Source organism: Eschscholzia californica, unplaced genomic scaffold (assembly GCF_041429995.1).
Source record: "Eschscholzia californica isolate CP2 unplaced genomic scaffold, dmEscCali1.0.p SCAF_3, whole genome shotgun sequence".
NCBI classification, from domain to species: Eukaryota; Viridiplantae; Streptophyta; class Magnoliopsida; order Ranunculales; family Papaveraceae; genus Eschscholzia; species Eschscholzia californica.
Window position 1 is genome coordinate 35,012,615 of NW_028238420.1, and position 60,948 is coordinate 35,073,562.

Consider the following 60,948-nt stretch of genomic DNA (forward strand, 5'->3'; position numbering starts at 1 on the left):
AGCAGCTAGCTAAGGCCCAAATGGAGTTTGCACAACAGACCAACCAGACTATATCCAGTCTAAGAACCGAGGTAGGTCAACTTACAGAAGCCCTTAGGCAGAGAGAACAGGGTATATTTCCTAGTCAACCAGAGCCAAACCCGAAGGGTAAAATGTCTATGGACCAGGCCAATGCAGTAACCACCCTTAGAAGTGGTAGGGCAATCGACAATAAGGTACGAGTTCCCGAAGATAGTGAACCAGACTATGAACCACCAACCTTACCAACTAGTACCCCTAGTAAAGAGCCTGTGAAGGCTCTTGAGTCTGAAAACCTACCCATTGTGCCTGAGCCATATGTTCCTCGAGCCCCTTATCCTCAGCGTCTGGTAGAACCTAAGAAGAAATCTCAGTTTGAGGAGATAATGGAAATGTTCAAACAGGTTAGTATTAACATTTCATTATTAGATGCTATTAAACAGATTCCATCTTACGCTAAATTCCTTAAAGACATATGTACTAGAAAGCGTAAGATGAACGTGCATAAGAAAGTCTTCTTGACTAATCAAGTGAGTTCTATTATCCAACAAACCCTTCCATCTAAGTACAAAGACCCAGGAAGTCCTACATTACCATGCACCATAGGAGAACATGAGATCGAACGAGCATTATTAGATCTAGATGCTAGTGTTAACCTTCTTCCTTACTCGGTGTACTTACAGTTAGGTTTAGGAGAAATAAAACCCACTCCTGTAGTTCTCCAGTTGGCGGATCGGTCTATTAGACGACCACGTGGAATAGTGGAAGATGTTTTAATAAAAGTTGGTGAATTCATCTTTCCTGTAGATTTCATCATCTTGGATACCGACCCTGTCCGTGATACCCAAAGTCAGATTCCCGTCATTTTAGGACGACCATTCTTAGCTACATCTGATGCTGTCATATATTGTAGGAGTGGACTCTTAAAATTGTCTTTTGGAAACATGACTGTAGAGATGAACATCTATGAAGCTGGACTTTTTCCAGATGATGTTGAGGATTTTACCGAGTTGAATCTGATAGATATGTTTGTTCAGGATTCTTTACCTGAAACTTTATCTGAGGATCCCTTAGAAACACTGTTGGCTCATTTTGGCTTAGACTTTGATGAGGAGGGAAGTATCAATGAGGTAAATGCTTTGCTGGATTCTACCCCATTACTGGATACTGATAAGTGGAAATCGAAAGTTGAACCCCTCATTTTGTCAAAGCCAATTGACTCGCCAACTTTAGAGACAAATCAACTATCATCGACGAATGAGTCCAGTGGTCCATCTATCCCAGAGTTGTCTACATCCACAGACAAACCACCTTCCTTAGAATTGAAACCCTTGCCTGACAACTTAAAGTATTCGTTTTTAGGCCCATCTGAAACTCTACCTGTCATTATTGCTTCTGAGTTAGAAAAGGAACAGGAGGGTAAACTGTTAGATGTCCTTAGAAACCACAAAGAGGCCTTAGGGTGGTCAATATCAGATTTAAAGGGTATAAGTCCTTCTGTTTGCATGCACCATATCTATCTAGAGGAAGATGCTAAACCGTCAAGGGAAATGCAACGTAGACTTAACCCTCACATGAAGGAGGTAGTTAGAGCTGAAGTCCTGAAATTATTAGGTGCGGGTATCATATACCCTATTTCAGATAGTACTTGGGTCAGTCCTGTTCAAACTGTACCCAAGAAATCAGGCATTACTGTAGTCAAGAACGAAGCAAATGAGTTAATACCCACCAGGATGACCACTGGGTGGCGTGTTTGTGTTGACTACAGGAAATTGAACACGGTCACGAGGAAAAACCATTTTCCTCTTCCTTTCATTGATCAGATGTTAGAGAGACTAGCTGGGCATAGCTACTACTGTTTCTTAGATGGCTATTCTGGCTACAATCAGGTTCCTATAGCCCCTGAAGATCAAGAGAAAACCACTTTCACCTGTCCATTTGGAACTTATGCTTATCGTCGGATGCCTTTTGGGCTGTGTAATGCACCCGCTACTTTTCAAAGATGTATGATGAGCATATTTTCAGATATGGTAGAGAGGTTTCTTGAGGTCTTTATGGATGATTTTTCAGTCTTTGGCTCATCATTCGATCAATGTCTGCATCACCTCACACTCGTGTTGGTTCGATGCAAAGAGAAGAACTTAGTTCTTAATTGGGAGAAATGTCACTTTATGGTTCGCTCAGGAATGGTCTTAGGGCATGTCATTTCTGAAAAGGGCATTGAAGTAGATAAAGCAAAAGTTGAGTTGATAAAAAACCTCCCAGTCCCTAAAACGGTCAAAGATATTCGATCGTTCTTAGGACATGCTGGATTTTATCGGCGGTTTATCAAAGATTTCAGCAAGATATCTAGACCTCTTTGTAATCTTTTGGCAAAAGAGAACAAATTTGTCTTTGACGGTCCTTGCTTAGAAGCCTTTGAAAAACTTAAACTTATGCTTACTTCTGCCCCTATTGTTCAACCTCCCAACTGGAGTAGTCCATTTGAGATCATTTGTGATGCATCTGATTATGCTATTGGAATCGTGTTAGGTCAACGTGAGAATAAACTTCTTCACGTTATATACTATGCCAGTAAGACGTTGAATGATGCACAACTAAACTACTCTACCACTGAAAAAGAGTTGTTAGCTGTAGTGTATGCCTTAGAGAAGTTCAGATCATATCTCGTTGGGTCTAAGGTCATTATATTCTCTGATCATGCTGCATTAAAATATCTTCTTTCTAAAAAGGATGCAAAACCTAGGCTGATTAGATGGATATTGCTGCTACAGGAATTTGACATAGAAATTCGGGACAAAAAGGGTTCCGAAAATTTAGTAGCAGACCACTTGTCTAGACTTGTAGTCGAGTCTGTCAAAGACAAGTTACCCATGAGAGAGAGCTTTCCTGATGAGCAACTCTTTAGTGTCTCCCGATTACCTTGGTTTGCTGATATAGTGAACTATCTTGCTACTGGTCAAATACCCAAACACTGGACCAAGCAAGATCGTGATAAATTTTTACCCGAGGTAAAACGGTTCTTCTGGGACGACCAGTACTTGTTTAAGTATTGTCCCGACCAGATCATTAGGAGATGTGTTCCTGATGAGGAACAATTGAAAATCATCTCCTTTTGTCATGATCATGCATGTGGAAGGCATTTTAGTAGTAAAAAGACGGCTGCCAAAATCCTGCAATGTGGTTTTTACTGGCCGTCTATATTTAAGGATACCCATGCATATTGTTTGGCATGTGAACAATGCCAAAAGTTGGGAAGCATTTCACGTAGGAACATGATGCCCCTTAATCCTATTTTGGTAGTTGAGGTCTTCGATGTGTGGGGCATCGATTTCATGGGTCCCTTCCCAAATTCATTTGGAAATCTGTACATCCTAGTGGCAGTTGACTATGTGTCTAAGTGGATAGAGGCGGTTGCTTGCAAAACGAATGATCACAAAATTGTGATCACTTTCTTAAAGGAAAACATACTTTCACGTTTTGGTACACCGCGGACAATTATTAGTGACGGGGGCACACACTTTTGTAATAGGCAGTTTGAGCTTTTAATGAATAAACATGGTATTACCCATAAAGTGTCTACCCCATATCATCCACAGACTAGTGGTCAAGTTGAGGTGTCAAATAGGGAGATTAAACGCATTCTGGAGAAAACGGTTAACACCAATAGGAAGGATTGGTCTTTACGACTAACCGATGCACTTTGGGCTTACCGTACAGCGTTTAAAACCCCTATTGGAATGTCTCCATATAGACTAGTGTATGGCAGAGCATGCCACTTACCCGTTGAGTTAGAGCACAAAGCATATTGGGCTATCAAGCAATTGAATTTTTCGCTTGACAAGGCGGGTAGAGAGAGAAAGTTGCAACTCAGTGAGTTGGAGGAGTTGAGAAATGATGCATATGAGAGTGCTAGGTTATATAAACATAAGATGAAAATGTTGCATGATAAAATTATTTTAAGAAAAACATTTTCACCGGGTCAGAAAGTTTTATTATATAACACACGTTTTCATTTATTTCCTGGTAAACTCCGTTCTAGATGGTCAGGGCCTTTCACGGTCAAGTTTGTGTATCCTTATGGTGCGGTTGACATTGAAGACAGAAATGGTAGTGTGTTCAAAGTGAATGGACAACGGCTAAAACCATTTTTAGAGATGTTAACCGATACAGAGGACGTTCCTATCGAAGATCTTGTCTATCAAACCTGATCCGCTATGATCAGTTTCGTCTGGCTGAAGACGTTAAACTTAGCGCTTTCTGGGAGGCAACCCATGCATAGGACTTCTGAATCTGGTAACATCTTTCCCTAATCCTGTTATTTTGCATAGTCTTCAGAACATTGAGGACAATGTTCGATTTAAGTTTGGGGATGGGGGATTGAATTTTTAGTCCTTATTTCAAAAATTCAAAAGGGTTCAAAATTTTTAATTTTTGGATTAGAAACGTGACTAGTTGTTTTTGTTTGTTAATAGTTATAGAGTCTAGTTGGTTGTACTATGCTTTTGCTAAAGGTTTTTCCATGAATTTCGAGTCTTGAAGTTGTCTGTGCACTAGCCATGTGAGTGTTAGATAGGTGAAGAGTAGACTTTTCTAAGAGAACTTAATCGATCATTAGTGGAGACTTAACCATGTGAGATTCTGAGCCTTTCTTTTGTTTTGAGTGATCTCTTCTGAGCTAATTCTGAGTAGAATGAAGAGCTACTCAACCTCGCAATATTCATTGGAACTCAGTTGATCTCTTGAGTTCAAATTTTACAACCACTAGGGATGTCATCAGGAATGCTAACCTTCTCTTGTAGTCTGAGAAACTTGAAAACAGTGTCAACTATAGGAAGATAGGAACGCCATCATCATTTAGAACCCTGGGAATAAGGCATGAAGCAAAGTGAATAGAATTTTATCCAAGGAAAGAATAATGTGAAGAAAGTATGTTATGTATTTTGAGTTTTATTACCAGAGTCAGTAGCAGAAAAAAAAAAATAAAGAAAAAAATAAAGAAAAAAAAAAAAAAAAAATGAAAGAAAAAAAAGTGTTTATGTAGTTTTGTTTGAGTGTTTACTCCTTGAAGTAGTTTTTGAAGATTTGAAGACGTCGAGTTCTCAAGAGTTCTAGTCAGATCCTCATTAGTGTCTATCTACCTCTAGGAAGCATTGTTAGATAGTAGATCAGGTGAGAAGAGTTGGTTAACTTCCCCATTCCATATTAGTGGTTGTTTCCTTCTTTGAGATCAGTCGTCCACAGAATTTTAGTCCGTCTTTTTCATGTGTTGAGTTTTCCTTCATATTCATACCAACACATAGAGTGAACCATTCTTGAGTGACTTTGATTTTTGAGTGTATGACCGTGAGGCAGCAGTCGAGGCGAAATGTATCGAGACGGTAATCGAGGTCTTGTCTTTTCAGAACCGAAATGATACTTATATTGGCTGGTCACGTACACTTCGAGTCTTGATTACTAGTGAAAAGATTTTTAGCATTTGTATGGTTTGATTGACTTGGATTTCATTTCTATTAACTTTCGAAAATCTACCGGATGAACATTTCTAGTCCACATCATATTTAGACCCTTTTGCATTTTTGATTTTTGAATTTTGTGGGTATATTCACTGCAAACCCTCACGAGACAAAACTCGTCCTCTTGGGTAACCAAGAGGTTTAACGGCTTGTTGCACGTGCTAAGTGCAATCGTGTTTCCCTACGAAAGTGGTGAAATGGGATTAGTTTATTTATCTGTTTTGCTCGAGGACTAGCAAAATCTAAGTTTGGGAATGTTTGATGAGACATGGAAATGTCCCATCTGAGTCTCTTAATTTAGACGAGTTAGTCTCTCTAGAGCAGTTACTCTCACGAATTATTCTCTTTTATGTTCAGGTACCTTTTTACAGAGTTACGCGTGCAAAACGGATAAAGTCGGAAAGAATACAGACTAGGGGCATTTTGGTCATTTGTTGATTCTGACTTCTTGGTCAAGATTAGTGTTCGGATGGAAAGTAGAGTCCAAAACGAGCCCGTAGGCGAAAACGGAAGTCAAATCGGAGTCCGGATCAATAAAATATTCAAGGTCAAAGTTTGGGTCAAAGATAGTTGACCAGATCAAATAGAACACGTGGCAGGCAGACGCGAAGAAGATCTAGCGGTCCAAATTGCTAGCGGGACATATTCTGTCACGATGGGACGGTTTACAGGAATCCTAACGTCTTCGATACCGTGATCCTGAAGCAGTGTAATTCCGTGAGCCCGAGTGCATCAAACGGATGGGATTCTTCTTGCTCACGCGATCTGGGCTGTTGCACCATATTATAATACTCCGCGAAGCACTGAATACGTCGTTTTTATTCAACCAAAAGTACGTGAACTGCTTCTCCGGTATCCTCTCCTCCGATTTTGCAATTTCAAATTCAAAACAGAAAGAGGAAAGGATAGAGAGGGATCTTCCGGGTCGGTTTGGTGGAGATCTCTATTAGTTTCCTATAAAACAGAAGAAGGAGGTCACGGTTTAAAGAGGAAAGAGAGAGAGAGAGAGAAACCGAGAGCTTATAATTCGAATTGTTTTAACTTTGATTTTTGTTTTTCTTTGAAAACCTTTGTTTCTTAGTGAGAGAAAGAGAGAGGTTACAGAGGAAGAGAGAAAGTTAGAGAGAGAGACAGAGAGATATTGTAGAGAGAGAGAGAGACTCGGTTTTGAATAACTACTCCATTTTGTTTTTGATTTCTCTTTCTTTTTGTTTCCTGTTTAGTGAGAGAGCAAGAGATAACATAGATAGAGAGATTAGAGTAAGAGATAAAGAGAGAAACATGAGGTTAGAGAGAGAAAGAAGGTTGAAGAAGATGAGAAAATAAATTTCCCAGAGGGAAACCATTTCCGGGAAGACGAGAAAATCGTTTTCCCAGAGGGTGCGTTTGGCAGATTTCCAGGAAAAACAGACGGAAATCAACTCCTTAAGACTCTGTTTGGTGAGAAAATCGCAGAAAAGTTAAGTTTCTTTCTCCTTTTTCTTATATTAATTCAAATATTTATCGTTTCTAGCATGAGTAGCTAAATCTTTTCTATCTAGGGTTTTAGATGAAGTCATAATAATCATTTTCTCGATAAATTAAATTTTTAACGATAATATCTTCCTGGTTTTTAGACCGTTCGTGGACTAAAACCTGAGTTATATAAAGAACTATCTAATTAGATCAAAATTAAATTGTCGTTAGAATTGTTAGGAAGACGGATTCGAAAACCCTAGGTTCCCTTTTTCTGAATACCGACTTATTTCTTTATTTATTTATTTTTTGAGTTTTATATTTTATTTTTATTTTACCTTCATCAAACCACTTTTGAAAATCTCAATAGTTTTAAGGTTAGAATTTAGTTTAACTTAGTCTCTGAGGAACGAACCGGTCTTACCGGAACTATTACTTGACACCCGTATACTTGCGGGTGGAGACCTTTTAGGGTAACCTTTTAGGCCCATCAGTTTGATTTTCCGTCACCGAAAAACTAATATATTGTACTTCATTGATCATGATTCATTATCATCTACTAAACCTCTTGACATAATTGATTACCCATAGTTATATGAATTCAATAACCGCTTTCTAGAGAGAAGAAGAAGAAGTTAGAGAGAGAGAGAAACTCCAGTAACCGTTTTCTAGAGAGAGATCTTAGTTTTTGGTTGTTTATCCAGCGAAGGGAGCCCTTCATTCGCTGGAGTCCCCTTCTGTTTTGAATGGGATGAAGTTTTCTTTTAAGTTTTCCCTTAGGTTTAAGTTTGAAGTTAATCCCTCTTTTTGAGTGAGAGATGGATGGGTTTCATATCATCGGTGAAGATGATCATGAGAGACACTAATCATATTAAAGGTTTCAAAGTCCACCTATACACTATTGTGATTCATGGAGAAGAGAAGTCGGATTTCGGATTTGGTTCATACATGAACAACTACGAAGATCTGGGTTAAAAGAATAAATCACACGACGGGATTTGACAAAGTAATCTTTCATTGGATTGGTATCAATTCTAGTATCATCATACAACTTCATCTTATTAGTATTATTTTATTATCGTTGATCTTATAGGATCTTTCATCTGTGACCTTTAGGGTCTTTTCTTTGAGTCTGTGTCTTGTCAAATCCTTACCCTTCATGAGGCACTTTACATTCGAAAGTTCTATGAACCTTACTTTTGTAACTCTCAAGTAGTTTTTAGAGGAATAAGAATTATCCACCATGTAATCTTGTGATTGTTATCACTTGTGAATGGAATTATGGTTTAATAAAAAAAAAAGGTTGTCACAAAACCACGGGAGGAGTTTTAGACAGAGTGGAGGTTTGGTGACACCAGAGGAGGTTTGAGTGAGGAAGGAAAAGAGAAATTTTTGGACTGTGAGAAGAAGATAAGGAGGGAATGTGGGAACAGTGGAATGTTAAAGGAGGGAGTGTTGGGGTTTCAATAGTTTGTCCTTGGTCAGAGTCCATTGACTTTTTCTTATGGTTGCCATTGAAACTAGTCCGAAATATGTTTGTGCCTTGAACGGGGTTGGCCACGAGATAAACCCATCGTGCTTATACACAACCCAAGCCAATAACACTTCCCTATGATGAAATTAGTTACTGAAGTTTTATAGGCACCATTAAAATAATAGGTTTTACTTTTATATCGAAAAATTTAAAAGATGAAGTTCAAATGGAAGAAGAGAATCTTTTCAACAAAAAAAAAATGGAAGAGGAGAACATATCAAAGAAACATAGACATAAAGCACTTGAGTTCTTGGTACAACACGACACTCCATCCGCTGTGAAAATTGAGAGGCCACTGTTGGAATTAAGAGAATATATTTTATATTTCTATATATCTTATATATATATATATATATATATATATATTATAATTCTGTAATTAGATTAGAAATATCTCTTATCTTATTTGCTTTAATTCTCTAACTATATTTATCTTGTAATTTAGTTATAAATGATTGTACATACAAGAGAAATAATATGAGAAATTATGAATTCAATTTGGTATCAGAGCAAAATCAATTGATTCATACCTCAGTTCTCACAATTCTCGTGTCGTTCCGACATTCTTCTTGTTTTTTTTCTTCAATCCAACAATGTCTTTGGCATAGTGGATCTTCAAATCTAGTAGAAGAAAGTTACTATTTTTTCTCTGAATCTTTGTAATCAATCAGTATTTTCGGCTACATTCATCGATGTTGGGATATCAAGAAAAGTTTTGCAGATCGAGGTCTCTTACATCATAATTCTTCCGCTGACATGTGTATTGCTTCAAGGGTTTGTTCAAATCGACTTAATTATCATTATAATGTGATTTTGGATTTCTAACCTTCATCTATTATTCTCTCTATTTCTCTCTACAAATATCAAAAGAAAAGGATTTTTTTTTTCTTTTTCGTCACCAGCTATAACTTTCAATCAAGAGAATCCACAGGTTCAAAGCTCGAAATTCTTGGTATTTTTATTATTCATACTTTTGTGTATGAGTTCAGTATTGCAGTAATATTTCAAGTATTTTTTCTCGTGTTTGGACTTGGAAGAAAGATGTCTTGTGATTCTCATGGTAGTTTTGTTGCTCAATTAGATTATGTCGAACTTCAATCCCAAATTGATAAGTCACAATTGTGTTCGGGCATAACACATACTTCTATGCCAATGGATACTACTACGGTTGGTAACTATGTTGCTCTTCATGGTAAGTCATACCACTGTACTTGGATTTTGGATTCAGGAGCCAATAATCATATGACTGGCAAGTTATCTACTCTTACTTCAGAGGTTATTCCCGTTAATCAGACGGTTAGTATTGCTGATGGAACCGCCATGCCTATTAGTAGTCAAGGAAATGCTCGTTTATCTTCCAATATTACCTTAAATACAGTCTATTACGTCCCAAAATTTGCTTATAACCTTTTATCTGTAAGCTGTCTTGCTAAAACACTAAATTGTGCAGTTATTTTTTTACCTAACTGTTGTGTTTTACAACATCTAATTTCGAGGAAGATTCTTGGTAAAGGATATGAGCGTGATGGACTCTATTATTTTGGTGAGCCCTTGACTCCTAGGATTTCTCCATCTAGTCTGCAAGCTTCTGTTTTACCTGGTTCGAATTCGTCTCTTTGCTCTCTAAAATCTTTAGATCTGTGGCATGCACGTTTAGGCCATGCAAACTTTCAATATCTATGTTGGTTATTTCCTTCCCTTCATAAAGCTTGCAAAGACTTTAAGTTTAGTTGCGTAGTTTGCGAATTATCAAAACATACTCGTACCACGTATATCCCTCGCATGCTTCGTGCACCTAGGGCTTTTTATCTCATCCATTCTGATGTGTGGGGTCCTTCTCCTGTGTCAGCTATTTCGAAACATCGTTACTATGTCACATTTATTGACGATTACACTCGTTGCACATGGGTTTATTTGATGAAAACAAAGTCTGAAGGCTTCACCCATTTTACTAATTTTCTTCAATTGATAAAAACTCAATTTAATACAGTAGTTTGCAACATTAGATCTGATAACGGTGGGGAATACCTAACTAATGAGTTTCGATCTGAACTTAACAAAAAAGGTATTCTTCAACAACTTACATGCCCTTACACTTTTGAGCAGAATGGTGTAGCAGAAAGAAAAAACCGCCATATTATGTCTGTAGTACGTTGCCTTCTACGATGTATGAGTGTCCCTAAGTATCTCTGGCATCTGGCAGTCCTCACAGCAGTTTATCTTATAAATTGAACACCAAGTAGAGTATTGAATGGCAAGACTCCTTTCCATATTCTCCAACCAGGTAGCACTTTATTTCCCATCTTACCTCGTGTTTTTGGATGTACGTGTTTCGTTCAGAATCGCAACCCTACCCGTACAAAACTTGATGACAAGGCTATTAAGTGTGTTTTCTTAGGATATTCCTCAATGTCTAAAGGATATAGGTGTTATGATCCCCTCACAAATCGTTTCTACCATTCTATGGATGTAACCTTTCTAGAACAGATTCCCTTTTTCACCGATACTCCTTCCTTGTCAGATCCTGTTAAGGAGATTTTCGTAGAGGACAGTACTTTTCTTCCACGTCCAGTTACTATCCTTGATTCAAATGAATTGTCCTCTCCTCCTTCATCTAGTCAAATGGTGCCTCTTTCTCCTATTGTTAATCCATCACAGGTTTGCTCACGTCCTTCGCGCTCTAGCGATCCTTTGCCAGCTTCTTCCCCCCAATCAGGTAATTCTTTATCTCCTTCAGTTTCTGAACCTCCTCCACCCAGATATCCTACCCGGGAGCGACGTATGCCCTCTCGGTATCTACTTACATGCAACACTAATCATCCTATTTCTCAGTATCTGTCCTATCAGGGTATTTCAGATCAATATCACTCTTTTCTCAGTCAGGTTGATTCAATTTCTATTCCTCGCTCTGTTCATGAGGCTCTTCAAAATCCTAAGTGGGTGGATGCTATGCAAGCTGAAATGAATTCCCTTCAACATAATCAGACATGGGAGTTGGTTAGTTTACCTACTGGAGAGAAAACAGTGGGATGTATTTAAGTGATGGTACCATTGACAGATATAAAGCTCGTCTTGTCGCGAAAGGATTCACTCAGGTACCAGGAAAGGACTTTAATGCTACATTTTCCCCCGTTGCTAAGCTAACCACAATCCGTTTGTTGGTATCTCTTGCTGCTTCTAATTCATGGCCTCTTTATCAACTTGATGTCAAAAATGCATTTCTTAATGGCGATTTATCAGAAACCATATATATGGACCCTCTACCGGGATTTCGGGCTCAGGGGGAGTATTCAGGGAAACTTTGTCGCCTTCGCAAATCCCTATATGGTCTTAAGCAATCTCCAAGAGCATGGTTTAGTCGTTTTAGTGATGTGGTCAAATCTTTGGGATTTTCGCAGTGTCACTCAGATCACACATGTTTTATTCGTCGTTTTCAGGGTCATTGTATTATCCTCTCAGTTGATGTTGATGACATAATCATTACTGGAGATGACCCATCTGGCATCGTTCAAGTAAAAGAAGCTCTCGGGAACTCGTTTGATATGAAGGATTTGGGTCTTCTTCGATATTTTCTTGGCATCGAGGTTGCTCGATCTTCTCGGGGAATATCTTTATCTCAACGGAAGTACACCATCGATCTCCTTCAGGATACAGGTATGCTTGGGTGTAGGCCTGCATCTATGCCTATGGACCCAAACCTTAAACTAACTATAGAGTCTGGGGAATTATTACCTGATCCATCACGGTACCAGCGATTAGTGGGTCGCCTCATTTACTTGACAAATACACGACCTGATCTCACATATGCAGTGAGTGTTGTAAGTCAATTCATGCACGCACCACGTACCGCTCATATGGATGCCGCTTACCATATTCTTCGGTACCTAAAGACTTGTCCTGGTCTTGGTTTATTTTATGCCACAGGAGCACAGTCAGGCCTCTCTAGTTTTACTGATGCTGATTGTGCAGGATCAAAAGGTGATAGGAGATCAACCTCTGGTATATGTGTGTTTCGTGGTAATCATCTTTTAGCTTGGAAAAGTAAGAAGCAAGCAGTGGTGTCAAGATCTTCTGCAGAATCTGAGTATCGTGCCATGGCTCAAGGCACATGTGAGATCATTTGGCTTCGTTCGCTTTTAACTGAATTAGGCTTTTCGGAAATGGAGTCTTCTACACTATTTTGTGATAATAAGTCTGCCATCATGTTATCTTCAGACTCAGTCCTTCATGAAAGAACAAAGCATATAGAAGTAGATATTCACTTCATTCGAGAGAAAGTTTACTCAGGTGTCATCAAACCAATTTTTGTCTCGTCCTCTAATCAAACTGCTGATATGTTTACTAAACCTGTTGGTCCATCATTACTGCAGTCATCACTTGTCAAGCTCGGGCTCTTCAACATCTTCGCCCTAGCTTGAGGGGGAGTGTTGGAATTAAGAGAATATATTTTATATTTCTATATATCTTATATATATATATATCTATATATTATAATTCTGTAATTAGATTAGAAATATCTCTTATCTTATTTGCTTTAATTCTCTAACTATATTTATCTTGTAATTTAGTTATAAATGATTGTACATACAAGAGAAATAATATGAGAAATTATGAATTCAATTGCCACTAGATTGAAAATCGGTAAAGGTGGAAGTCCATTTGTGTTATTAAGGCATAAATAACGATCTTTAGAGTTTGGTGTGGTCTTTAGGGTGCATGACTATCTGTAGGACAGTTTAGGAACATATTTCATCTATATGATGTACCAAAATCAATGGATATATGATGTATATTTGTCTGTTGTACTCATGTTATTATGTTGTTTCAAATATATATATAATTAGATTTCTTTTTGAAGATTTTCTAATGCACCGATTAAGAAATTTTGAAATTGTAACTCTGCCATTTTCTTAAATTGAGATATCTCAGTTGCATCTCTAAGCTTTGTGAGTTTCTAAACTCTATCAAAATTGCTTATACAATGCCTTTCTCTTGAATGGATGAAGTTATTCGTTCTAAAAGAAAGTCATACTCTCAAAAAAAAAAAGTCATAATATCCTAAAGTTACTGGTCAAACTTCACCAAAACAAAACAATTTTATTATTTGCATTGTTAGTATACTTCATTCACCCAGGCCCAACTGATTTTAATTTTTGTTTCAGGAAATTGGCTCGAAGACACAATTTTATTTTATTTTTTTAGTTCAAAAGACAAGTTATATTTCTTTTTGTTAAAAACTCAAATATTTGTATTTTGTTTCGTTAAAAATTCAATATTTTTTTAACAAAGTTGTTGTGGTGTAATGCAAGGCGTTGCAAAGCTGTTGCAAGGCAGTTGCAAAGTTGTTGCAAGGCGTTGAAAAGCTGCTGCAAGGCGTTGCAAAGCTGTCTCGAAGCGTTGCAAAGTTATTGCTACGCGTTGCAAATAAAAAAAAAATACTCAGGGAGCTGGAGAGTAGAAGAAATTGACTGATTTCACCAAATCAAAAAATTTATATGGAATTTTGACCAAATTTTTCGTTTCGAAACTTTTTAAACTTTTCAGTTTTTGTTGTTTTATGCATTGTTGATCTTAGCGAATCAAAATTACCAAAGCTACATTCACAACTAAAAAAAAAATGAATGATAAATAAAAGCGGAATGGGTTTCCCCACTTTTAATAGGATCCCTTCAACAAAAAAAAAAAACTTTTAGTAGGCCACATTTTGGCAAGAGGACCAAATAAGATCCTTATTCAAAAATCAAAAAGAAAAAAAATAAGATCCTTATTCTTCCCAAGTTCTCAAAGCTTGTAGTAGGCTAGTAGCTTCTGGACCTCTCAAATGGAACATAAAAATTCTAGCAAGTCAAAAGAACTTTGAACTTAAAAAAAAACATATATGAAAAATGGCATAAATGCTTCAGCAATCGAGTCTCAATGAGCAACATAATTAGGCAATATGAAAAATCTAATTAAAGAAGTTAGTAAATGAGATACTAAGTTGATGTGTGTAATGATTTTTTTATTGTTCAAATTTGATTTGTTGGATCTAAATGAACGTAATTCAACCTGAAATAGTTATTCAGATGAATCAGACAATAACTAAATACAATTTAGACTTCAATGAATCGGACAATAACTAAATACAATTTAGACTTCAAATCTATATATAATAAGAGAGGAAGGTATCATTTGTAGAATATACTCTCAACTTCAATGGATAAGAGCTTCTCTAATACAAGACTTAAGAAAAACCTAAAAATCATGTGGGTAAGTATGAAAATTGGATATCTGAATGATATCTTTCCTACATGTCCATTTAGAGATAATCTATTAAAAAACTTTCTCCAATACAACACTTAAGAGAATCTCTAGAACTATATTTTGGTATAAAAATTAATTGATTTACTTATTTGACACTTAGAGATCCTCAATAGGACACTCTAAAATAAATCTTGTCACATCATCTTAGAGATTTATATTGTGTTTCACATTGGAGATGAATTTTAAAGAAAAACTCGAAAAAATTCTATGTGACACTCTAAGAGCATCTCCAATGCAATTATGCAACACTCAAACTCTAAATCTTGGAGTGCCACATGAATTTTTTCAGAGTTTTTCTTTAAAATCAATTTCCAATGCAAAACTCAACATGAATCTCTCAAGTGATGTGTCAAGATTTATTTAGAGATCCTTAAAAGGACACTCTAATATCTAAATTTAGAGTGTCTTCTTGAGGGTCTCTAAGTGTCACTTAAGCAAATCGATTAGTTTTAAACCAAGGTTTTTAGAGTTTCCCTTGAGTGTTGCATTGGAGAATGTTTAGTAATAGAGTGTCTCTAAGAGCATCTCCAATGCAACACTCAAATTCTAAAACTAAGAGTGCAACATAAGATTTTTAGAGTTTCTCTTAAAAAGCCATTTCCACTACAAAATTCAATATGAATCTCTAAAATGATGTGTCAAGATTTATAATAGAGATCTTTAGTGTCCTCTTGAGTTTCTCTAAGTTCCACATAAGCAAACCTATTAATTTTATGGTTAAAATTGAAGCTTTAGAGTTTCTCTTAAGAGCACCTCCAATGCAAAACTCAGAAAAATCTCTATTCGTCCTATTTGTCGAGTTCCAATTGAGATTCTCATTCTTAGGTGGCGAAAATAGAGATCCTCAATTCTTGTATGTCTCCAATGCAAAACTCTAAACTTTTTTATTTTACTTATGTGGTATGGTTATTTTTGTAAAAAAATAATTAGTTATTTTGGAAATATACGAAGACTTGACTTCTATTGGTTGAAATTTCAATATTGATGAGTTGGACAATTAGAGATATCTCAAGAGGACACTCTAGAAATGGAGTGTCCTCTTGAGATATCTCTATTCCACCCTTGACACATCATCTTTGAGTTCTTAGTTGAGTTTTGCATTGGAGGTAGTTTTTTAAGAAAAACTTTGAAAATCCTATGTGGCACTCCAAATTTCTAAGATTGAATTTTGAATTGGAGATGCTCTAAGTGTTGCAGTGGAGAAGGTTTTCTAATCAAACATCTCTAGATGGCCAAGCAGAAAAGAGACTTTTTAGAGATCCAGTTTTCACACTTGACAACTAGGATTTTTAGAGTTTTTGTAGAGTGTTGCATTGGAGATGCTCTAAATGGCCAAATAGGAAAGAGACCATTTAGAGATCCATTTCACACTTGACACATAGGATTTTTAGAGTTTTTCTTGAGTCTTGCATTGGAGACGCTTTAAGTTTTAGAGTTCGAGTGTTGCATTGGAAATGCTTTAAGATTCCGCCTCCAAAACTTATCTCTAAAGATCTAGATTGTTTATATCTCTTAGAACTTATTTTCACATTCTATTCCGTGACTATGATTACACATCTTAAAAGTTATGATTACACCTCTTAAAAGTTAAGGGGGCGGCAGGGGGGCAGAAGCATTCAAATCCAGACATTTGAGAATCCTGAAATGTCTGAGGCATTCAAATCCAGACATTTGAAAGTCCTGAATTGTCCGAGGCATTCAAATCTAGACATTTATAAATCCTCGAATGACTGTGGCATCAATTATAGACAAAATGTCCGCGGATTTTGGTAGACTTCATAGTTTGATGGATTTTGTGAAGGATTTGGGACAAATTTGGAGTCCAAAATGTCTTTACAAAAACAAGAGACATTTGGAGTCCATCATGTGATTAAATAATAATAATATTAAAATAATAAATATCTACCAAATGTCCATCAACGTCCACAAATATTCACAAATGTCTACGAAAGTCAAAAAGTATATTTTTGAAATGTTCATACAAATATATTATTTCATGGAATTCAACAGTAATACTAATAATATTAAAATAATAAATGTCTACCAAATGTCCATCAACGTCCACAAATATTCACAGCTGTCTATGAAAGTCGAAAAATATATTTTTGAAATGTTCATACAAATATATTATTTCATGGGATTAAATAATAATAACAATAATATAAAAATAATAAATGTCTACCAAATGTCCATCAATGTCAACAAATATTCACAAATGTCTACGAAAGTCGAAAAATATATTTTTGAAATGTTCATACAAATATATTATTTCATGTGATTAAATAATAATAATAATATCAAAATAAAAAATGTCTACCAAATGTCCATCAATGTCCACAAATATTCACAGATGTCTACAAAAGTCGAAAAATATATTTTTGAAATGTTCATACAAATATATTATTTCATGTGATTAAAAAATAATAATAATATTAAAATAATAAATGTCTACCAATTGTCCATCAATGTTTGTAGATATTCACAGATGTCTACGAAAGTCGAAAAATATATTTTTGATTAGTACAAATACACATTTTGTCAATGGATTCAAGATCATGAAATGTCCCTAGCAAATTTTGTCTATGGATCAAATGTCTTGAAATGTCTATAAAGACATTTTGTTTACAAACTCAATGTCTTGAAAATGTCTATGAAGACATTTTGTCTATAATAAATCACCCGAATATCTTGAAATGTCTACGGGACATTTTGTCTATAAATGTCTGTGAAAGTCCCAATCCACTACCCCCCGGTAAGATTACACAGTTAATGGCACTGGTATTCTCGTTGGTAGTGTGGTGGCCAACTGGTCGTGTCGGCACGGAAACGGACCGACACACTCCGTTTATAAGGCAACACGACATGGCACGGAACGTCGCGTGTCGTGTCGTGCGGACCCGTCACGGGTCATGCGGGTCGTGGCGGGTCTGGGATTTTAAGCTCCCAGACTCGTCAACCACGACATGTTTGGAACAGAAACATGACACGCCACGACCCGTGACGTTCCTAACCCTCCACGACACGCTAACCCGTTAGAAAACGGGTAGTTAATGTACAAAACATTACTGTTATTTTGTTGAAAGTAGTTGTTAATTGATAAAATTAATAGTTAATAAAATTATTAAGTAATAAAATAAACATAGATTCTAAAGTTTAAACAATGATCAAAACGTTGACTTGAAAATTATTTAATGCTTTCTTTTGTTACGTTTGGCAACAACTGGCCCATTACGGTCCGGTACGGAAACGGCTAGGACCACTACGGAAACGGCACGACAACAGCTGGGTCGTAGTCATGGGGCGTTTCTGTACCAAGACCTTGTAGTCTAGGCGCGGCACGGCCCGTTGACCACCACTACTCGTTGGATTATGAATCAACAAATGTGATATGGAGAAAAAAATACAAAAAGTGCCCAAAGAAATCTAATGGAGGATCGTTATCATTGAGATTGGTCCAAAAAAAATCCAACAGTAAAGACTGTATCTTTAACTTGAGCGTCCTCGAACAGTATCATTTTGAGTACGATCTCAACTATCAACCGTCGTTAACGCTTCATCAAAAAAAAAAAAAACCGTCGTTAACGTGCCACTACACTTTTTTCCCTTCCTACATCCTCACGCTACTCTCTCTCTCTCTCTCTCTCTCTGCAAATCTTCTCTCGTTGTTTCTCTCTCTAAACTCAAACAGGGAAAAAGAAATCAAAAGGGGAAAACTTTTCAATCCCATATATTGGTGAATGTGTAACTAAAGAGAGAGAGGGAGAGAGAGAAAACAGAGAAACAATGGGATTCGATTTGGGGCATCCAGAGAATTTACAGAGTTCCTCCAGGTTTCTGGCAACCTGTTTGATAGGTGGGCTGGTCCTTGGAGCTTCGGTTTTAGGGTTTTATCTAGGTTTTCCATTACAACCTTTCAGAATCTGTAAGAAGAAAAAGAAAGTTAGAGTTTATATGGATGGTTGTTTTGATATGATGCATTATGGTCATTGTAATGCCCTACGTCAAGCTCGTTCTCTAGGTGATGAATTGGTTGTTGGTGTTGTTAGTGATGCTGAAATTATAGCTAATAAAGGTCCTCCTGTTACTCCTCTCCATGAAAGGTCTCTAAATCCATACAATTAATTTCATTACCAATTCAATCATCTTTCTTTTTCTTTTCTATTACTTTGATATGATTTTCCATCATAATCATGAAATTGAGTAATGGATTAATGTTAGTATTTGTGAATTTCTATGATTTCTTCTTACCCCATGGATACCCTAATTTAATCATGGGTATCATTTATGGTTGCAACTTGGGGTAATATATATCTGCTAATGGTTTAATTTGGATGTAGGAAATGTTTTTTTCATCGTATTAGGGTTAATGTTATTGCTTATCATGGAATCTAGTGATACAAACGTTATATGATGCACTAAAGGGCGAAAAGTATGATAAACAAGTTGAGAAATGGCTAAACAAGAAGGTTGTGGACTTGTGTTTGTTAAAATGCCCAAGTGAGGGATGGAACAAGAAGGTGGTAGACTTGTGTTTGTGGTAGACATATTAGTTGCAATTTGCAAGAGATCTTTAAAAAGATACAACAAGCAATGAGAATTCACGGGTAGAAAACTTTACCAATCACTGCAATGTCAAGATGTAAATAACCACTGTCATTAGATGACTCAAAGAATTGAAAGATATCGAGTGTGTCTTTACTGTTCATAGTTATGACCGTTTCTAAAAAAAGTTCATAATTATGAGATTAATTTGTTGGATATAACACTTTAGGTGGACATTTACAATAAATTTCTTAGAAGGGTAATATAGTTTATGTAATACTGTATGATTTTTGCTTGTTTCGTTGAAGAACGAGGAAGAAGGTAGAAAACCTATAACAAAATCGTTTTTTTTTTCGATTGAAGGTATAAAGTAACGGATAATACTATATAGTAATTTTTGAATAGTTTCTGATTCGGAAAAAGTTCAAAAGATTTCTTACTTATGAACTAAATACGAAATCATAAAAACAGAGAGCAAACACTGTCAGTTATGTTACTGAAAGGATGCAACACAAATATAAAAAACATAAATGTACAGAAGCCTGTGCTGACGACTAGATTATAGAAGGATTGTACTGTATGAGTTCTGCTAAACTTTTGCTTCTCTATTTGCACTTGGTTTTCATTGTGATAAACGGTTCATATTTCCTTGGGGATTTGTAACTTAAGCTCATACGAAACGAAGTCAATTAGGATTAAGGGTTGATTTTGGAGTTCGTGAGTATTTAGATTATAACAATTGCAGTGGTTTAAAAACAATTTTATTTTGTTGAGTCTGTTTACTTCATAAGATGAAGAATGGAAGAAAGCTAGTTGTCTTTTTCTTACACGAGAAACTTAGCAGCGTCGTGAAGTCGCTCCATCTCTGAGTTGAGTTTCTGCAGATAAATAGCAGCTATTGTGTTCTCTGCTTATTTGCACAGTGGGCATATATTAACAAGAGTGAAGGCTATCCTCGAATCTCTTATACTTGGTGCATTTGTACTACGACTGTCAGTAATTTTAGATTAATTTTTGAAGTATTTTATGGTGCAACGGTATGATTATCAGATTAAGTTATTTTATATGAACAGTCTTATTCTTTTGACAGTGATTCCGAGGGCATGTGATTGTGCAAAGCTTATTTGTTATGAAAACTCATGCATTCTGTGAACCACAGATTGATGCATTGGACGATTCGAGATTTTTCATATTTGCTTGAATTTTGATGTAGGATGGTCATGGTTAGTGCTGTCAAATGGGTGGATGAGGTCATTCCTGATGCGCCTTATGCAATTACTGAAGAGTTTATGAAGAAATTATTCACTGAGTATAACATAGACTACATCATCCATGGAGATGATCCTTGCCTTCTTCCTGATGGAACTGATGCTTATGCCCTCGCTAAGAAGGCTGGTCGTTATAAGCAGATCAAGCGCACCGAAGGAGTTTCAAGCACTGACATTGTTGGTATGTATTTCGTCCTGCTTGGAAGCTGGCCTTTTGTCTGTTTGGGAAAGATATGTAGTGGGATAGTATGTCTAGTTCTCTGGGCACAGTTATCATTGCCCATATCTTGTGATAAAGGTTCTGTTTTGCATTTTGAACAATTTAAAAAGAGTATAGTGAATTTCTAAACATAATTTGGATAACACAAATTATAGAAGTTAAGATATTTATTCTTGCCACCTCCAGGGGACATCTGAAGTTGTAGTTTGAGGTAGAAAAAGTTGTATTGTCGAATCATCATCATTCGTTCTCTTTATTTGATTGTTAGGTAGTGGCCACCCATTTAAGCTGTCATCTCTCCCCTATCATAAATCCCCGTAATCCTTGAGTTTCTCTCCCATGCATGTGCTTGTTTTCTATGCCTATAAAACGGTAAACGGGTCTAGTTGTATAAACATGGAGCTGGAATTTGCTGCTTACTGTAGTATTTTGTTTGAACAGGTCGAATGCTTCTGTGTGTGAGAGAGAGAACAGTTGGTGATAATAAACCTTCGTCCTTGCAAAGGCAATTCAGTCATGGGCATAGTCAAAAGTTTGAAGATGGCGGATCTGGTAGTGGAACTCGGGTTTCTCACTTCCTACCAACATCACGTAGGATTGTGCAATTTTCAAATGGGAAGGTATCTACTCACTTCTTATCCTGATGAGCACAATCTGACAGTATATGCCTGGCGAGCTTATTTCGCTTTGAGACGATGATATTTTTATTCTTTGCTGCTGTAGGCACCAGGACCAGATGCTCGTATAGTTTACATAGATGGCGCATTTGATCTTTTCCATGCTGGGCATGTAGAGGTATTCTCTTGTTTGTGTGGTTCCTTTACCGTGCTTTACTTTACAAAACAGTATAACGAAGTTGCACTAAGGCACACCGACATGAAGTGTAAAGTGAGGCAAGCCTCAGTTAGTAATCTTAAAACTGCAATAAAAGCATCTATAGTAATGAGAAAGCTTTTTGTCCTCCTTGAGGAAAACATACCTTGGTAAAGGATGTATTTGGGTAGAAAAGTAGAAAAAAGAAAAATTGATAGGAATTTTTTTACTTTCTAGTTTCTAGAAAATAGCTAAACTGTAAAACCCAAGTTATTCTTTTGCATCAGAATATCACTAGAGTAAATATGTAGAAAAAGAGTTGCAATGTATATTTCGTGAAAATCAACTAAGCATAAAATGTAGACACACATTTTGACTATCAAGATAAAAGGCAAGAAATAGAACTAGTGAATACCAAAAGAAAAACTGAAAATAAGAGATTCTCTGAAAACACAGACATGGAATATAGGTACTTTTTCTTCTATTTTTGGCGTTTAAAATTTTAGCACCACAGGATAGCAAGAGAGTGGGAGAAGAAGAAAAGTTGAATTCTGGACATTTGAACCCTTATTTGTTATAAGTTCTTCTCACACACCTTACTTCATTCAGCGTGGCTCAAAGTCTTCCCTTGCTTCACTTAGATGTATGCCGAGAGCCAAGTATTAGTTCTTTCTTCAGAAGCTTGTCGCTCTCCTTGCGCCTTATGATATATTAGGGGCCCTGTGCTCCTTGCTTTCTTAGTTGTGATTTTGGAAATGTAATGACATGCACATAAACATTTTTATGGGTGGTTCTTAGGTTTTACCTCCTAGTTATCTTCAGTATGATGGTTGAACTTGACTCTCTAGTCTTTATGTATTTACTCTGTTGTCTGCTCGTCTTTACAATAAGGTATTCTTTGATTTACTAACATAGGACTTCATTTGCAGATACTAAGGATTGCTCGAAGTCTTGGAGATTTTTTACTTGTTGGGATTCATACTGATCAAACAGTCAGGTCATATACTTTGCTTTTTTTTTTAAATATAATTTTTTCTTTTGGGTAGGGTAATTTACTTAAATAGCTTACTATCCAATCCAAACATTTATCTTTGAAAAGAGGACAAGAGTAGCTTCTTGTGCTACAAAGTAAAGTACTAACACAGTTTGTAATATTCCTATAACGACTTGTCAATAGAGATTGAATAATGAATCCTTTAACAAGATTGTCATGACAAAGTTGATACTGCACTTACTTTTATTGATACTTGAACATATGAGCTGTGCGCCGGCTACCTTACATGCTTTTGTTTCTGATACGCATTTTGTAAATTTGTTTATATTTTCTTTGCCACATTAGCGTACTTAAAAACATTTTCCCTTTTCACAAATAAGAAGTTTTGCTTCAGTCGCGGAGTCTTTTAACCAATTTCCTCTACACCAATAGTTTTTTTTTTAAATTCTCTATTTGGTAAAGCTCAAGAACTGACTCAGCTAAAAGGGTAATGGACAGAATATATAACCAACTAATGCCAGTTGCAGTACTTGTGCACTTTAACATGTTTTCCATTTCCTACCATTATTGTTTATCCTTGTGTAGGACAACATTGAGATAACATTCTGATTTTCTGAATAGCATTTTTTAGTTGCTCAATTTTTTTTCCTATTTCTTCTTCTCCGTGGAATATACTGACGGTTTGATTTTCTGCATTCTTGTCCATTGCTTCTGCAGTGCTAATAGAGGGGTTCATCGTCCAATCATGAATCTTCACGAGAGAAGCCTGAGTGTGTTGGCTTGCCGATACGTAGACGAGGTGATCATTGGTGCACCTTGGGAAGTGTCAAAAGACATGGTTAGTTTCATTTTCAGCTTATAGTTCATAATTGATGCAACCTTATTCTGCTTCCTACTTCTGCGGAAAGAATTTCCTACTGATGCATTCTTTTCTTGGTTTCATTGGAGTGTCAAACCTGCATGATGCCCACAAACTGCAATAGAGGAAATTCCTGACATTTATCTAACATATACATTTATTTGTTGTTTGTTATTTTCTCTTAACGTTCATGATGTTTACGTACTTTCAAAAGCCTTTTTCTCTTTATTGTTTTATGAGGACACTGGACAGTATCATAATTCCTTAGTAGGATTGTAGCAAACAAAGAGGAGCTGAAAAAGAAGCTATATACTCATCACTGCTATAAAAGTTCATGAACTTGATGTCACAAAACATCATATATTTTTAGTGGGTTTTTCATCCTTGACCTGTGATTCAAACCCAAACCTCACTGGTGCAGTGGTGCCTGTTGTATGTTTTATAGATAGAAGATTATATCACCATTATAGGGTCTCTCTCTCTCCAATATGGTAGTTTATCTGGTTTAACTTGTATGAATATTTTCTTATTACAGATTACAACATTTAACATCTCATTAGTAGTCCATGGTACCATTGCAGAGTATAAGGATATTGATAAGGTAAAGTGACATGACCAAGTTTTCCATCGATATATATATATATATATTGTAGTAAATATGACAAAATCGCTGTAATTCGCTCATATTTTGCAGGGTAATGACCCATATGCTGTGCCAACAAGTATGGGTATCTATAAACTATTAGAAAGTCCTTTAGACATCACAACTAGCACGATAATCAAAAGGATTGTATCAAATCATGAGGCATATCAGGTTCATCTCTCGTACTTTTTTTATCAAGCCACTTTTCTATAATGCAATAACATGTTGGGCGCAAAGTGATTTTGGTGTTTAACCGGGCCGCTTCTTCCTTCTGCAGAAACGTAATGAGAAGAAAACAGCGAGCGAGAAAAGGTATTATGAGGGCAAGATGTACGTGACTGGTGATTGACTTTCAGATAGTGGTGCAGGTATTTTAGTCAGCAATGAATAACCCTATCGAGCATCGGGTATTGCTATATTGGATTTTTCTATTTCGGGCCTATAATCTTTGAGGATTTAGAGAAGCATATATAGTCATTCATTGAAGCCTCAGTCTTTCGACATGTACCGTTGAGTTACTTTTCTAATACTTCAATTTTTTTTTCAATATTAGTTCTTGAATCCCTCTCTACTCTTAACAATCTATATGTGGTTAATTTAAGATATAATGTCTCTATAAGAGGATCTTCAATTCTGTAATCGCCTAGGGTTTGGAATAGGGGCAAATTCCAGAGGGGAGATGGTGGCAAAAAATAGAAAAGAATGAACCATTTTTCTTTATAACTAGGAATTTGACATTGTAAATAAAGATGAAATTTGCTTTTGTTTTGCTGAAATGGGGGCTTTAAGAGAACTCCTCATTAGAAATAGTCATATATGATATCTATATTTACAGGGTATCAACTTCCAATCTAGTTGACAATTTTTTTTCTTTTCCTTGTCTTAGTCAGTTTGCCCTCGTCACAACCATGCTGTTTTGTAATATAGATCATATATTTCGTAAGTTTTTTAGAATGACAGGCCGGGAAGTTATGGGCGCATCACACAACTGTCACGCTTGACAGTTGACTTGGTTCATTGACTTGGACAAGTCAACGGATAAAACCCACCTTGAAAAAACTTCAATCTTCCTCTCCATCTTATTCACCACCATCATCAAAAACCATCTGGTCTATCTATACTCTCCATTTCCGTCTCGATATACTTTTCCTCTTTCACCACCATCATCAAAAACCATCTGGTCTATCTATACTCTCCATTTCCGTCTCGATATACTTTTCCTCTTTCACCACCAGTCATCACCAACCATTTTGGTCTCTCTGTACTCCTTTTTCCTCCCTATATACTTTTTTCTTTCATCTGCATCTTCTCCAATGCCTCAACCGCAGGCACTCTTTCTCTCCCTCTGTCTTCTTTCTCAATTATGATGGGCAACTTTCGGACTAACGTGTGTGGGTGAATAATAAAAATGGGTTGCCTGATGCGTCCCACAAAATTTAAAGATGTGAATAGTAATAAAGATGTGTATAAAACTTCCAAAACTTAAACTGAATTGGTTTAGTCTTATAGGCACCATCCATGATATTTATTCTTCTAACGGCTTGTCAGTTTTTCTTGAAATCCCAGAAGGTATACCCACACCTCCCATAGGAGGCTGTATTTTGAGGGAAAAACTATTGAGGGTATTTGTCCACAAAATTCAGCACTGGCGATAGACGAAAAGCATTAACAGTCTCTCCGGGGTCCATCATTTCCCTTATGTGAGCCGAAAAGGAGATTCCGCTCGGTGATGGGTTTTCTTTTATGCAACATCATAAACATATACGTATCTACCGACGTTCAAAACAAGACAAGAAAAAACGCGTATAAAAGGCCCATCCATCCAAATGTCTACATTGTGAGAAATCCTACAAGTTACCGTCCAAAATATGATATTAGGAGGAGAAACTTGTTGAAGGAACGACGCGAGCCTTAGAACACGACAACTCCGTCTTTGGCAAACAACTCAATAAAAATATCCAAGAACACTCCATTTTAGCTAACCAAAGAGGTAAAAAACTAGAGTACAAAAGCCATCTACAGTCCAAACTCACTCCGTACTTATAAAGTAATAGTTTTCATTTTTAAAAACTCCGAGTACTTCTTATCGTAAAATATAGTTGTTTATTTATGATTTTTTATATTCCATGTATTATTAAGTTGACTTTAATTATTAGTCACATTTTAAAAACTTAGTCTATCGAAATACAAAAATAAATTAGATCCACATCACCATGTCTTTTTAAATTGCAAGGATTCGATCAAAGGGGACATGTGCACGATGAAGGCCAAAACTAATGTGTTAATTATTTTCATGATTTCTTCGAGAAATATTCATTCAATTTTTTTACCTTTCCATGTTTTCATTGTGCAATTATATTATTGTATTTTGTTTAACTTGGTTCTGTAATACTAATGGTACCAATGGGAGTAAAAATTTAAAATCTTAGATACCAAATCTGTTTTTTTTTTTTTTTTTTTTTTTTTTTTTTTTTTTTTTTTTATGGATGTGAGCTTAAATCCTAATTCTATATAGAATGTCAATGGAAGAAAAGCTGAAAATGACAGTAAATGCACTTATATGTTTATTAGAGATAATACGATTTTGATCTGATCGTTTAAAAACGTTTATTACTTTTTCCAAAAGAAAAAATCCAATTTTACTCTGCTTCCATTATAAAGTTTTTTTTTATTTTGTCCCTTAAGTTTTTTTTAATTTTGTCCCTTAAATGATCATTGTATTAATAACCGAAGTTCAAACTATCCTGGATTTTCACTTTTTATAAGATGGAACCTGAGATGTCCGAATTACAGAGTTGGTGTTCAACCACAACACCAAAAAATGGTGGACATTTCTTTCGTAATTAAGTACACTAACAAGTTATAGCAAACAATCTGTACTAGTTTTTCCAACTGCTCTAACGAGTGGGTGTCCAACCACAACACCAAAAAATGGTGGACCTTTCTTTCGTAATTAAGTACACTAACCAGTAATAGCAAACAATCTGTATTGGATTTTCCAACTGCTCTAACGAGTGGTGTAAAATAGATCACCGCCAGTGTATTTACAAGGGGGGTGCTTCTAAAGGCACCAGGCTAAAAGGCTGTTAGCATCCATCTCTGTTAGCACCAGGTCCAACCGCTCCTTTTTCTATTAGCACCAACCAACTATGTAGGCACCGGTCCTATCTCAGTTAACCCTAACCCCTCCATCCATCTCTCACAAAACCAACCCGAATTCCCGATTTCAAACTTTCTCTCTCTAACATGAAGACGCCTCGAAAGTGATTGGGAGATGATAATGTATGAAAGAAAATAACTCAAACTTATTTGACCCAAAATCAATCATGGAATCCCAAGTTTCAGTTAATTGTAGTTGTGCTTATTCTTCTGAAGATTGGGATTTTGGATTTGCTTTTAATGAAAGTAAGTTTTCTGATAGAGTACTCAGAATCGAAATCGCCTCTGATTTATCCTAAATCTGATGGTGAAGGTTGTAATAGAAACAGGAAGGAAAGGAGGGAAGATACTACAAAGGAAAATGGTTAGTTCATCTTATCTTCTTATTTAATTTCTTGTTCTTGTTTAATCCCTTTTTTTTCAATCTAATTAGCTATTCTTGAGTTCATGTAATGAGAGTTATGACAAAAACTTAGTTACCTACATGCCACAAACTTGAGTTCAGAATACTTCCCTATGGTTCTTCGAATATTGGTTTGTATTATCTTTGTGTTTCAGCTTCAACAGAGTTTCAGCTTCAATGTTCTTCATCGAAAATAGACCCCGCCCTCCCTTCCCGATTTCTTAATCTCGATTGAACCCATGTATCCAGCTAGTAAAATGAATTGAATTGGACTCTTATTATTTTGGAAGAAGAAGATGGAAGCAAACGAAGGTGTTCGTCACCCACATTAAAAATCGGTGCTTATAGAGAACTTGGGTTAATAGCCATTGACCCGAGTCAATAAAATTTCCGGATGCTAACAGTCTTTTGGCCCGGTGCCTTTAGAAGCACCCTATTTACAATATTTCTAGCAATAGGGGGTCGAGAGAGTTTAGATGCAGCTTTTCGTGCACATTGTCATTTCTTAAAGATCTACTTTTCATCTTCATAGTATCAATTTTGCTACTTCTTTTGACATACTCCCAAAAGAACTAATTCTTTTGACTTTGGAACGCCCAAAGTCCAAAGAGTCTTATTTTCTTTCCACGGTTTGAAAGAGAAAGGAAAAGCGAAGATTCTCTCGCTCTCCTTTCTCGTAAACACGGATGGGAAAAAACTATAATACCAAGTTTTAACTTCGATTGAAAGAAAGCTATTTAGAGGAAAAGATGAAAAAGGAAGAGAAAAAGTAACCCTTTACAAGACAATTTTTGAAGTATTTTAAACTCTATGCTTTTAGCATTAAGCATGGACATAATTAAGAAATAATAAACCTAATGGGACCTAGCGAATCTCGTCTAATATTCAGTGGATTCATATTGTTATCCCATGATAATACCTTTTTCTTTTAGTATATATCTAAAATTTTTATGAATATTTTATAAAGCAAATGCAGAATTTGTTTAGTTTTTTAACATAAAAGCAGATGAATATGACTTAGTTTATTTCAATTTTCGAAATTAATTTTGTTTGCCTGCTTTTTGAATCTTGAGTTGTTTAGTGAGTCTAAAATGCATTTATAAATTCAAATGCATTTCTTGCTATCATGAAATGTATACGTAAAGTGAACAATGCAAACGAAAAAGAGACTTAATAGTCATTATGCCATAACTCAAATTGGTTATTTTTTCCCTCAGCATACATTTGGTACAAGGTAAAATGTCAGTACCCTACGTACCTACTCTTTTAAATTTAGTAGGAAAACAACAAATTTACATTAACAAAAAAAAAAAAAAAAAAAAAAAAAAGGAAAACAACAAATTTATCTAGATTTATTTTGATGACTATCTAAAGAAGGTTGAATGAGGACCATAAAATATAAGAGACCCACTTATCTTTAGTGTGGTGATTGAGACCATTAAGGGAAGGAGTTGTCTTCTCGAAACAGAAAAGACCCACCATCTTAACACACTAACCAAAAAAATATGTGTGGTCTATCAACATCATTTTCACCTTCATAGAATGAAGTTGGAAAACATATTGAACATACAAAGAAACCCAATTTTTCTTGCCGCATTGACTGAAACAAGTATGCTTTACAAATTCTAATGGCCATGGAGGATGAAATAAGAGAACTAATAATTTCATGGCTATTTATCTTTACTCATTTCATCTTTCATGGGCAGGTCGGTCCTGATTTCTCGATGGCCCGAAGCGAGGTCTGAAAATGTGACCCCTTCTATCAAATTGTAAAACGTATAAATGTATCACATGAAAATCATAAGTATACTGCAAAATATTTTCATCATATTTATATATAACAAAATAGTTTTTTTGATAATTACAATCAGTGAAACTTTGTTCTTAAATTTTGCGATGCAGAGTTACTAATAATCGTCGAATAGTCAAGATTGTCAGCCATATCCTTCTCAATAGATAATATAGCTAATCCGTTTAAACTTTCTGGCAACATAGTAGATCGAATATAAGACTTAATTAACTTCAACTTGAAAAATTTCTTTCTGCAGAGGCAACAGTAACTGGTATCGTTAATATAATTCTATAAGAAACTCATGTGTCGGGTAACAACCTTTCATATCTTTCAAAAAATCTAGCACATCAGTTGGTCTTTTGATCTCATTTGGTAAAAGGCGCTTCAACACTTTCAGTGTAGCAAAGAAGTCTAGTCCGCCTATGTCATATGACTCATTATGCTTGAAAAAGGTTTCAAGGCGACCGCATGAATCTCTCAAATCACCATCATCTTGGAAACATAACTTTTTTAAACAGAAAATAAAATATTTTTTTGTACTTATGAAATTGAACAACTTACAACAACAAAACAATAGACTTTGTTTTTAGAAATTGAATAAACAGTCCCGTTTAGTACTTTGGCTTGAAGAAATGAAAGGATATTGAGATTTCATGATTTGAGTATTTAAAAAGTGTTTTTGTTTCAGAAGTCAAACAAATTGTTGGGCCCACCATTCCTTTAAAGATGGTCAAATTTGGTGGGCCCTTTACTTAACATTTGTTAAATGTGGCATTGTAATTTTCTTAGAGAGTTGGGCTTCTTATATATTTTTTAAAGAAATTAATCTCTTGGTAGCCCCTAAAAGTCGGTGGCCTGAAGCGACGCTTTGTTCGCTTTGGCAAAGAGCCACCCCTGTTCATGGGTATGAGTGGTTTATGCCATTAGAAGAGGCTAAACATGATGTCGAAATGTGGGGTCACAACAAAGAAGAGAATGATGTCGGATAAGAATGGTTAAACAAATGTAGTCCGTCCGATTTCTAGACTACTCATATCAACAAAAAGGTAAGCTTCAAATATGCCCCACAAATCACTCGTGAGATCATTTTTGTCTCTCACGTGAATTCGTCTTCCAAATAAAAGAAGGTAGGTGATTTAAGCAAACAAAAACATTTTCCTGCAATCAAAAAAAGTTGTACGAGAGAATATGATTTCTTTGAACTCTTTTTCAGATTGAACTGAGTCCAGCAATTGTAATTTCAGCCAGAGACCTAGTTAGAGAGAGAATCGAAGGTGGCGGTGGTTGTGGGTGGTCACAGAAGTTTGCATGCGACTTTACCGGAGTGAGGAGAAAAGGAGTTGGTGAGTTTTAAGGAAAAAAATGAAAGCAAAACTCTTTTTAACCTTCCTTTCTTTACGGAAAATGTTTTTGTTTCACAAATCACCCATATAAGAAAAAAATGTAATTTCTCAAGTGAAAATATCCTTCAAAAAGATATTGGGAAGCCACAGTTGGATCTTCTTTGACTTTAACATTGAATCTAACTCCTACAAAAACATTAGGGTGGTTGGACGCGTGAAAAACACATTATTATTATTAGGATAACAATTTCATCCACTAGTTTTTAGTGCATTAGCTGAAAATGACTTCTTAAGTTTGTGAGATCTAGAGATCGAATTTATCTTATATAGTTAATAAAAAATTGGGCAAAATGTTTAGTTTTAAGTTTTTAAAAATTAAAAAGAATTTATATATTATCAGAAAACAAATGATATTTCTCCTGCACCAATCATGGTCCAGATGTACATTACTTATAACCTTATGTGGTTGTGTGGTTCAACTACAACATTCAGATCATTGATCTAATGATTATGTGAGAGTGATATGTATGAGAGGTAGCCTTATGGTTCAGAGGGATCGTGTTGACTGTTGAACACCTTGACGGTAGTAGCTTTTGAGCTTTATTTTTTGATGCAGTGGACGTGTAGCTTACATTTTACTTTGTTTAGGTTTGGCTCATTTATGCTTGCTGGCTCATTAATTTTTTTCTTCTAAATCAAACGATCTCAACAACCACTGCTGTCCACCCTCCTTTGGTGGAGTGGTTGGACAATTCCTCTTAAATTTATAAAGTCGTGAGATCGAGTCTCAGTGGAAACAGTTTGCTATTAAGATTTATTCCATGTGATTTAGACAATAAATAAAGTAATACTGTAATATATTTGTCGGGCTTTAGACAATTTTCTTTAAGCCTCTTTCGTGATGTATCAATGTCTTGTAACGACTAACGTAGATTGTAGTCGATTTTAGATTGGGACTTTCACAGACATTCATAGACAAAATGTCCTGTAGACATTTCAAGACATTTCAGGTGATTTGTTACAAGACATTGAGTTTGTAGACAAAATGTCTTTATAGACATTTCAAGATATTTGATCCATAGACAAAATGTCTTTATAGGCATTTCAAGACAATTGATCCGTCGACAAAATGTAAATATTTGTGGACATTTGGTGGTCATTTATTATTTTAGTATTATCATTATTATTGTTTAACCACATGAAATAATATACTTGTATGAACATTTAAAAAATATATTTTTCGACTTTAGTAGACATCTATGAATATCTGTAGACATTGATGAGCATTTGGTGGTCATTTATTATTTCAATATTATTATTATTGTTTAATCACATGAAATAATATATTTGTACTAACATTTCAAAAATATATTTTTCAACTTTCGTAGACATCTGTGAATATTTGTGGACATTGATGGACATTTTAATTGGTAGACATATTATTTTATTATTATTGTGTAATCAAATGAAATAATATATTTGTATGAACATTTAAAAAATATATTTTTCGACTTTCATAGACATTTGTAAATATTTGTGGACATTGATGGACATTTGGTGGTCATTTATTATTTTAATATTATTATTGTTGTTTAATCACATGATGGATTCCAAATGTCTCTTGTTTTTGTAAAGACATTTTAGGCTCCAAATTTGTCCCAAATCCTTCACAAAATCCATCAAACTATGAAGTCTACCAGATTCTGCGGACATTTTGTTTATAATTAAATGCTACAGACATTCGGAGATTTTCAAATGTCCGGATTTGAATGCCTCAGACATTTCAGGATTTTTAAATGTCCGAATTTGAATGCCCCAAGATTTTCATATGTTTGGATTTGAATGCCTCGGACATTTTAGGATTCCGCATTTGAATGGCCCAAACACAAAAATTTCCCTAACCACTACCCCCTAATTTTGATAGGACACATAATGATGGTAAAGTGTAAAGAAGTGGAATTTACAGTTCCAAGTACAACGGAAAGGCAGAATTTACAGTTAACCGTTACCGTTAGTTAGGATTCTTGTCAAGGAAGTTATAAAGAAGGATGGAAATGCTGTCACTTCGAGGCATCGAATTTCTTTCTTGTGTATTAATTGCTTTGCTTTTAGAGAGAGAGAGAAAGAAAGTAGAGAGAGAAAGTAGAGAGAGAGAGAGGAATCTCTCGGTTCTAAGTGAGCAGTTAACAACTCAACTATTTGACACTTGACAGATATTACAAAAGTAGATAGAGAAATTGATCAGTTCTTCTTCTTGATAGGTAAGGATCAGGAAGTAGTTTCAACATTTGTCAGATTTGAAGTAAAAGATCGTTTTGGCGTAACCACAGATTGGAGGAGGGATTGGAGGTAAACGTTTTGAGTTCTTAGGGTTAGGGTTTTGTTTGATCAAGTTATCAATTGAAGAATAGGAAAAAATTAATAAAAAAAAAAAATAGGGAAGGAGGTACCGAAGAATGAAATTCTGTGTTAGGGCTGAAGAAGAACAAAATGGGTAATTGTGGTACTAGAGAAGAATCAGCTGTTGCTAATGTTCAAGGTAAAACACTTTCTCAGTTTCTATCTCTCTTTAATTAACACCCAAAAGGAAATATCAATTTTGTTGAATTATTCTTAGATATGAAGAAATTACTTGGTTGAATTTGGGTTTTTTTTTTTTGGGTAAATTGTTAACAGTTCATCAAGTCAATACTTCATCACCATCTGTTAAGAGTTCTTCAACTGAAAAGAAACATAATCGTTCTTTCTCGGATTTGAGTGATCCTTCAACCCCAAAAAATGCCGATGACTCGCGTAAAAATGCTCTGCTAGAAAATGTTATTGCTTTTACATTATTTGAACTGGAGACTATCACGAAAAGCTTTCGTAACGATTACATCCTTGGTGAGGGTGGGTTCGGAACCGTATACAAAGGTTACATTGATGAGAATGTAAGGGTTGGACTTAAATCACTTCCTGTTGCTGTCAAGGTTCTCAACAAACAAGGGCTCCAGGGTCATAGAGAATGGCTTGTAATTTCTCACTTTGTTTTGCTATTATTACTCTATTTCTTTTGATTAACCTCGAGTTAACTAGTTTTTCGTCTAAAGTTGACTGTTTCTTGTGTTTCGATACATTTCAGACAGAGGTTAATTTTCTAGGACAGCTTAGACATCGAAATCTGGTGAAGTTGATTGGGTATTGCTGTGAGGATGATCATAGATTACTTGTATATGAGTTCATGCTTCGAGGCAGCCTTGAAAACCACTTGTTTCGAAGTATGATCCCGCTTCTATAACTTTGGTTGTTTTTTTTAATTATTGTTTCTTATGCTTGTATAGTGTCTTCTGGGAGCTCACCGTTTCTTATCGTGAGACAATCTCCTTGAGTTTGACTTAAAGCGCACTCAATGCATTGCTCGCACAATCTTTACCTTTGATTTTACGTCATCCATATTTTCTTAATATAGTTGCTGAAAGTAGGTGGTTAGGAAGATCTGCATCAGCGTAAGACTCAGAATTTTTCTAATCTGAACTGCTTTCTTTTTCTTGGTTAGGAAAAGTAATAAAAATTTGAAACTTTCAAATGGTAGGACAATAAGATAAGAGTATGATCATGTCACAAAGTTTTGGCCTAACCCTCAAGTCCCACCACCAAGTATCTGCTCATATGTCTACCTCAACGTCGGAGATATCATGACTGAAAAAGGTGACGCGTAAACTTGGACACGTATCTTGTTTGTCTACCAGAAGACTTCAATTTAAATGTATGGAGCCATCTCAGCAAAAGTGTAGGCTCCATTTATGATGTTTGGTCAAAGATGAAAGATCAATGGGTTTTGTGCACGAATCGCGATTTTCTTTACATGTTTCTAGTGGCTGATATCAGACAAGGTTTATTAGCAATCATCTAATAATTGATAAATCTAAAGCTATCCGTATTCCGTACCCTTGTCATGGAAAAGTGGATTAACCATTAGGGATGCAACTTGCAGTAAGAACGTACACTTCAAATGTACTCAACTTCACTGTTACATCATCATACACTCATACTGTACTGAGAAGAGACTACTTTCAACTGCATTATCTTTATATTAACTTTTCATGCTAAATCTAATTGGGATAAAACCTAAAATTAGCTTTGGTACCTCATTAGTAGCTATGTTTTGTTTAATCGTATATTTTGGCAAGTGGATTGCCTATCGTGGGATACAGTATAACTTTGTGATCCTGCACCATCCACTCATTTGATTAAGTGAGCTAGTTATGTTTATCCCATGCAAACTTCACTTTCTAGGATTTGAGCTTTCTGGTGTAACGTCATGCTTGCTCGAAGTGATTTAATGTAAGATGTTGCAGAGCAAATAAACACTTTGTTTTTCCCATGGAATAAACACTTTGTTTTTCCCATGGTTTGATTTGAGTTCTCACTTCCCGGTTTACTCATTAAAACCGAGTTTATGTTCGTAGTTGAAACATAATAGCCTGACTGTCTTTTGAGTTGTGACTTTATCTGTCCTCATGAAAACAGCGGTTTTGGTTATACTAAGATCAGACCCTTTGTCTAATTGTTAGAGAGATTGACAACGTTACTGCCTAATAATAGATGCATTTTGACAGTCACAGAACCAAGATAAACGTGAAGTGGTTAGAAGTGGTTAAGTTGAAGCGATAATCAATTATCTTTCCTTAAGATATTTTACACCCCTGTAAAAGTACCACCACTTGAGTGTATGTCACCTAGGATCCAACGACTTCCCCTCAGGATTGTGATGGTACTTCACAATTCTGAAAGCGGGCGAACCTTCGAACTCTTTGACATCTTCTACCCTGACCTTCTTGACTCCTGACTTGGTTTGGAGATAACTTCTCACTTCAATTTTGTCTTGGAGGCACAATAGGATGCTCCAGACTCCATGTTTTACATTTGATAGAATGCTCTTGATTCTAGATTCTAGATACACTAGAATGATCTTGATTGTAGATTCTAGACATGCTAGAAAGCTCTTGATTCTAGATTCTAGGCATACTTGAAAGCTTTTGATTCTAGATTTTAGACAGACCAGAATGCTCTCGATTCCGTATTCTAGACATACTAAAATGCTTTCGATGCCATGCTCTTGATTCCATGCTTGATTTGTAGCTGATATATCCCAAAAATCCAAAGCAAGTAAGCAACCGTAAAATTATAATAGAAAGACAAATATCCTTCAGCTGTACCTTTTCGCTTACAAATTGAACTACGACATGGATATCAGGAAGGCAAGTGTTAATTAAGCATTTTGTCATCAAACACATAATTACACTTAAAATCTGTGTTTTCCAATGTAAGGAAAACAGGAGTTTTGTTGATTTCTTGTTATATGTTATTGTTCTTTGGTTATTTCTGAGTAATAAAAACCTTGGCGTTTTTATTGATATAGATTCTTAGAGCGCTGCTTTTACTTTATATGGGTTAACTACTTCAATACATACTCTTTTCCTATTTAATACTTGGCCATTTCTCTTTCTGAACACTTCGTACGAATGCAATGTCCCTGCCTTTTCTAGTATATTTTGATTGTGATGATATGGCAGGAAACGAGGAGGAAATCTTGCCTGAAATATTATTTCCTTGTACTCCGACAAGTTGGAGTAGTTGTATACATGTTTTTCTTGTACAGTATAAACAAAGTGATTTTGATTTTTTTTAATTATCTTTCAAGTCAGTTGTTTTCTAATATTTAAGTATGATGTTTCTTTTACTCGAGCTGATGGGCCTTATTGTGCTTGATGCATTCAGAGACGGCAATACCACTACCCTGGGCAACAAGAATGATGATTGCACTTGGAGCTGCTAAAGGGCTTGCTTTTCTTCACAATGCGGATAGACCTGTTATCTACCGGGATTTCAAAACATCGAATATATTGTTGGACTCTGTTAGTGATGCTTCTAAATGATTTATAAACCAAAATTTTTTCTTTGTAATCTGCATTTACTTCTCTGGTATTGTATATTCACCTAAAGTAACTTTTATATATTTCATCTACTTGTATATTGCAGGATTACACAGCAAGACTTTCTGATTTTGGTCTTGCAAAAGCTGGACCACAAGGGGATGAGACCCACGTATCAACTCGTGTGATGGGAACCTATGGTTATGCTGCGCCTGAATATGTAATGACTGGTATGGTCTTTTCACTGTTGGATGCTTTTTTGTTTCATTTTGGACTTCTCTTGTTTGTTTGCTATAATGGAGGAAGAGATTCAATAGGAATAGAGTTGAAAGTGTGCTTGTTATGTTGCTTCATTTCATTTCAACTTATTGTGATCAACAGTAGAATAACAAATAACCTAAGCTTTTTCTCTGCTTCGTTTTCTCTCCCCCATCTTGGGACAATGTTATTGACCTGTTATTATTTTCTGTTCTACTAAAATCTTCTCTTAAATGGATTTTTTGTCCTATGAATACCCAACACATGCAGTTATGAATAGAAATTCTAGTGAACACAACTGGAAGGTAATTTAGTTAGGCTTGCCAGTGTCAATGGTATGATCTTTGGTCTGTAATCTAACCCAGAGAAATGGGAAGAAGTGTGGAAAATCACTCTTTTGGATCGCTAAAGCCAATTCCTTGCATTTCTAGGAGACATGTGATTCTTGTTTTCTTCTTGGTGCTCCGCTTGATTTCGTCCTTATTGAATTATCAGGTCACCTAACGGCAAGAAGTGATGTCTACAGCTTTGGTGTTGTCCTTCTCGAGATTTTGACAGGAAGGAAATCCGTGGACAAGACACGGCCCATCAAGGAACACAGTTTGGTCGAGTGGGCACGTCCAAAGCTTAATGACAAGAGAAAGTTGCTGCAATTAATTGATCCTAGATTGGAAAATGAGTACCCCGCAAAGGCTGCACAGAAAGCCTGCAGCTTGGCCTACTACTGTCTAAGCCAGAACCCAAAAGCCCGGCCCCTCATGAGTGACGTGGTGGAGACACTTGAGCCCCTGCAAAGTAGCGGAGCGAGTAACGTCCCAAGTGGAACCCTAATTTCACTGCCTGATTACCGATTGCAACACCGTAGATTCACAGGCAGTGCTGTTGGTTGCCGGTCTCCTAACCCTAATTGTTCGCCGGGAGGTCCCACTGCTTGCAGGGTGAGATAAGATCCTCTTTATAAATACCGTGTTCCTCTACCTTCTCTGTTTTTTGCTTCTTTTCTTGTCAACAAGATATTGTGGATGTGTATGATAAAAACATGTATGCAATGTGGTTGCTTGGTTTTGATTTACATGTGTTGGTCTTGTTAGCTACATTTTATCGTTGGTATCGTTTCAAGTGAAAGAAGTGCAATGGATTCTAACTCTGCAGGAAAGAAATTTAGCTACTCGTTCAACTTGGTTCTCTTGACTCTTGAACCATCCTCGTGCACGTGAGAGGCCGCGGATAATCTCCTCTCAGAGATTGTCAATAAGATTTTTCAGTTTGTACTTTGTATAGATAATGTATCAAGATTGCAGTCGTTGGACGCTAACAGTCTCTTCACTGTGGAGAGTAGGATTCTAGATCTTGGTTGTTTAGGTTTCTAGTCCTCGACAAAACCTCCATGCCATTTGGGTAAAAAAAGGGAAGAAAAAATGACTGCAATTGTTTCACTTTTAGGTTATCCAGAAAAGCAGAAACTACAAAGTGTACTTGATTAGAAGTTAGCTTTTCTGCAATTTCATGTTTGGACTAAATACAGACCTCATATATCTCATCTCATGAGACATGATTTGAAGTCCTTCATGCTGGCTACTTTTACTTGAGCTAGCTTTATCTGACACTCAAAGAATTGCATTACTAAGTTTAAATAGTAAGAATTAGAAGTAGTTTACCCTCTGAATTACCCATTGTGATTATCCTAAGTTGCTTTACGATTTTTCGAGATTTAAAAACTCACATTTTAAAATAGAAAGCTAATTTATCTTAGTACTTTAGATCCAAAGTGACTTTGATTTGTCTTAACATGTCACACACGGTTTTCCTTGGTCCACCTACATCAACCGAAGATCACACAAGGATCAAGCATGACTTGGTCAAGTAACAACCTAGATTTGTATCTCAATGTATTCCTATAATATCTCTCCTTAACTTCCCTATATATATACCAATGTATACTGTTTAATATTAATACAAGAGAATCAATTTTGAATTATCTTTTCCCTCCTTCATCACTCGTCTCTATCTCTTCTCTGTTTCCATTATATAATAGACCATTATAGGTCTATTATACACCACCTGTTCTTGGTTTATTCATATGGTATTAGAGCATTAACGATTTTTTTTAACATGTCTTCTTCACAAGCTTCGGATATCAATGTTTCCGCTTCTCAATCATCTCCTTCGTTTGATGTTCATCACTCCGACTCTCCCACGACTGTGTTAATCACACCATTGCTTTCTGGTGATAACTATCCTTCATGGTCAAGAGCCATGAAGATGGCACTTCGTGCGAAAAACAAGTTCGTCTTCGTCGTTGGAACGATTCCTCGTCCCACCTCTACGGATGAGTTGCATTCATGGGATCGATGTAATGATTTAGTCACTAGTTGGCTTTTGAACTCGGTTGATCCCGACATTCGTCAGTCCATCTTGTATGATGAGAGTGCTGCAGAAATATGGCGCAACTTACATGAGCGGTTCCATCAAACAAACGCTCCAAAAATCTTTCAACTCAAACGTGCCATTTCATGTTTGAAACAAGATGGTTCCGATGTCTCTGCGTATTTCACGCGTCTCAAATCTTTGCAGGATGAACTCAACTCTTTGAATACTATCGAACCTTGTATTTGCGGACATGGTAAGTCCCTTTTTGAACGTTACAACCAAGACCGTGCAATGGAGTTTCTCCAAGGTTTACATGAAAGGTTTTCTGCAATACGTAGTCAAATACTTCTCATGGAACCATTTCCATCGATTCTTCGAATCCACAGCTTGGTTAAACAAGAAGAGGTTCAACAAAACCTCTCCTATGACTCGTCAATGGGCAATGAATCGTCTGCCCTAGCTGTCCATAATCATGGCTTCGGTTCTTTCAACAAAACCGATCACTCTGACCGATCTGACAAGCCGCGACCTAAGAGACAACGACCCTTTTGTGACCATTGCCGAATGCATGGTCACCTGGTTTCTACGTGCTACAAACTCCATGGATATCCACCTCGAAGATCAACACCCACTGCTGCCTCCGTTCAAACTGTTGCTGATCCCACGAAGGTGCCTTTAGCGACAACCATGTCAGCTGAACAGTACGCCCATATATGTAGTCTGCTGGCCCACCAACGTCCGTCTGAGGGCACCTCCACTGCTACTCCTTTAACCAGCTCTCCTGTCCAACACGATCAGGAGCCCTCGGTCAACTTGACAGGTTCGTTCTCTCTTCCCTCTACATGGGTCATCGATTCGGGTGCCTCCAAGAATATATGTTCGGATATTTCTCTTTTCTCTACATTTCATCGGGCACCTCCGGATTATTATGTACGTTTGCCGGATGATTCTCGTATCCAAGTTCTACACATTGGATCAATTTATTTTACAAATGATTTGTATCTTCACAATGTTCTACACATTCCTTCCTTTAAATTCAATTTACTTTCGGTTTCCGAAACTTCTCGTTCACTTTCATGTGGTGTTTATTTCGACTCTCGTTCATGTATCTTTCAGGACCCAGTGACGGGAAAGACGATTGGACGTGGTGATCCTAAGGACGGTCTATATTATCTTTGCACGGAGCCTAGAATTTTGTTTTCCAATTTTTCTAAGTGTAATTCCGATTTCAGTCTATGGCATTATCGTTTAGGTCACCCTAGTCATTCACGTTTTAATTATTTAATAAGGAATCTCTCTTGTATTCCAATAATTCAATCAATAAATCTTCGTGCGATGTTTGTCCTTTGTCGAAATTTTCTCGTTTGCCTTTCCCTATTAGCATATCTGTTTCTACTTCTATTTTTGAATTATTACATGTGGATGTATGGGGGCCTTTCACTATTCCATCTTTCTCTGGTAATCGTTTTTTCCTTACTCTTGTCGATGATTTTTCTAGGTGTACATGGGTTTTCTTTTTGTCTTCCAAATCCGACACCAAGAAAATACTTCTTAATTTTTCTAAATATGTTAATAACCATTTTAACACTTCCATTAAAACGCTACGTTCAGACAATGGAACGGAATTCTTAAATCATGAGGTTAATTCTTGGTTACAATCTAATGGTATAACACACCAACGATCATGCCTATATACACCCCAACAAAATGGGGTGGTCGAAAGAAAGCACCGTCACATATTAGAGGTCGCTCGTTCCCTTCGATTTCAAGCCCATCTCCCTCTTGAATTTTGGGCTGAATGTATCTTAACCGCTGTTTATATTATTAATAAACTACCTACTCCATTACTTAAAGGTCTATCACCCCATGAAATACTCCTCGGTTCCCCGCCTAATCTAACACATCTTAGAGTTTTCGGATGTCTTTGTTTCGCACGACATCATTCTCCTAAAAACAAAATGGAACCACGATCCATTCCTGACATTTTTCTCGGATATCCTCATGGTCAGAAAGGATATAAAGTCTTTTGTCTCTCCACTCGTAAAATTATCGTCTCTCGTGATGTCTTATTCCACGAAACCCAATTTCCAATGTCAACCATTTCTCCGTCTCGTCCTTCGACACTTCCCTCGAGACATTTTATATCCATTGCCGATGATGGTTCTTTCAATACTCCTCTCGGTATTAACATTCCTTTGGTTCCTGTCCGGGGTGCTCAGCGACACTACTGGCTCGTCACCTCCGCTTCCTGCTTTGGAAACTTCTCCAGGCACCTCTGCTTCTAACGCCTCTCCAGGCACCTCCACTTCTACCGCCTCTACAGGCACCCCTGATCCCGACCACTCTACAAACACTCCTATAACAGACTTGCCTATTGTGTCTACAGACACCTCCACTACCCACGACACTATTCGGACAGTGGACTCTCCACGTCCCTCTCGTCTTCGTCGTCCTCCAGCTCGTCTCAACGACTACATATGTAATGCTCTCCCTTCCACCACTTCTCACGACATGGTTTCTTATCCTCTAACCGATTATATATCTTTCGATTCTTTTTCGGATCATCATAAAATTTTTCTCGCTTCCGTTCTCTCAAACACGGAACCTCGCAATTACTCTCAAGCCATTACTTCAACTCATTGGAGTGAAGCTATGGCCAAGGAAATCTCGGCCTTAGAATCAAACAAGACTTGGTCCCTCGTTGACCCCCTTCCAGGTAAAAGACCCATTGGTTGTAAATGGGTATACAAAATCAAGCATCGATCCGATGGTTCGATCGAACGATACAAGGCTCGCTTAGTAGCTAAAGGTTACACTCAAATTGAAGGATTGGATTACACTGACACCTTCGCTCCTGTTGCTAAATTAGTAACTGTTAGAGCTCTCCTCTCTATAGCTTCTATTCAAGGTTGGACTCTTCACCAACTTGACGTTAACAATGCCTTCCTTCAAGGTGATCTTGAGGAAGAAGTTTACATGAAATTACCACCCGGATTTTCTACTAAGGGGGAGCAACGTGTCTGCAAATTAAATAAATCGCTTCATGGTCTGAAACAGGCCTCTCGACAATGGTTCTCCAAGTTTTCTTCCGTCTTACTCCGACGTGGTTTTGTTCGATCATTTGCCGATTACTCCTTATTTACCTACTCCAAGGGACATTGCCACATCTATGTCTTGGTATATGTTGATGATATCATCATCACTGGTAACAATGATAAAGCTATTTCCTCTTTCAAGGATTTTCTTGATAAAACTTTTTCACTCAAAGACCTTGGTTTACTTAAATACTTTCTTGGTATCGAGGTTTCACGATCTTCCAAGGGTATATTTTTATGCCAACGTCGTTACACTCTTGACATCCTTGAAGACTCTGGACTTACTGCTTCTCGCCCTTCTTCTTTTCCAATGGATCAAAAACTACGTCTTACTTCCAACGATGGTACACTTCTTCCTGATCCAACACCTTATCGACGACTCATTGGTCGTCTCATTTATCTCACAGTCACGAGACCAGACATTACTTTTGCGGTCAACACCTTGAGCCAATTCATGCAATCACCTCGCAGTTCTCACCTGGATGCTGCCCATAAAGTTCTTCGTTATCTAAAAGGATCTTTCGGTAAGGGTATTTTTTTATCATCTTCTAGTTCACTTCATGTTTCGGGGTACAGTGATTCTGATTGGGCTGGATGTCCCACCTCTAGAAAATCAACTACTGGTTATATTACGTTTCTTGGCACCAGTCCATTATCTTGGAAATCTAAAAAGCAATCTACTATTGCTCGTTCTTCGGCCGAAGCCGAGTATAGAGCATTAGCCTCTCTCACTTCTGAGCTCCAATGGCTTAAGTTCCTCCTTCATGATCTCGGTGTTTCACATAATGATCCTATGAGCGTATTTTGTGACAACAAAGCTGCACTCCACATTGCTGAAAACCCGGTTTTTCACGAAAGGACAAAGCACATCGAAATTGATTGTCATCTGGTTCGTGAGAAGATAAAGACAAAGTTGATTGCACCATGTTACACATCGACTACGGAACAACTCGCTGATATTTTTACGAAACCATTGGGTGCGGATACATTTCAACATTTAATTGGCAAGTTGGGCATCTCTAATCTTTCTACTCCAACTTGAGGGGGAGTCTTAACATGTCACACACGGTTTCCCTTGGTCCACCTACATCAACCGAAGATCACACAAGGATCAAGCATGACTTGGTCAAGTAACAACCTAGATTTGTATCTCAATGTATTCCTATAATATCTCTCCTTAACTTCCCTATATATATACCAATGTATACTGTTTAATATCAATACAAGAGAATCAATTTTGAATTATCTTTTCCCTCCTTCATCACTCGTCTCTATCTCTTCTCTGTTTCCATTATATAATAGACCACCTGTTCTATTATAGGTCTATTATACACCACCTGTTCTTGGTTTATTCATAATTTGGATACAATTTGGCGTTTGGATTAAATAAAAAGAAAACAAAGTTGAATTGAGTAATTAATAGAGGATTTTGGTAGTCATCTAAAAACACCCATCACTCTCTTTAGCCTTTAATTCTTTATCATATTTTGGAGTGTACTTAAAAAACTTGGCTTTCCACCCATTGAAGTAAGAAGTAAAGGCAAAATGGTATGCAACAAAAAAAAAAAAGTGAAGGGAAAATGGACCACATAAAAAATTGTGGATTCCTTTTCTGTGGAGTCGACAACATTCTGTACTGTATTCGAGTGGGATAAGAAACCCAATACACAAACAATTTTGTGATGTCGAAAGGTTTAGTTCCATTTCGACTCTCTAAAATGACCAACTCTACAAGATAGCTCTCTAAATATGACCAACTTCTAAAATAACTCCTTTTGTATTATTTCGTCAGTCAACTTTTACAGTTGACTGTAAAAATATTGTTTTTCCTATTTGTTTATTTTTCTCTGATGCAGGAAAGGGTTGTTGGGGGTCGGTTGACCGATTATTTGCCAGCAAACCTTTATCAGATATGTTTTATACTTATTGCTTCTTTTTTCCCTCATCCTCTTTCCGCCAACATCAACTTCTAGTCACCAGGGTTAAAGAGAGAGAGGAGGAGAATAGAGTGAGAGGAGAAAGGAGAGAGGGAGAAGAGAGGACATTGGTGGTGGTGGAAGAAGAAGGAATAGGATGAAGAAGAAGAAGAAGCAATAAAGAACATTCTGATGAAAGATCGTCGACAGGAAGTCGTTCGACTGACCTACGACTCTTTCCGCTGTTAAAGAAAGATAGAAGAATATGAAAAAAAATTAAAACAAGGGTAAAATGGTAAAGAGAGTCACTTATTAAAGTTAACTAACAAAATAATGCAAAAGGGGGTCAATATGGAAGTTGGTCATCTTTAAGGGGACATTTTGCGAGTTAGTCATTTTTAGTGGGCTAAAATGAGATTAACCCATGTTGAAATAAGACTTCACGAAAATAGTTGGTATTTTCACATTAATCAATGCCTCATTTTCCTTGGTCTATAAGATTTTGTTTTGTTGCAATCCTTGGCCTATAAGGTTAGACAAGATGATGGTTCACCCTGAAAAAATATGAAGGATATAAGAGTAGTTAATTGTAGTAAAGGTAGAATTTTTTTTTTTTTTTGAACTAGTAAAGGTAGAACTAGAAAATTGCACATGAGATCGAATATTTCGAAAAGGAAACCTTATTCGACAGATTTTGTAAATTATTATTCTTACACTTAGCTTACACCTGTATTTAATTGCAACAACTAGTGGAGAATGCTAGAGAAATAACAACCAAGAAAGTCTTTTATTCTTCCAAAAGCAATTAAATTGGTTCAAAAAAATAAATAGGTCCAAATTGAGCAACTAAAATTATGCACTTCAATAATTTTAATTAACAATGTCCAAGTCAAGATCAGATGCTGCTTAAAGTATATTTAGATAATTTTATATATTATTGACCTATTTATTGTTATTACTATAAACTTTTTTGAACTAATTTTAGACTATTATATGTTTTGTAAGCTTAATTTGGGGACAAAATGATTAGATATATCTTTAATCATAATTAATTTGCCAAAACACATGGGCAAATCTTAGATCAAAAGGGTATGAGAAGGTAATGGACTTGGTTAATTCAGTTTAGATCTTAATGACACAGATTTATATTAGTTAATTCATAAAAGTTAGTGCATGAAATTATATTATCCAAACAATAGGGAACATCATCTTAACCAATATAAGATCAATATTTTGAGTTGAAAGATGCAAAGAGCCAAAGACAGATTGGAATTACAAGATGACATGCTTGCATTACTGAATCTTGACCCTTTCTCTCTCATCCTTATGCTTATGTAATTGCATGTGGATGGATAGTTGTAATAATAATAATAATAATAATAATAATAATAATAATAATAAAGTCCGCTATTTGTCGATTGAGAAACTAATACATAATAAAATATCTATTGGTACATAACAATTCTTATTTAATCTCTATTGGTTGCTTATATAGTTGTACCAAACCAAGTAAAGGAAATTAACTTAAAAACCTAACTATCAAATTAATTTCAGTTGAATTTTAGATCAAATTCAGTGTTGCCCAATGGAATTATCAATTGAAATCATCTCATTGACAATTTTTTTCTTAAATCAAGCGAAAACTATTATTTAATTGAAATCATTGTCACCATATGCTTTTTTTGACCTAACTTCTTCATTCTTTTTCTAAATTTGGTTGGAGCAAGAAGGTTAACAAGCTCACAAAGAGAACCTTTTTTTTAACTTCTATGGAACTAAAGCACAAAAACTCAAAAGGTAGTGGAAATATTTATAAGATGTTTTCTTCATTTATGTACCATATTTGGGCATAAGTTAATAATAATTACATATGATTTTTCTTAATGTAATAGGGCAAGTAGAAGTTTAAAAAATAACAAAAAGAAAAAGAAAAAGAAAAAAGGAAGCCTGCCCTTTTTCTTCTAGCAGCGTAATTGTATCACAACGTATTGATTATGCTACATTATCAAGTATATAAAATTCCATTCTTCTAATCTTAAGATAGAGTAATACTAGAGAGCAAAAAAAAACTAGGCGGTTTGTTGTTATTTGTATTTCAATGAATTACAATCATTGAAAACACGAATCATAGTAAACCACATAAGATTTTTGTCTAATATCTGCATAATTTTTTGTTCTCTAGTATTTTTCCTTACACCTCAATTTTGTATTCTTTTTAGCAGATATCAAAAACTTCCAAAATACACATAGGATCGTATTTGTTTCGGAGGACAACAATATCAAAATAAATAGTGTATTGTGTAAATTATTATTCCAATCCCATTCCTTCAATAATTATATGGTCTAAATGTCTCCAATAATATTCTAAAATAGAAAGAAATTGGTATTTCATATACATGTCATTTTCCTTACATATTTCTGTGCGCCCTTGGAATTATTTTCTTCCAACCCATAAAGCATTTTTTGTTGGTGATATATTCCTCCAATAACATCATTTCTTCCTTGTACTCAAGGCAGAAGAATTTTTCCCTTCTCCTTCTCTCTCTCTCTCTCTCTCTCTCCACCACACAAAACCCAAACCTATACCCTCTCTCTCTCTCTCTCTCTCTCTCTAGTTTCTCTCTCTCTCTACCTCCCACAAAAAAATTAATCTTCCATGGAAACCTTCACCATCAACAACTCCTTACAGTTACTAGTGTTACTTCTCTTTGCTACTCATCTCACCTCTAATGCTTCAACTACTACAAATAGTACTAAAGGTAAGCTAATTGCTTATGTTCTTAACTACCCATATCTTGTTTTGTTTTGTTATCATATGTTATTTCATTAAAATTCATGTTTTTAGTATACTTTAAGAAAATTTACATAATTTGTGCAGGATTAAACATGAGTGAGATGTCGATTCGTGGGGAATTAATACCCGTAAGATCGACTGTTTACCGAGTCCTCGATGATTATGCTGTCGATGGAGGAGGACGACGAAGACTAGAACCATTTCAGCTATGTTTGGCATGTAAGTGTTGTGCTGCTGGATCTGATCCAAACACTTGTACTACTATGCCTTGTTGTTTTGGAATCGATTGTCAATTACCAAACAAGCCCTTTGGTGTGTGTGCTTTTGTACCCAAGACTTGTAATTGTACTTCATGTGGTATTTAAATTGTTTAGTCAGATCTGAATTATCTTGTCAGTTTAGTCGGTTCTTGTAAGATATAGATTATAATTGTACATGTGGGTGGTGTACCATAAGTGTGATTATATTAATCGAAATTGATGATTAGTTTAGTAATTAAAAAAAAAAAAATCCCAATCGATGGGAAAGAGTTTAACAAGTAAGAGTATGTGGTTTTTCTTATTTATCAAATTTAGATGCGAATATTTTTTTTCGATACCTGAATTAATTGGCTCGACTAGGATTTCAAAATCTTCGCTTTCTTTTAGAATGTCTAATTCGTGTGTATAATTTGATTACGAACCATGTAAATTTATATTGATTTCAGATCCATTTAAATCAAACTCAAATATAAATTGAGATTAGGAGACTATTATGTGAAGTAACCTAAATGAGTATTGTTCTCATGAGTAGATAATTAGTTTGACAAGACTCATGTGGTATGGATTCAGACAGTTAAAAAGAAACAAACTACACCATAATAGTCTAAATGTACTGCTGAGGAGAAAATGTTTGTTTCTAGGGTTCTAACTGACCTGCCTTGGCCGGTTAAACTCGTGAGTCAGCTGTTTGCATCGATCTGAAAAGCCAATTCGACATTGTACAAGAAAGACCCCAATTAGAACAAGATTCAAAACCCATGTGGATGCAGCTTTTTTGGGCAGAGAATATGACTTTTGGTATAAACGCTGCCGATATGTTAATTTACTTAAGCATCCCCACTCAAACTGAAGTTATTTCTCTAACGGGGAATTTGGTCAACACTCTTTGTAATTTTTATATTTTGGTGAAAAGTGATCACTCAATTTTTTTCTAGTCTTCAGCTTCCTAGTTATTTTCGTCGCAGTCTTCGGTTCTTTAAGTATTTTTCGTAATGTACAACAACTTGCAAGTGAATTATAAAAATATTGGGTTTTTGACTAAGTAAATACAAATATTGAGATTTGTAACAAACCAAAACAAATATGTTGGATTTTAACTTAAAAAAATACAAAATTAGGTATTCGGCCCAATTTCATGCTAAACATTGATCAAGTTCTTCAATATTTATGGTTAAAAAGCAGAAGGGTGAGAAAACTCTGATCTTTATAGTGAGGGTAATTTTAAAGGCGCCTCATCTAAAGTCTTTTTGGCGCCCTCAAGTCAAATATTGGAGGGAGAGTCTGACAAAAAAAAAAAAAAAAAAAAAAAAAAAAAGGGCGTCTTTAAAATTGGCCTTATATTGAATAGAAACGAAATTCGAGAATAGATGGTAGTCTTGCATTCATATACAAATACACGAAAAGGGACACCAATAACTATTTAAAAGGGCGTCTTTAAAATTGGCCTTATATGGAATAGAAACGAAATTCGAGAATAGATGGTAGTCTTGCATTCATATACGAATATACGATTAGTTCCACTGAGGCTGAATTAAACGTGATTTCTAAGTATTTAACTTATAGTAGCATAAATTTTGCTAGACGATCCATTATTGTGCTTTGTAATAAATTTCAATTTTCATTTTTTGTTGAATGATATATCGTGTTAAAGTACCCAATAGGAAAAAGAAATAGGGTGTTTTGAGCTTACCCCCTCAAATAAAATCATAAATTAAATCTGTTATACAAAACAGATCTATGTGATTAGGACACAATAATTAGATAAAATATGACTAGGACAAAATAATGTGACTGGACGTCAACGTAGATGTCTATTTTACATTCTACAAATCTAGCCCTCTGATCTTCCTACTTCAGTCAAATCCAACGGAATTTTCATTGCCCCTTCCAGCTTTAGTGATCCACAACGGATTTTCTATTACCCCTCTCTCATAAGATTGCACTGAACGGTTCATTTTCCTTTCCTTTCTCTCCTCAACAATGTCGCTCCCTCTCTCTCTTATCTCAAAACGTAACAGGAAGCTCCCCACTTTTGAAATTCCTTCACCTTCCTACGCTACTCTAGAAAGTAAGAGGGGATTTTGGGGAGAGGAATCGTTCATTAAAAAAGAATGGAGAAGGTCAAGATCAATAGGCAAGTGATTTTCTCAAACAAAAGGTTAGGGTTTGTAAAGAAATCTCATGAGTTCTCAGTTTTAATTGTCTTCGCCACTCATTCTGGGTACCTTATCTTCTCTCTGATCTGTCTAATTAATTTATGTTTCTTCTCTCCAATTGTTTTTGTTCTTTGTAATTCTTCTCTGATCTGTTCTCTGCAATTGTTATCGTTCTTTGTAAATAGATTTGTATTGACTATCCTCTTGATAATCAATTCTTAAGTTTTTTAATCCGAACAATGATGGGCTTGTATCCTTTGTACTGTGAGTTCATCAGTTTTACTCCCATATAACGTTCTAATTTTTTAAGTTGATTTGTTATAGGTGCATGCATCTTCTTTGTTCTCCTTAGCATTCTTGAGTCGAGCTTTTATGTGGACCTCATAATCTTTGACCTGGACAACCACGGGTAAGTATTGCTTTTTTCCTTCCATGAAAATTGAGTCTTAATCTTTAGTGAGAATTGGATACTAGCTTGTCGGTTAATGGAGGTATGTGGTAGTCTATCTGCATTGTGATTAGTAATCTTTATAGGTTATTCAGTAATATAGGTTATTGTTGCACATATTATGGGTACCAACTCTTCTTCACTGCTATTGTTATTGTACTTACCCAGGTCTTTTTTTTTATCTCTCACACATCCCCAATAGATGAAATTCATCACCCAATTGTAGTTATCATCGTTGGAGATGAAGCTTGGGAATTCATCTTATAACGAGGTATAATTGAATAACATTCTTAACTCACATCTTATAAAAGTTACATCCTTTTCGATTCATATCATACAAATTTGTGAGGTTTCACCTTGAAACAATGTTCATTTTGATAATTTTGTAATTCAAAAGTTGAATTGTAATCGAAATAAACAAGGTCACAGGTATGGGTTGGATGCTATCGTTGCCTAGAACGGGGTAAAATTGTTTTGCTGACCTATGTCAAATTCATTGATAGGCCTAAAATAGGTCTATTCCCGCAAGTATACGGGGTCAAGTTATAGTAAGTTAGTAAATTCGTGAATCGTCCCAAGGAATAGGTAGGTAACTTCGGATATTGAAGGCGAGTTTAACCCAATAATCAAGATGCCAATAGCTAACTTAGACTAAAACACACACCCACCCCACTCGTAAACTTGATGATTGATTTGTAAGAAATAAGCAAACAAATAAAACTAACTAAACTATCTAAGTGAGAGGTGAGAGAGATTTAGGAGAAGAGTTGCTAGAAGTCGGACAAGATTCGGGTGAAAGTCGAGTGAGAGGGATACTTTGGTTCACAAGATTGGTAACGATTACTACTATTTATCTACTAGAATGGAAAGTTAATTAACTTCACCCACTTACATTGACAATCCAAAGTATAATGCGTCACAATAAGTATAATCTATCAAAAGTTACTAAGCATCGACTATCTAGCTATGCACGCACTATAAAATTACGTATCAATGAACTAATATACATTCCAAAGTATAATGCGTCACAATAAGTATAATCAATCAAAAATTACTAAACATCGACTATCTAGCTATGTACGCACTATCTAATTACGTGTCAATAAACGATTAAGATTGAGGTCTCTAATTCATAAAATTAGACGAAGTTAATTGAACTCGCATTTAAGAAATAATAAGTAATTCATCATAAATCAAATCATGTTTCACGAGTATCTATATACAAGAGTTAGCTAAAATATTGAATGAACAATAAATGAAAATAAAATGATGAGAGAATCCCCCTTTTTCGATGTGGTTCGAGGCGAAGATCGTCGGAAAATATGAGTAGTTAAGGTGCAGCAGATTTCCCCTTAGAAAATTTTTGGGTTCCCTATAGCGACCATCATCATCTTCTCCATTTAGAACTCAACCTCCATTAGAGCTAAACCCTAGCTTTATCTCTCTAGCAATTTATAGTCCAAAACCAAATCAAACCACATGGGTAGCTAGCCAAGATGATGGGGAGTAAAAGCCCTAAGGTTTCGGACCAAGAAAGTGACCGGAACACCCTAGAAAATCCGGCCAAAGTTGGAAGAAATCCGGCCAAGAAAGCTCCTTCCCGGACCTTGTGCATCCGGCCGGTGCTGTCCCGTGCATGTGCACTGCCCGTGAACGCGTCCCGAGCCTGCAGCCGCATCCGTGAGGCATGAAGTCCGAGCTACTCTGGCCGGAACTAGCAGCGACCTCCCGAGCTGTTGATGCGTCCCACGTCCCATGCTGCTATGCCGTCCCGAGAAGCTTCCATCCCGTGCATGAGCAGCTGCAATCCGAGCAAGAACAACATCAGTCCAAGCTTGTTGCTCGCGTGGAGCTGCTGCCACTCCTTGCTGTCCCGCAACTTTGGTGTGCCGACCAAAGTTGGCCGGCACTCCTCCTTCTTCTCTCTTTCCCTCTTGCTCTCTCAAAACCTTAAAACTCAAGAACAAGAAAACCCTAGAACCCTTCTTGCCTCCTTTTCTCTCTCTTGCTTGGGGAAGAAGATGAATAGTCCCTTTGACCCCTTTCTCTAACTTGATTAAAACCCTAGACTTAGTCAAACTTGACTAAGTCTTTAGACCACAAATGGGTGCCCATAAAATCTCTACACATTTCTTCTTCTCTTAGTATTTCTTGGGCTTGGACTTGGTTTTGGGCTTTGATTTAGAAACCAAGAGGGTGCCTCCATCCTTGTCTCTACATCTTCAAATTCTCACAAAGGACTAAAATACCTCGGACTTCTTTCTTCCATAACTTCCTCGTCCGAACTCCGAATTGACTTTCGTTTGATTTGTTTGAAATATTTTTCTCTCGTTTTGCGCACATGAAATGATAGCGATTAATGCTTCGTTTTATTCTGAATCACATGCTTAACTCCAAAATAGGTACCTAACAAGAAAAACACATAAAATATTATTGATATATGACACTCGAAAAGGACTAATTAGTCTAAGTTAGACGCTCCAAATGTGACATTTTCGTGTCACATCATTCATCATCATTGAAGAGAAACTTGGGATCAAAACTTACAACACGGTATATTTGTAATTATCTAACATTCTAGCTTATGTTTATAAAAAATATATCTTTTTGGTTCATATCGTTGACATTTGTGGGTTTTCACCTAGGAACAATCTTGTTTTTTTTTTTTTTAATGAAACCAGAGATTTCTATTCATTTTGAAGTTTATATGTAGACACCATTATCTTGATTTTGAACATTGAAGATACTTAGACTAATGAATTTTCTTAATGGCATAGTTGGATGTAATAAGGATAGATGAAGCAACATTGTTCGAAGACCTTTATGATTTTTGTTTTAGAGCGCAACTAATCTTGACGGAAAAACTGTAATTGTGGCTGGTTTAGACGGTGGTTACTTGAGGTACCTCACTCTTCATTGTTATTGTTACCTTTCTTCTCTTGCATTTCAGTAATATAAAGTTTTTGCATCTACGATTTCAGACAGGTAATAGTTCACTATAATTGTTGTAATTGACAGAAGTACATTTGGTTCATTACTTAATATTCAACAGTAGCTAGAAGTGTAAGTAAGTTAACGATCCGACCGACGTGAACTATGTGGTAAATAGCTTTCTTAGCCTCAAGGGGAACAACAAAAATTGAATTGATAGCCAGGTTTACAATTTATAAAACGGTTTCAGAACTTGAGTTTTGGAGGTGACGTCGGGAATTAAATCTTCTATTACAGAATCTCTTTTATCAAGTATTCTATCACTAACAGTTTCTAGGGCTGGTTGATTTCGTTACTGTGAAGAACTAATTGGAATAATTTCTGCTGAGAGTTTGAGCAATCTTGTTTTAAAATTCTGGTGCAACTAGATAATTTCTTCATAGTAATTGCTATCTCTAAAACGGACAGAACCCCTATTGGTTGAAGATTACTTTCTATGTGTTCACTTTAAAGAGGAGATGAAACTGTTGCAGAGTTCTTCGATGAATTTTACTAAATTGCCATAAGATTCATTATGTGAATTAGCAGCACTAAACATTGACAAAATTCCTTCAAGGACATTGACTGAGTAGATGTAAACCAAGGTACTTACTAAGTAGACTCATATAGCAGTTTCCCTATAAATTTATTGTACATTAAATTTCTTGTTTCCGTATGAAATATAAAGTGATGGGTCATGAAAATGTCCCATCAGAGTCGTTTAAATTAGCCGAGTTAGTCTGTTTTGAGTCTTTATTGTAATAAAATGGTTGGTTTTCTTGATTAGGTGTCTTTTGCAGAGTTAGGTGTGAAAAACGGTTAAAAATGAGAAAAAGATGCATAAAGGGTATTTTGGTCATTTGGAGTCAAGGACATTCTGGAAATTTGGCCAAGGTCAGTGCATGGTTGAAAAGTAGAGGTCGAGACGAGTCCGTAGGAGAAAACGGAAGTCAAATCGGAGTCCGGACGAAGGAATAAATCAAAGTCAAAGGTGGGTCAAATTTTGTTGACTAGTGGGACACAACAAGGTGACGTGGCACGCCCTTAATGCACAAACCGGACAGCAACATGTGGTCCCCTCTTTTCCCACTTTTAAGTCCCTGAATTTACAGAAATGCCCCTCCTTTTTGTCTCACTTTATGTTCAACCAATAAGAAATCATTTCTTGAGTAGAAAGCAACCCTAACTTCCTATTTTAACCCTCTTTCTCCCATTTTCTCCCAATTAACTCCTAAAACCCTAGCCATCAACCCATCTATATAATAAAAGAGGAGGGTATCTTTTTAGAATATACCCTCCTCACTTAGTGGCTAGGATTTATCCTTACAAAGTGTCTTGGACGGTTCAGATTAAGTTTAATAGATGCTTTTCTTTTCAACCTTCCCCATCCCAAACACTCATTCCCGCTCATTCCCGCCCAAACACACTCTCTCTCATCTTCACGGTCTCTCACTCCCTCATCTTTCTGGCAGAGAAATTGTGGGGTTCAACCTCTCCTTCTCTCAACTTCTTGGTTGGTATCTCTTCTGGAAGAAGGTATCTCTTTATCTCTCCCTCTCTCTCTATATTGATTTTTCAGTCTCAATCTAGGGTTTTTGTTTTGGTGGCTCAGTTTACAAACCATTCAAATGAAAGGGGAAGCAATATTTTGCCATATGCTTTTCTTCTCCAAAGTTTTCTCTCAATCATGATGTAACTACTTCTTTGTACCAACTTATTTCACTGAAATCACCTTGGTTTGTAGTAGGAGTTTGGGTTTTTTTTGGTAATTAGGTTTCTTCAAAACTAATTAAGTTTCTTTGGTTAACATCATTCATGGGTTCTAAATTTTGCTGTAGTAGGAGTTTGGGTTTTTTTTGGTAATTAGGTTTCTTCAAAACTAATTAGGTTTCTTTGGTTAACATCATTCATGGGTTCTAAATTTTGCTGTAATTTGGTTTCAATCATGATGTATCTATCTCTTTGGGTTCAATCATGATGTATCTATCTCTTTGTACCAACTTACTTCACTGAAATCACCTTGGTTTGTAGTAGGAGTTTGGGGTTTTTTTTTTGTAATCACCTTGGTTTGTAGTAAGAGTTTGGGGGTTTTTTTGTTGTTGTAATTAGGTTTCTTTGGTTAGCATCATTTTGGATTTTCATAGTTTGGTGATATTGCTCTCTAGAGTTCTAAATTTTGCTGTAAAATTTCGGTTAGGTTTGAACTTCCCTTTTGCTGTAATTCGGGTTCAAACTTTTCTTGAATAAAAAATAACTTTGTTGTGCTTTCATTTTCAGGTGAATCAAGGTTAGGTTTAAACTTTCATTTGATCCATTCTATGTTAAGGTGAGCTTTCATTTGATGCAGTCCTCATTTAGTTTAAATTAAATCTCAGTTCAAGTACCTCCTTCTATTTAGAGTTCAAATACCTCCTTCTATTTAGAGTTCAAGTACCTCCTTGAGCTATTCCAAAACTCATATTATGTATCATAGTTTGGCTCCTACTACTTATACGTTTCCTTTATTTACATCTTTCTTCTTAGTAATACTGTTTTATCTTCGGATTGCATTGTGATTAAAATTTGCAGAAGTGGGTGTAACCATTAAAGCTTCCTCATTGATTCATCTTCTTTGAGTGTAACCATTAAAGCATTCTACTTTAAACCTTAGCACAACACGACTCTTTTTTTTTTACTTTTGTTGTCAATTTACAATGTTCTCCACAAAAGAAAAATGCACATCCTTGGCCTTTAAAAACCGAAATCTGCTATAGATCCTCACTTGAAAGTGGGAGAAAAAATGCGGCCGAAAAGTTGACGATTTCAGAGTCAAATCATAACGGCATCGAAAGCAAAGTTCGCCCTCATTATTTGAATCTGATTTTGTTTCTTAAATAACACTTGAAAATCATTGAGTAGTTTTTAGAGTCAAATCATGTTACTTGAATTTAGTTTGTAAGAATACATTATTTGAATCTGATTTTGTACGATTCATAACAAAATCCAGCAAACTCTCTAGACTTTTTGTAAAGCATTTGAGTAGTTTTTAGATTCATATAAACTGTATGTGACATTGAATTAGAAGAAAATGTGACATCTCTATGAGAAGAAAAAAAATGCTTCGCTAAATGTTTAGAAGAAAAAAAATGCTTCGCTAAATGTTTAGAAGAAAAAAAAATGCTTCGCTAAATGTTTAGAAGAAAAAAAATGCTTAATGAGCATCTCTGTGAGAAGATGAATCAATAAGGATATTAGTATCTCATCAATCCTCTCATAAGAAAAACTTCATATTCTTGAATCCTTTGTCTACTAAAGTTCGCTCCAACTTCGTCGTTTATTGCAATTGTCGCAGGTATCTCTCTTTCTTGATGTAGGGTTTTCAAGGTAGTAGTTCTAGGTAATTTTGGCTAATTTTTTTTTGAAGTTGTTTGTGTTAAGTTGAATTGTTTTGTTAGTTTTCATAATTGTTTGTGTTAAATTAAATTCTTAAGGTTAAATATGAGTTTCACAGTATATAGTTTTTAGGTTATATTTTGATCATTGTTCTTATTTGATTTTATTTGGCAGCTCCTCTCTCTAGAACTTATTGTTCGAATACCCAAACCCCATTCATAACAGTGTTCTTATCGTTATTTGGATCCAACTTTGGAAGAACAGTAGTTGAGTTTCTAGGTCAAGTTCCATTATTAAAATTGCCCAAGTTGTCAAATTCAAACATTATAATAAGTAGTATCGCCATGGCTTCTATTAGTAACTTCTATTAGAATAAGTAGTATCGCCAATGCTCTATTAGAAAATACTGTTCCATTATAATAAGTAGTATCGCCAGTGCTCTAGATGTGATTATGTATTGTTTATCCATTTCTTTCAGTAATTTCTATTAGAACTTCCAATACCGGAACCATATCTCGAGCTTTAACATCGACATATACGTACTTCTTGACGCTTATATCATCAGTTGACGGAAGGTATTTGATGATTTTGATGTTCCTTTGCAGAGTGAGCCATAGCTTTAACGTCTCCTCTATTATGGGTTCTGCATTTCGAACATGTTTTCGCTTATGTTATGGAACAGAGCATATTTTTGTCGAACTTCCAAATTTTAATCCAATTGAAAAGAATTTCAAGATTTTTCTTTAGAACAATCTCTCGGATAGATGAAGAATCTTGGTTTTCGATCTTTTTCTGTTTGTATCAACAATTTAGTCTAATTGTTTGTCTCTTAATCTTTAACGTTGTCACTTCTCTCTCTCTCTCTACAGTTAGCTGATTCTTTTTCGTTTTTCTCTTTACAGTTTTGGTGAATTTTTGTGTGTTAGGCGATCTCTCTCGCACAACCGGTAGCTGTTCGACCCTCTCTCACACACGCACACAAAACCTCTTTCGCTCTCTCGAAATTGAATATTTGTTGCCTTATTGATGATGAATTTCACTAATTTGACTATGGATTTGATCTATGAATTTAATTCATGGGCACCTTCATGTTTGGCATTTAAACAACTGTATTTTATTCTGGGAGAGAGTTGAACTTGAGTTTACATTGTTTTATTTGTCTTTTGTTTTTTTGCGGTTTGAGTTTCTGTCAATGTTGCTTTGAAACTTATAGTGAAAAACAGTGTGATTAACGAAATCCATATAATCCTAAAATTGTTGCATAGTTGATTTGAAACTGTGCCTATAAATTAATGTCTGTGTATAAAGTTTTTTGTGGATTAAGAAGTTACATTAACATATAGAAGATCTTATTATTAACATATAGAAGATCTTATTATTCTTTTGACAATAGATCTCTTAACATGGCTGAGAGACAAAGGAAGAGAAATTACTATGGTCTTTTTAAAGACTCGGAGCCAAATCTCTCAATATACGGACAGGTACAATATATGTTTTAGTATAATTGATTTTCACAATTTTGTTTGTTTGTTGGTACTAACAAATATATATTTTTTCTCTTAAATAGGTTGACTCCCACTTGGATGAAACGGTAATAGAGGTTTATAACAGTTGTAATTAACCAATCTCAATATCTTTAGGTACAATGCTACTATATATATATCACAATCTTATGAGAATTTTGTACAGATTTGATTGTTAACTACAAGGGGAGTGCAGGTCAAAATCCACAATACGGAGGTTTGGTATCTGAGCCATTTAATTTTTATTATATAGATTTTTATTTTCTATACTTAATATGGACATTTCATTATTTGAATAGCCGAGAAACATCACAGAAAATGCAACTTATATAGACAAAGGGAAGTCTGCGACGATAGCATCTGAGGTAGACTTTCAAGCATTTAAATTGATTCAGTTGTGAGCACAATATCAATTTTAATTATCATACTAAACGTGGAGGTTTCTTCCCTTAAATAGCCAACTATCTCCGCCGAGACGATCAACCTTTTACAAAAGAACAAAGAAAATATTGCACCTCAAGAATCATATGTAAAAGAAAAGACTAAAAACATAGACAAAGGAAAGGCTATAGCAATATCATCTGAGGTATATATATGGGTTAATGTTAATGGTTTCTTAGGTTGTTTTTGCTTCTATGAAGAGTTTCACTGATGTTTATTCTTTACTACGAAAGGTTTCCTTAAACATTGACACAAATGTCATATCACAACGTACACTTGCTCAACGATTACGAAGGGAAAGGGAGAAATTGCAATGCATTCACAAAAAGTCTACAACGATAACACCTGAGGTAGACGATAAACATTTAAGTTGATTCAGTTGTGAGCACAACATACATTTTTGTCATCATACTAAATGTGGAGGTTTCTTTCCCTAAATAGCCAACTAACTCTGTCGAGACGAGAAACCTTTTAGAGAAAAACAAAAAAAATATTGCATCTTAAGAATCATATGTAAAAGAAAAAACTAAAAACTTAGACAAATGAAAGGCTATAACAATATCATCTGAGGTACATGTGTGACCATATGGGTTATATGTTTCACTTATTTACTTTTATTAATGTTCATGGTTTCTTCCGTCGTTTTTGCCTCTATGAAGAATAATTAAATGTTTAATCTTTACCAATTTAGGTTTCCTTAAACATTGACACAAATGTCATATCAAAATATGCACTTGCCCAACGATTACGAAGGGAAAGGGAGAAATTGCAGCGGATTCACGGAATACAATTTACACCAATACACTTTCCCTTTATGACATCCACTGGAATAGATCTTCCACAAAGCGAGACGTATTCGGCAAACGACCCTCACCTGGGCATTCAAACTCAGGTACCCGCTGCTCAACTCGCTTTACCAAAGGCTACTACCCAAAGTAGACTTCCACATCTTGATTGTTTGGACATACATTCTGATCTTCGACCAAGGAACTTAGATTTCGACTTTGAAAGTGTCATAACAAGATCACTCACCCGTTCTCCTGTACATGATGTTCTTAATGAAGTGGATACAAGTTGCCAACATTCAATTTTTGAGCAAGGGGCATCTTCAACTACACATAACATTGTACGACCAGGTCCTACTGAAGTCAGTAATTTAAAAATGCTTCCAGTTGTACATGTACATGAAGAACGTCATTTCTTGGGTCAAATGGATGTTTTGTGTCCCTTTTGCAAAGCGTTGCATTGGAAAGATGAAAAATTAACAAAATCGTCTAACATAAGACCTTTGTTTGGGACATGTTGTTTGCAAGGAAAAATAAAATTACCTTTACTTATCGAACCTCCTGAAGCACTCAAAAACTTATACGACGGCAATGATGCATACTCAAAACACTTTAGAAAATTCATTAGAGAGTATAACGCATCAAACGCATTTACAAGTCTGGGGTCAACAATGGAGCCAAGGGTGTTAAATGGTAGGGGGCCAAAGTCATTCACTATACACGGTGAGCTACGACATCGTACAGGTTCTTTAATACCTGAGTTAGAAATGGAGGCTTCCTACGCCCAACTTTACATATTTAACCCAAATACTGCAATCGATTGTCGCAAACGTCGAGATCGACGTCTTGAAGTAGATGTTCTCAAAGTAATCCAAGATGTTTTGCTTCAAAATAACAAGTTTGTAAGAATATATCTTCGAGCCTATGAAATTTTAATGCAATCAAATGCATCCAAGGAAAACTTACCAGCCTACTTGCATTATAATTCGTCAACAGATAGACGTCGTTATAATTTGCCATCAACAGATGAAATTGCTGTCATCTTGCCAGGGGATGGTACTGAAAAAAGTGGAATGAGAGATATTGTTATCCACCTAAAAGGGGGCAATGGGTTGATGAAAATAAATGAATGTCATCCAGCTTATCTTCCATTACATTATGTTTTATTGTTCCCATATGGCGAGCTTGGATGGAATCCTACGTTAACTCAGTGGGATGTCATAAACAATAAATCATCAACAAGTCGATTAACTCAATTGCAGTGGTATAGTTACAGATGTTTCAATAGACCAACCGAGTATACAACAATTTTGAAGGGGGGAAATTATTTCAAGAGTTTTTAGTAGATGCTTGGGGCTGCGACAGAGCAAAATCGATTGACATATTATCGGCTAAACCAAGCCCAACTTCGTGCAGAACTTTACAAGGGTCTCACTGATATTGAGGAATCTGGATTGGAACCACATCAAGTTGGTCAACGTTTTATATTACCTTCTTCATTTACTGGTAGTCCAAGAATGATGTTTGAACTTTATCAGGATTCATTAGCCATCACACGTTATAACAAGCATCCTGATTTGTTCATCACAATGACTGCGAATCCTCATTGGCCAGAAATCACGTCAGCTCTGCTGCCTAATCAGACTTCCCTTGATAGGCCTGATTTAGTTGCACGTGTGTTCGAGTTAAAAAGAAGACATTTGATGAAGTTGATTGAAAAAGATGGAATCTTAGGTCAAACAGTTGGCCATGTTTTTACCATTGAATTCCAAAAACGTGGGTT

General features: G+C 35.9%; 4 protein-coding genes across 4 annotated transcripts; all 4 read left to right on the forward strand.

The window, feature by feature from the left end:
• Positions 1–18,235: 18,235 nt before the first annotated feature.
• LOC147549800 (ethanolamine-phosphate cytidylyltransferase-like) lies at positions 18,236–24,941 on the forward strand. The gene is made up of 9 exons (XM_086670065.1): positions 18,236–18,926; positions 20,582–20,817; positions 21,298–21,476; positions 21,580–21,651; positions 22,599–22,666; positions 23,381–23,501; positions 24,058–24,123; positions 24,217–24,336; positions 24,443–24,941. The coding sequence occupies exons 1-9, from the start codon at positions 18,610–18,612 to the stop codon at positions 24,512–24,514; spliced, it is 1,251 nt and encodes a 416-aa protein (XP_086526191.1). The 5' UTR covers positions 18,236–18,609; the 3' UTR covers positions 24,515–24,941.
• Positions 24,942–32,905: 7,964 nt separating this feature from the next.
• Positions 32,906–38,107, forward strand: LOC147549801 (putative serine/threonine-protein kinase PBL8). Its single transcript, XM_086666542.1, has 6 exons — positions 32,906–33,401; positions 33,539–33,873; positions 33,984–34,119; positions 36,623–36,759; positions 36,884–37,007; positions 37,531–38,107. The coding sequence occupies exons 1-6, from the start codon at positions 33,353–33,355 to the stop codon at positions 37,980–37,982; spliced, it is 1,233 nt and encodes a 410-aa protein (XP_086522668.1). The 5' UTR covers positions 32,906–33,352; the 3' UTR covers positions 37,983–38,107.
• A 710-nt stretch (positions 38,108–38,817) lies between these two features.
• Positions 38,818–40,760, forward strand: LOC147549802 (uncharacterized). Its single transcript, XM_086666543.1, has 2 exons — positions 38,818–40,225; positions 40,522–40,760. The coding sequence occupies exons 1-2, from the start codon at positions 39,148–39,150 to the stop codon at positions 40,554–40,556; spliced, it is 1,113 nt and encodes a 370-aa protein (XP_086522669.1). The 5' UTR covers positions 38,818–39,147; the 3' UTR covers positions 40,557–40,760.
• A 6,240-nt stretch (positions 40,761–47,000) lies between these two features.
• Positions 47,001–47,595, forward strand: LOC147549803 (uncharacterized). The gene is made up of 2 exons (XM_086671523.1): positions 47,001–47,175; positions 47,295–47,595. The coding sequence occupies exons 1-2, from the start codon at positions 47,073–47,075 to the stop codon at positions 47,573–47,575; spliced, it is 384 nt and encodes a 127-aa protein (XP_086527649.1). The 5' UTR covers positions 47,001–47,072; the 3' UTR covers positions 47,576–47,595.
• The last annotated feature ends 13,353 nt before the right edge of the window (positions 47,596–60,948 follow it).

Excerpts from the sequence above, each read along its gene's own strand:
- LOC147549803 (XM_086671523.1), top strand. The coding sequence starts at position 47,073 with ATGGAAACCTTCACCATCAACAACTCCTTACAGTTACTAGTGTTACTT. Across the intron at positions 47,176-47,294 it reads TACTACAAATAGTACTAAAG|GATTAAACATGAGTGAGATG; the intron begins GTAAGCTAATTG and ends TAATTTGTGCAG.
- LOC147549800 (XM_086670065.1), top strand. The coding sequence starts at position 18,610 with ATGGGATTCGATTTGGGGCATCCAGAGAATTTACAGAGTTCCTCCAGG. Across the intron at positions 23,502-24,057 it reads GGGAAGTGTCAAAAGACATG|ATTACAACATTTAACATCTC; the intron begins GTTAGTTTCATT and ends TTCTTATTACAG. Across the intron at positions 24,124-24,216 it reads AGTATAAGGATATTGATAAG|GGTAATGACCCATATGCTGT; the intron begins GTAAAGTGACAT and ends CATATTTTGCAG.
- LOC147549801 (XM_086666542.1), top strand. The coding sequence starts at position 33,353 with ATGGGTAATTGTGGTACTAGAGAAGAATCAGCTGTTGCTAATGTTCAA. Across the intron at positions 33,402-33,538 it reads AGCTGTTGCTAATGTTCAAG|TTCATCAAGTCAATACTTCA; the intron begins GTAAAACACTTT and ends AATTGTTAACAG. Across the intron at positions 36,760-36,883 it reads CGAATATATTGTTGGACTCT|GATTACACAGCAAGACTTTC; the intron begins GTTAGTGATGCT and ends TGTATATTGCAG.
- LOC147549802 (XM_086666543.1), top strand. The coding sequence starts at position 39,148 with ATGTCTTCTTCACAAGCTTCGGATATCAATGTTTCCGCTTCTCAATCA. Across the intron at positions 40,226-40,521 it reads GCCCTCGGTCAACTTGACAG|GACCCAGTGACGGGAAAGAC; the intron begins GTTCGTTCTCTC and ends TGTATCTTTCAG.